The sequence below is a fragment of the Martes martes genome (genome assembly GCF_963455335.1).
Source record: "Martes martes genome assembly, chromosome: 5".
NCBI lineage: Eukaryota > Metazoa > Chordata > Mammalia > Carnivora > Mustelidae > Martes > Martes martes.
In genome coordinates, this window is record NC_137892.1 from 104,002,784 (window position 1) to 104,074,576 (window position 71,793).

Here is a 71,793-nt window from a genome sequence, read left to right on the forward strand (position 1 = left end):
AGAGCTGTAATGTTGACACTTCTAAAAGGAGTGAGAACAATTACTCTTGACCAATGACCAACAGACTAAACACCAAAGCTCCAGTCACCCGGTGCAGGGAAGAATACAGTTGTAGCTTCTGAGAGAAGTGGGAGGTACACAGATACAGCACAGACCACTAGTTTCCTCCCTGTATACATGTGCCACTCCTTCCTTAATAATATGAACCTTAATTTTTAACTGGAGACTATATCAGAAAGCTCCAAGACGAGGGTCAGGAGACTAGGGCAGCCATCTTGGATCACAAGGCATCACTTCCAAGATGGTGGAGCTTAGGGTGGTCATGAAGCCACCCTATCTGCCCAGGACTGCCGTCCTCCAGACTTTTACATAAGACAAGCTCTTGTCTTGCACAAGCTACTGCTATTTTGTGGTTAACAGTTATTAGCAGCAAAACACAACTGTGAACAGCTGTAGCAAAAAGCAGGAAAGTCATGTTAACCACTCTTGTCTTCAGGGAGTGCGGAGCTTGTTAAAAGGATCACCTTCCTGTTTGGATGACTTTCTTGATGGGCCCGGAGATGCAAAAGTCAGCCTGGGGCTATTTGCAAAAAGGATCTGAAGAACTGACTTGCAGAGGATCCCATCATGAAAAGTTGGCATTCCGTTGGCAAATCATGAGGGTGGGAGTGAAGAGGCGACAGGGCACAGAGAGAGGAGCCAGGAAATAATAAGTTGGCCAGAGGCTAGTGCACTCATGAGGAGAAAAAGCTGACCACGAATCCCTCAGGACATGGAAAGTCCTCTGAGAACAAGAAGGTTGAAAGGACAATTTGCAGTTTGTTTTCAACGTTGCTGAAATGTCATTGCTTCCTCTGACACCTCTGGAATTTCGGTCAGCACCAAAGAATCAAGACGCTGAGTTTCATACAAAAATCCAGAAGCTATGATGAATGTGATAAAGGAAGGAACTCCAAAGCAGAGGTGACCATGGAGATTCTGCAGAAATCGTGCAACGGGTCAGGCATGGCCTTCTGCAGGGCCCAGGATGGCCAAGGTGGGGGCAGTGGGGGGAGCGGTCTTTGACAGCTCCCAAGGGGCAGGAAGCCCTAGCCAACACCTGTCCTGTGAGAAGACTCCTGCAGGCTCCTCACTGGTCTCCCTGTCTCCAGCTTCACCCAGTCCCACCATGCTCTGTGCTGTCCTAGAGAAAACTGCACATCGGATACCGGTCCTGCCATATTAAAAACGCATGGCCCCTACTCCAAAGTCAAATTCACCTTCTGAAATGGTAGCATTCGGGGATCCAGCTTACTTCATCAATCTCACCTCTTGCTGGTCCCCCCACCCCACACCCCATGTGGAATACATGTTCTTTAGCCCCACAGAGCTCATGGGCTTGCAACGCTTTTCAGAATACATCGGTGCTCTTCAAGCGTCTGAGCCTTTGCGTAAGCTGTACCCTCTGCCTGGGACTCGGAGCCTCTCCCTTCTCTGCCTACTGATCCAGGAAATGTTCTTAATCACAACACAAAGGAGTTTTGGCTTATTTACGCAGTGAACATACGTAGTAAATGACACATGGCTCCCAGAATCTCTGGGAGGGCCAGAGAACCAGGCTTGAGGGCGAACAGGAGCCACACCTGAAGTCACACTACGGATTGTTGGCTGGCGACACTACTGCCCCGATGCTGGGACAGACAATTCAGCAGGTATCAGACCCATGCGGGAATGCCACCATGGCTCCCTCTGACAGGGACGGCACCCCCCCTCCCCCCGGCTGCTTCCTCACATGCTCCCTGCTGTGTCAGACTGCCTGGGTGGCTGGCCTCAGATGGCTGGAGTCAAGGCCACACATTTAGGAAGCTAAGAAGTCAAGTCCCTGCGCTCTACATTTCCCGCCAAGACTTATAAGCTAGGGATCTTCAAAGGAACTCCTTCTACGAGGAATGGCAAAAGCTCACTGCTCTCACTAGGACGCTTCTCGAATAGTGCCTCCTTTGTGATATCCCCAAGATGGCCTCAAGCTGTTACCTGCACCCTCTCTCTTCCCCCTATACCCACCTCCCTCCTCACGCACTCTACTAATGATCTTCCTCCAGCTTTTGAACTCTTCCAGGATGAGGACCAAGGCCATAGTTCATGTGGGTATCTCCCCTCTCTTCCCTCTACCCATCTGGACCTAGAACAGAATGCAGATACCATTGTTTCCGAGCGAACACATAAGTGGTTTAGTTCCATTGTCAAGCATACGTACTTCCAGGAGAACCATGGGTAATAAGAACCATGGCAAACTGAGCACTGCACTGATTTCCATCCTGGTACTTTATGTGCCATATTTTATTAATTCAAAAAATTACAGCAAGTAGGGATGATTTGGATCCTCTCTGTTTTGCAGGTGGGGAAAGTGAGGTCTATTAGGAAAATTAAGTAACTTGTTAAAGACACTCAGCCCATCCTGCTGACCTGGGCCCCAAAGCCATGGCTACCTCATAGGGTTGGCCAGAGAAGGCAATGCAAGGAAATCAGGGGGCTGGCCTGGCACTCACTTCCCCTATAAGACCATGGACACCTTCTAGAGCCTTCTTGCCTACTTTGTCTCAAGAGATGGTAAAGACACACACGGTGTGGGAGCTCCCAGGAGCTCCCCCATGCACCCCTGTTCTTGAGCCCAGAAAAGATATGAATGTCCCAGTGTAGTCTGGAATGCCCAGCAGAGCAGCTACCAGGGCAGGGGCATGGGGAATAGGGGACAGCTGGTAGAGGCAGAGGGAGGGGTGAATACAGCAGGTTGTCATATGGTAGGGCAACTCAACCACCCAAGGGTCACATTACACGACTGCCCTCTCTGCCCTGAGAAAGCTTCCTGAGCTCAGGAACAATAAAATCTACATGCACATACCTCCTCACCCCTGCACGGGCCCTTCCCTGTCCAACAAACTGCCACCCGTCTTCTCTCTAGAACAATCACAGGTAGCACGGATCTAGAACTTAGCACCTGCCAGGCACTGTCTCACATAATTCTCACAACATCCTTATGAGGCAGGTTCTGTCACTACTGTCATGTCACGCAGGAGGAACCTAAACTCCAACAAGAGAGACGACCCATAATTCATAGCTGCAATGTGGCGGGCCAGAATTCCATCCCCAGCCTGTCTCCAGAGATCACAGTCCTCCTACAACTTTATAGAAGGTGGAATCCAGGCTTTAGAATCAGGCAGACCTAGTCTGAGCTTTGATTGCGACTTCCCTTCTCTATACCTTACTGTCCTCATCTGTAAAACAAGAAGAACGTCTGTCTGTCTTGCAGAGCGGTTGGCCCAACTACAGGCCCCAGGGGTATGGAGCTCCCACCAGGGCCGGTAGAGAGTAGGCACTCAATCAATATGACTTCCCTTCCTCTGGCCAGAGCAACCTGCGGTTCTGTCTCTCCTCCTATCATAAATCTTTGGAATTTCAGCTGTGTTTCCATGAAGATCCAGCACAGCCTAAAGCTGGCTCTGCTCTCAGAAATGGAAGGGACCCCCCCCTTCTCCCCTTCCCCTCCTTGTGGAAACCCCCCCCCATGTCCACAAGAGACCGCTGCTTGCCTTGGCAGAGCCTGGCTATATAAAGTGGGCCCCAGACACCCAACACCAGGCCTTTTTCTGCCTCCCCTGGACCCATCATGGTGTGGTATGGGGCTGGGGGGGATGTCAGGGGAGCCACTCCCACGGGCCTTGCCATCCAATCCTCCAATTTACATATTCTCTCCAAATAAGGCTAAATATACAGTCACAGAGAAACACCAAAGGGACGAAGAAGACAACTGCCACACAGCTTTTAACTTTACCTGATGGTTACACCTCAGAGCATGGGGCAAACTTATGAATTTATACACATCACGTATGTGCTAAACCTGTATTATCTTAGAAGCAGCACAATCCCATGACACCGTGTGATGTGTGTGTGAAAGATGTTTGATTGTTAAGCACTGACACCTCTCACAGAAGGCTCTTCTGGCCACCCTGGTCCAACTCCCTTCTTTTGACAGACTAGAGATATGAGGGTCAGGGAGAAGATGTCACTGACATATTTAAGGGAACCCTTACCAAAGGTAATTGCTTTTAGATCAAAGTGGCCACCTGGGAATGAGGGTGGGGGCCGGGAGGCAGAGCTGGGAGGGAATGACTGGAAGAAACTAAAAACCCACAGGCTGAAGATAATCACCGTCTCTGGCCTGTTGATGGCGCTGGAAATTTCCACCCAGAGAGACCAGAGTCCCCAACCCTGGCCCCGCATCAGAACCTTCCAGGAAACTTGTTTAAAAATGCAGATGGCCTTGACCCACCTCTAGGGACTGCTTCTGTAGGTTTGGGGGGGATGGCCAAGTGACTCTTGTTTTTAGTAAGGGAAATTGGATGGCTACCAAAATTGAAGAAGGACTGACAGAAGCTGTCTCAGAGGGGGCACCTACATCGTAAACGAGGCTGATGTACAATCATTTCTAGATAGGAGCTGAAGGGATGGGGCCTGGCATTCAGGCAGTCACTTACTCGGGAGTTCTTAGCATACAGTTACTTCACAGATGATGGACTTAGTGGAGAAATGGGGTCACGATTGTGTCTGTCAGAATGAACTGGGTCTGCTGCACTAACAAACAATTCCAAAAGCTCAGTGGCTTCCAACCAGTTTCCCACTCCTGCTACAGGTCTACTAGGAGCCAGTGGGGCCTCTGTTCCACGTCTCCTCACTTTGGGGCCCAGGATGACAGATCAGTCGCTATCTGAAACCATGCCAGTTATCAGGGGCAGATGGAAAGAGTGTTCTTGGGGGGTCTTATGCTGGTATTTAAATGTTCTGGCCCAGAAGTATCACAAGTCACTTCTGCTCACAAGTCACTGACTAGAACGAGTTACATGGCCCCAGCTGACCCTTAGGGTCTTGCTTCATGTGCCTTCATGCTAGAGCAGGAAGGGGGGGTGCTTCTATCAGCAAGGCCAGGCTTTCCCAGGGGCCTCCGCGGATACCTCTCTGACCAGAAGCAGGACCTATGGTCACCCCCCCATAGATGACCATAGCAACTGGGGAATCTAGGGAAGGACGTTTTAACAGGGCTTGCTGCAGCTTCAAACAAAACTAGGTTCTGTTAGTAAAGAAGGAGAATGGATACTGGATTAGCAACTAGAAATAAATACGTAGTAGATCGGGAGTGTCACAGGAGAATGAGAGATGGCGTGAGAAGTATGACGACAAAGGCAGGCTACAGGTCCAGACCCTAGCAGCAATAAAATGGAGGGCTTGACAATGAGCTTGGCTTTACTGAGCTCACCAGTTTAGAGGTTAGCTGAATGGTTTCCTAGGTCATCACAAGATTAAAACTCCTAAAGTAACATGTACGTTAATTCTGGATACCTATTAATCAAGATCTCTGCCCCACTCATAAACTACAACCGAGTACACCAGGGTTGTATCAAGACCATATCATTAGCTATTAAGGGTCTACTATGTACCAGGTTCTGCATATACATGATCGCTGATTTTCAGGACAACAGAAGGTAGGTATTAATATCATCTCCATTTTACAGATGAGCAAACCGAGGCTCCAATGGGTTCATGGATGACCCCAAAGCACACAGCCAATAAGCAGAGGTGTTGTGTCCAAACCCAGCCCAGATTCCAAACTTCCCACTCCTTTCTCAATATGATCTGAGGTTGCCTCTTTCACCAGAAATCCTTTAGTAAAAATCATTCAAAATGACAATGTGTTAAAAACACCGAAGCCTGGAATGTTATCTGAGATGCATGTCCAGGAGGAAAGGTGGTGATCATACTGATTGGTGCTAAGGACTCCAGCTTATTAAAGCCCTGGTTTTCAGTGTATATTTGGATCCATTTTGTCATTAGATACGCTGGAAAATATCAGAAAGAAACAAACAAAATGAAGCAGCGGAGATCACATGGTATAGATGGAGCCAACATGCTACAGACAGGCAATCTTGAGAAACTCTGGATACTGTTAATTAGGAAACGAACAGCTGTCCAGACTAAGAACTGGCAGAGCTCTCTGGATAGCAACACGGAAGCGAGAAGAAAAAGGGCCGCACTGTGAACATGAATAAGAATCGACCATGTGTCTACCCCAAGTGGCTGTGGTATCTAAATGCAGCCTTGGATTCAGTTCTTAGGGCTCTGAAATGCTCTTGCTTAGGGACCAGGATCTTGGATTACATGGTTGGAAGGTTACCAAGGCAACCCACAGATTGACTTCTGACCTTGGGGTCTGCTCCCTGGCCCAATCTCCTAGTCCATGTGGTCATAAATCACGGACCACTTAGACATATAATGCAGACAGCTTACTGGACTGTACCTGACTCCTCTGAATATTGGCTATATTCTGACATTTGCTTGAAGGCAGTATCAAAAATCTTAAACAGCCTTATCCTATACTTAGAAAAGCAAATTTCCCATTCATTCTTTTTTTTTTTTTCTCTCCATCCATCATACATTTCCCAAGAGCCTGTATATACCAGGCGCTGTTCTAGGTGAAACAGACAATACATTCAGGGAATTTAGAGGTCAGTGGGGGAGACAGAGTTAAATTAAATAATGCCCCAACCCGGGGGTAAATCTGCAACTGAAATGTTATTAAACATTTGCTGAGGACCAGGAATTACACTAAATGGATCACCAAAATGGCGCTTAATCCTCTCCAAGGTCCTGAGGAGTAGAAGCCTGGAGACGTGATTCAGCTTTCCCAAAGCCACACTGTCCCAAAGTGACAGCTGGAATTCCAATCCTGTACCACCTGATGCAAAAAGCCCCTGCATGCACTTGGCTGCTTTTTTCATATCTCCCTTGGCAACCTATAGATCTCCACTCTTTCCAGCTCCTGCCCTTTCTCCTCTGAGACCTGGACTTGGGCTTAATGGGGCTTCCACTCTTTTATGCAATCTTTGATATAAAATAGTCCAGAACCTAGTATGTCCAAGTCACTGGGATTGGGAAATTTGTTAGAGACCAATTTTAAAACTGAGACTCAACAATTATTTTCACCCGAAGAATATCTGAAAATGATACTACCTGAGCCAAAGTTAAAGCAATCATCTCCGTAGATTTTGTGAAAAGTCCTGGATTATCAACAGAGCAATGGTGCCCCCTAGTGCACTGTGTATTACACATTCCTTGACTGGAGATGAGAGCATCCTGATATAAGGGGTGGCTTCCTATTTAGAAGTCTGGATGAATAATAAGCCTCCCTTAGGCTTGATCACCTTGACTGCCCAAACCCCCACCCCACACCATTTATATCAGTTCCAGAGGCAACGTCACAGATATATGGTGCACATCTTCTCGCAGTTCAGAATTCCGCCACCTGGGACACAAGGGTCCCCACACTGAGATTGCCAAAGGGTGAACCACCTATTGCCAATCTCCAGGATCACTTTACCATGAGAAATAAACTAATCCAGCATTTCCTGCTATAATGCCTCTCACTTTTCTGGAGGTTGTGGCTTAGGTGATACCCACCCTCCACACACACACACACACACTCTGACCCTATCCTAAACATACCGGAAACAGACAGGAATTTACACATTCACTTTGAACTAGGTTTTGTGCTCCAGGTGGGGGACACAGTGAAGAACAACAAGGCGTGGTCCCAGCTCTAAAGCTTACACTCTAGGAGGGGCAACAAGTGGCTAATGAATCTATTAATTATTTACTTTTGATTATAATAACCACTATAAGAGAGTCTGCTCTGAAAGTCTACATCTGTGAGACCAAAGGCAGATAGGTTCCAAGGGTCAGAAGAGGAGAGAAAGGTGTACCGTGCCAAAATGGAGAAAAGGCTGGGGAAAGTGATCAGAGAGCTTGGAAGAGAGCAAACCTGGGGCACAGGCAGCCTGAACTGGGCTTCTCCTGGGCCGAAAGGTGGTTAAGTGTGAAGGCAGTCATTATAGGCATTGGGTCAATTCAAGGATGGTGAGGTATTAAGAGAATGTCATTAACAGTAACATTTGTCATTAATTGAGAAAGACTGAGCTGGATGTTAAAGGATGAGTATAAACTAACACCTGGGGACACTTGGGTGGTTCAGTGGGTTAAGCCTCTGCCTTCAGCTTAGGTCACGGTCTCAGGGTCCCGGGATCAAGCCCTGAATCCGGCTCTCTGCTCGGCAGGGTGCCTGCTTCCCCCCCCCCCCACCTTCTCTCTCTCTGCCTGCCTCTCTGCCTACTTGTGATCTCTGTCTATCAAATAAATAAAATTTTTTAAAAAACTAACACCCGAATATTTAGTTTGAGGATTAATTTAAACTCTCTTGAGTAGGAAATGTTAACGAGGAGAGCATCCCAGACCTGTCTATTCTGCCTCTGCCCAGTAACCAACGGTGTTGCAGGATTTATTATTTACATCCCCTGCACTGTTTATAAAAGATGAGGAAATAACAACAGCTGACCTAATTGCTCCAGGTGGGCAGGAGTTGAGCCAATAATAGGCAAAAGGCTGAAAGGAGGAGAGGAGAGTGGTGACCTCCATGGGGTTCCCATGGTGAACCAAGGCTAAAAACAAATCAGGATAAAAAGCCTTACCTAGTGAGTGATGCCCTCTAGATCTCAGGAGGTAGCATAGCTTGGGTTAAACGCTGCAAGATTTGTATTCAGAAAACCTGAGTTTAAAGCCTCCTCTTCAGCCTCTAGCTATGTGACCAGAGCAACAAACTCTGTCTCCATTTTCACATCTGTAAAACAAAAATAACAGTATCTCCTTTTTAGTTCCTTGTCAAGCACTGGGTGTAAAGGGCTTAGCATCATGCCTGGTACATTCCAATTACTCGATGTTAGTTTCTTATTATTATCACCAATATTATTGACAGTGTGTATTATCTGGGGCCAAATCCACACATGTAAGAAATTCAGGGAAACTTTTATCTTTTTCGTCACAATGTTCTGTTATTTTCCAATTTTTTAAAAAAAATTTTATTTATTTGACAAAAAGATCACAAGTAGGCAGAGAGGTAGGCAGAGAGAGAGGGGGGAAGCAGGCTCCCCGCCAAGCAGAGAGCCTACGCAGGGCTCGATCCCAGAACCCCTAGATCATGACCTGAGCCGAAGGCAGAGGCTTAACCTACTGAGCCACCCAGGCGCCCCTATTTTCCAATTTTTTAAAAAATAAGTATGCACTGCTATTAAATTTGAAGGAGGAAAAAGTACCTACACATTTTGACACAATACAAATTTGATTAGTCCACTGTTGCCCAAATTTCCCGGGCTCCTATTGTTCAAGGAGGGCGTGGGTGTGCACGTTAAAAGCAGACTCCTTGGCCCCAACGGAGAAATACTGAATCCGAACATCTCAGGGACAAACCTGTTACTTTGCACTTTTACTCAATCCCACAGATGGGTCTCATAATCGGACACTGGCTGAGACCTGCTGTTTCCAAGCGAGCAAGGCAGTGACTGGACGAGGAATGCCTGCGCAGGTTCTGGCAATCACGAGCGCCTGAGCCTACAATTCCCACACTGCCCCACAAACTGGCGCCTAGAGTGCCGGAGCCTTCCGGGAGTCGTAGTTTCCATCTCCAGAACGCTACCTATAAAAAAAAAAAAAAAAGGCGGAGCTGATTGCCAAAAACTTCCCACCCCACAATGCAAAGGCCGTTTGTGACGTCATCCGCACAGCGCCCGGGATGGAGCGGGCCGTTTCTACCGCTCCTACCAGTACCTCCGCTGCATCAGAGCCGACGACCTCCTCCGCCGCCTTCTCCCTCCCCTCCTCCTCCTCTCTCCCCAACACCTCCTTCTTGGGCGCTTCTGCCACCTCTATATGACCCAGACCCTCTGTCCCTGAGAAGTCGTGTTCAGTTTCCTTTGTGGGCCCAGGGCACAGCCATGGCGGACGGCGGCGGCGGCGGGGGCACGGGCTCGGTGGGCGGCGGCGGAGCGGGCCAGGCCGCGGCGGGGTCGGCAACAGGCGCGACAGGGGCCGGTGGGAGCGGCGGCCCCATCAACCCGGCCTCACTGCCTCCCGGAGACCCACAGCTCATCGCTCTCATTGTGGAGCAGCTCAAGAGCCGGGGCTTGTTTGACAGCTTCCGCCGGGACTGCCTGGCGGACGTGGACACCAAGGTATTGGGAGGAAGGGGGTGGCGACGGGGTTGGGCTGGGCGTGAGGACGGCAGGGTTGCAGGCTGGCTTTTCTAAAGCAGAAAGAAAAACAAAAGATACTTCCAAAAATCTCAGCAGTGAGGTATTAGACCGCTTGAGGCAGTACAGGAACCTTTCTGAGTGGTGTACACGTGGGCTGGGCTCCCATCTCTGTTAGCTGTGTGACGGTCCAGTCGTTTCTCTGAACTTGGGGACTCAGTACTGGTATCAGAGCCAAGCTCTTATCTTTCCCAAGCTGAGACTTCTTTAAGCCCTTCAGTAACAAACCTCTGTGTGTTAAGAACATTGGAGGAAGCCAGGTAAGGAAGGGAGAATGGTTTGAATGCAGTCATCAGAACGTTGTAGCTATTTGTTCCTTCCTTTTCTCTAGCTCAGTGATTTGCAGTCTTGAACATCCAGTTGAATTAAGGTACACTGTGCAGAACCCCTATCTTGTACTCCACCGTGGATTAAAGGGGGTTTGGTGCCAATTTTAGATTCTAATGCCATAGGTTAGCCCCCTAATAAAATGCTATTTCAGGTTACTTGCCAAAGTCATGGAGATTCAATGAAGTCAGATGTGTTAAGTGTCAGACATACAGTAGTTGCTGGAATGTTCCATTTTCTCCCTTTTCAGAAGCTTTTCTAACAAGACTAGGGTTGCAGGTTAAGGAGGTTCTGTTACTGACTAAGCTCCTTTATGGAAGTAAGTTCCCGTCTTCGAGAAAATCTGCCTACCTAACATGAAGATAGTGAACTTAAAATTACAATTCAAAGATAGGGAAAGACATCATCCATTTATTCATTGAACATTTATTGGCCTACAGCATGGGGGCTGTGTGGATACAGGAACAAGTAAGTCACTACCAGTCCTCAAAGTTTGAACTGTAGGGTGGAAAACTGACATGTAGACCAAATGGTATATACACTACATGGTGTTAGAAGTGCTTAATATTTAATGTTTAATTTTCCTTATTTAAAGGTCTCAGATACGTATCAGCTGAGCTTCCACCTTTCCTAGGACTCTGGATGCTCTCAACTGACATCACAAGTTCTTCCCTCCTATCATGTTCTGTTTTATGTGTCTAAGTCAATGTAGTATGCATGTTATTTTTATTTTTATTTTATTTTTTAAGAGATTTTATTTATTTGACAGAGAGACAGCGAGAGAAGGAACATAAGCAGGGGGAGTGGGAGAGGGAGAAGCAGGTTTCCCGCTGAGCAGGGAGCCTGATGCAAGGCTCGATCCCAGGACCCTGGGATCATGACCTGAGCTGAAGGCAGGCACTTGACGACTGAGCCACCCAGACACCTCATGCATGTTATTTTTTTTTTTAAGATTTTATTTTTTTATTTGACAGAGATCACAAGGAGGGGCGGGGGGGGGGCGCGGGAAGCAGGCTCCCGCTGAGCAGAGAGCCTGATGCAGGGCTCGATCCCAGGACCCAGGAATCATGACCTGAGCCGAAGGCAGAGGCTTTAACTCACTGAGCCACCCAGGCGCCCCCATGCATGTTATTTTTAAAAGAAAGAAAGAAAATTAGTATTGTAAAGCTGTTGGGGGAAGAAGAATTGGAGCCTTCCCCACATAACATCTTAAATATTCCTTCCATTAGTCACTGGGTGGTTTTAATTCTGGAAACCACGTGTTTTCAGTCACTGTGGCTTTAGCTCCATGGTTCTCAGTGTGGCTCTTGGATCTGCAGCATCAACATCACCTGAGAACTTGTTAGAAATGTATATTCTTGGGCCCCTTCCCAGACTGCTGAAATTTCGAGGAAAGTATACTGATGATGTTTGTAATTTACTTTGCATTGCACCCAAAATACAAATAAGTAGAACAAACTGATAAGTGAATCAAGTGAGGGATAGATAATACAATAAAATGTTCATGGCAGGCCCATTCTGTCTTTTCACTTTAAGAACTGAAGGGATTATTCTGTGTTGCCAAGATCTGTTCAGGTTCGGTGGTGACCTTTGCTGTCCTTTGTCATTTTTCAGTAAACAGTAACTATCATTTCAAACCAGGTGACTTATTTGAAATAGTAGAAAATCTAGTATCAGGATGCATAGTTCTGAGTGACAAATTAATTCCAGTTTCTTTAAGCAAAGGGGTGAATCTATTGATTGGGCACCCCAAGAAAGGACTGATTGAACAGGCTGTCAAAAGAGTAGCGATGCATTTGGAACCAGGGATGCTCCACAAGGAGTCTTTCATCTCTGCTCTTCATTATAACTATTGTCTTATCACCGCAGAGCGGCGTCATCCATTCGGTTTCTCCTACTTTGATTACATCTTACCTCTTCTTCCTCTAGAAAGGGACTCTCAATTCCTGTTCCGAAAATCCCAGGGTACATCAGCATTATCTTAGCGTGGGTCAGGCACTCCATTTGTGGTCAGGAGAACGTGGCACCCTCTGTCCTACCCTTGTGAGGAGAGGAAGGAGGAGTTGCTAGGTAGATAGTACATGGGTGTTTGTCAGTCAGTTCTCTAGGCCTTTTGCAAGAGTCCACCTGTAGAGTTGAAGCCTGCTGATTTTGTTGTCGATTTTTACCTCTTAACTGCTAGCAAACTTTTGCCACAGTTAACACTGCACGATGAAGCAAATCATGGTGACTTATGATAAGCATTCATCTTCATGCTGATAGGGCTGCAGGTCAGCTAAAGTTGAGCTAATCTAAGTGGGCTTCCACTGGATGGTTCAGGTGGCCTGGGCTTGGGTTTAGCTTGACTACATATAAACTCATCTTAGGTCCCAGACATGCCCTCATAGAGGGTCACCAGAGCACAAGAACCAAGCCAAACAGAGGATGACCGCATTTAAGGCTTCTTGTCACTAGCACCCCATTGACCAGACCATGTTGCATTGCTGAAACTCAGCATCACTGGGGTAGAGAAGCAGTCTCTGCCCAGGCAGAGGGGGGCAGGGGTGATGCCTAGCAGCAATGTACACTATTATACCTGGTTTGAAGAAGAGCCGCTGATTGTACCAGAAGGTCTTAGAGGCTAAGAATACATATTCCATGTGTTCACCAAGTTCCTTCTAATTTTGTCCTGATCATAGTTGGGTCTAAAACCAACTCTAAGCCACTAAGAGCCTCAAGTTCCATTTTTGGCCTTAAGCTGTGCTTCCCCTCAGCCTTCCCGACTGTTCCATGGGTGTTGACCTCAGTCTCCATTCTCACATCGTGCTGACATTCAGGTCGCCCTTCATTTTATGCGGTGGGCTTTCCTGAGCCCTTATTTATTGCTTAGGATACCCTGCGAGGTAAGGGGGATGGTAACATTTCAGGTTTACCAATGGGAATAACTGAGACTGAAAGGTTGGTGACTTGTTGAAAGTCAGACAGCCAGTTAGTCATGGTGCCCGGCTAGAACCCAGTTCCTCTGATTCAGAAACAGACTAATCCTAACCTTAGATTTACCACATTTTGGCCATGTGGGCAAGTTGTTTCCCTTTTCTAAGCATGAATTTCTAATCTCTACAGTGGGGACAGGAGAGTTAATAGAATCTCCCTGTACTGTTACTTGGAAAGTAAATGAGATGATAAGGCATCTGCTGGCCTTGTACCTGCCCACCGTAACGTTAGCACTTTGTTGCTCATTAATTCATGCTCTTCTGGGCCACAGGGCCATCTTCATCGTCATGATAGAAGTGTCTTTAAGGGCTTGAGACATCTACATTTCTGTGGAAAGCCGTATCCTTGAATGACTGACTTCTAAAATTTTGGTGCATATAACTTCTTACCTTACCTCTTTTTTTTTTTTTTTTTAATGTTTCAGCCAGCTTACCAGAACCTGAGGCAGAAAGTGGATAATTTTGTGTCAACACATCTGGACAAGCAGGAATGGAATCCTACAATGAACAAAAACCAGTTGCGAAATGGTCTGAGGCAAAGTGTGGTTCAGTAAGTAATTAGAACTAAGAGTGAAAAGTACTCACCGCACGAGGCACGGAAAAGCTGATAGGTGTTATTAATTGGTCAAGGTGGTTGGTACTTTACAGCAAATCCCACGCACACGTCACAGCAGTCCACCCCTTTATTAAAATGAAGGTGCAAGTAATCGAAGGACTCAACTGACATTCTTGCTAGTTTATCCAGCCTCCATAGGTCTCCTGTGTAAACTCTACCAGGTGCCTCGAAAGATACTCCAAATTACGAAACATGATTCCCTGCTTGCTTGACGTTTTCAGTGTAGTTGGCACATACCTGGGCGTTTTCTACCAAGACAGCAGTGTTTGGATCTCGGGCGAGAGGTCTAAAGTGTAAGGGCAGCTTTCAGGAAGACTGGGAGTTTTATTAAAGCATGTCTTTTGGTCACAAACTGAACCTTAGTTAACAAGGTGCTACCGCTGGCTCATCTAGGTGACTTCTTAGTGTTACTGGGCCCAACAGCGGAGGCCGGTCATGGTATCTGGCTTTTTCTAATCTGCTCGTGGTCCTTTTTTTTGTCTTATTACTAGCACTCAAGTTCAGGTCTTGATCCACTGAGGTCTCCTGGGATATCTAAAAGCTTGTGAAGCCTACCTCTTTAGAAATAGAAATATCAGGAAATTATGCTGAGTGAAAAAAGCCACTGTCAAAAAAAGATGTGTGGTGCTGATTCCATATATGTCACACTGGTGAACAATGACAGCACTGGAGACAAGATCAGGGGTTGCCTAGGGTTTAGGGGCAGGAGGTGGTGGGGGTGAGTGTGACCTGAAACGGGTCGCACCAGGGGATGCTGTGGTGGCCGAGGAGAGCTCTTCATCGTGGGGGTGGTCACCTGAAGTCACTCCTATGCTGAAATGGTACAGAGCTGCCTGTGCAAACACACAATGGTGTATAGCCATGTGTGTGAAAACTAAGGAAGGTTGGATCGTACTTGTGTTGTTTTTCCAGTTCTGATGTTGTACTGCAGGTATGCATGGTGCAAACAGGTGGCTGGAGGGAGGGTGCACGGACCTTCCAAGAGTGGTCTCTTTGTCTCCACAAGGTCAGGGATGTTGGAAGCTGGAGTGGACAGAATCATTTCTCAAGTGGTGGATCCCAAACTAAACCACATCTTCAGACCACAGATAGAAAGAGCAATTCACGAGTTCCTGGCAGCCAAGAAAAAAGAAGCCGTGCCCGCACCCCCTCCAGAGCCTGAGAGCCAAGAACCCCCAGCTCCCTCCCAGGATGCTTCCTAAGGTCCAGTATCCCGTCTTTTGTCCAGGAGCATTCATCTCTGGCTTGTAGATATATAAAATGGATAGAAAAGGGGTAAGCCACTACTGGGGATCCTGTTCTTTATTCAGAAAAGCATTTACTGCATATGGACTTGAGCTACTATTCAAGAGTCTCTCTTTTACTGAGAACTAATGGAGAGCATTCTCCTGTGTTAGCGTGATCTGCTGTGCCCCTGGAGCTAAACATGTACACTGTGAATAGGTGCTTCATTAGAGACCAATGGGGTGATTGTTGTGCACAAGAGAAATTCAAATGAAAGTCCTATTTTTCTGAAATTGATTAAATGAGTCTCATGCCTAGACATGAATTTAACTTGAGTTAGCAGTTTGAATATAAAATCAAACACGGCATTCTAAAAAGGCATCCTAAGCGGGACTCACAGTCTGCTTTAAGCTCTACTGGATTTCCTTGTGTTTAGAGATTGGAGTTTACCAATGTCAGTGACCATGGGATTCTTCTGTTATGTGTATTGTCCCTTCTTGTTTTTGGGATTTGATTAATCTTAAAAGTCAGCTACAGATCCACAAAGCAATGCTTTTTGCAGGCTTTGAGACATTAGTAAATGTGGGCAGTGACCAGCAGATAAGCAGTCATTCTTCCTAGCCATTGTTAGTCAGCTGTCCCCTCATTCCATTTTGGTGTTCTCTCTGTAAGCGTCGTTAAGATGTTTCTTATTTATGATAGGAAGGCATCAGTGAGTGAACAGAAAAAGAGCATAAAGCTCGTGTGGGGCACTGCCTTAAGAGGGGGGGTTGTCTTATTTGTGCCTGGACTGGGGGAAAAACTCAGTTCCATTGTGGAGCATAAAACATTACCAGTCTTTCTAGTTTAACTGTAAATTCCTTTAGGAAGGTAAAATTAAATGTAGTCTCTTTCAAAAAGCATCTTCATCTGATTCTCTTTAGAGTGTGTCTGACACCTTTGGAAGCTCCATTGAATTGACCATGAAGAAATGGATTTGGTTACTTAAGAGTACAATTTCCGAATGAAGACAGGCTGAGATCGTCACTGATTTCAACATTCAGCCTTGACTGTGAGGCAGTGTCCAAATGGAACGGGCCATAACGGAGTTGACCGTGTGTGTCCCCTCATTGTGCTGCCATCTCGTCAGCCTGCCAAAGGGGATGACACCCAACATACACTACAGAGATGTAAAGAAACACTACATCAGTCCGGGGTTGTCCTGAAACAAATGTTTATACTTGAACTTGGAGACTGTGTGGATTTTAGGGTTTGTGCTCGGGAATCCCTAGAGGGGCTGTAGCTACAGTGAAGGAACATAACCAGTTCCAAAGACGCAGTTTCAAAGAATGACAGTAAAGGTTAGCATGGAGTAGGAATTAGTGCTTATTTGTCAACGAGAGTGTATAAGCCATTGGCACCAACTAGCTCTAAAGTTGTCATGACCCTCTTGTATGTGAACCTTGTAGCTTCGGTTTCCTTTGCCTGTAAGAGGACCGTAGGATGTGTGAAGAAGTGCGGACAACATGTAGAAGGAAAAACACCTGCAGGCTCTCCGTCCAGGGCTGCTGCTTATCCTGCAAGGGCTAGCGAGTCTTGGGTGTGTTTGTTTTATTCTCGCGTTTGTGTTTTTTAGAAAAGTTGAATGATTAATAAATAGCTTAAGTTTTGTAATAAAATGATTTGATACTGTTACTCTGAAGCCTCAACTGAGTGTAGCCTACAGGCCTGTGAACCTGTGAAAAGTAACCTTTGTCCTCTGCCTACTGTTCCCTGCCCACATGTGAGTAGTGGTGGGGGTGGGGGATGAGCAGAACTCAGAGCTGCCCACCCTCTGAAGCTAGCGGGTAGTACTGGAAGTGAGCAGGTGGTCCCACTTCTCCCCTGGACCATGACTGCTGCTAGTCCCTAGTTGTGAGGGCAGAACCATCTCTCCGTGTTTCTCAAGCCTGAGTGTACAGCAGTAGTATCACCCAGGTATGTTGGAAAGGTGCATATCCTGACCCAGAAGTTCTAGGGTGGGATCTGAGCGTGTTTCTCATGCTCCAGGGGATGCTCGTGCTGCTGGCCCCAGGCAAACATTTTGTATTGCAAGCCTTGAATAATATCAAAGCTTATATCTAAGAGTTTGGGTTCTTAGTTGAATCTGTCAATGGATATTGTTCATCCAATAAATTGTAACCTATTTAGCTGGTTCCCCGTTAAAATGAACCACCTCCACCTTTACCGTTTCTTGGCTTATAGTGAAGTTTGTGGCTCTTATGTCAGATGTTCTGGCATTGGTTTACCCTATTTCTGCCGTTTACCCTCAGCTTCTGTTTACTCATCGAGGGGAAATGGGTTCCCATGCCTTCGGGATCGCTCACTGGCACTGTGAACTAAGGTAAGTATTGAGAGACCCATTTCAGCTGCTGCTGAAAGCAGAGTCCCTGACCAGCAGCAGCAGGATCACCCTGGAACTTGCTAGAAAAGCAGCCCCCACCCCAGACCGTATTCCGAGACTCATGGAGGGGCCCAGCAAGCCCTCCACATGATTCTCTGCGCCTGAAAAATCATTTTCTCTTTAAGGAATGTTTTTGGGAAGCTGGTGATGTTGACTGGCAATGACAGTTTAATTGTGATTAGTGTATAAACCTGTCTCTTCCAGCAGCTCCTGAGGGGCGAGACTATTGAGTTTGTTTTGTTTTTTAATTCCTTGCAAGGACTCTGCTTTAGGGCATTTTGATGTAGAAATGCCTGCATGTGACTTACACCTCCTTGGCTTTCAAAAGAAGTGTCTTCCGAAGAGGAGTTTGGTAAGTAGCTCAGAACGCTGGTGAGAACTCTCTGCTGAGACTCATTGCTATTTAAGATAGTGGAGGATGTCTGTGGGGACCCGGCAAAGGTTAGGGTCTGGCATGGGCCTGAGGCTGGCACTGAGGTCTGGGTTTGAAAACTCCCCATCGGGATCAGCGCTGACAGGGGGCCAGGCCCTGCCCCTTTTGGCTGCCCTACGGAGGCCGAGGACAGGGCGGGAAGCAGACAGGAAAGCTGGCACAGCCAAGCTTTTGTTGGCACTATGTATCGCACCCTAGCCATCACCATACCCATGGAGGAGCCAGGAGGTCAACTTTTATGGTCTTGTCACTAGGGATGGGCTTGGCTCCAAGGCCACATGGTAGTAATTACTCGTCCTCTCAAATTGGTCACACTGCCTGAGACCTCGCCAGTCTCTCTGTCTCTAGTGTCCAAACTGCCATTTGGCCTTTCTTCCAGAAACACTGCTTTTGTCAAATCTTCCTCACTCTGGAGCCTTGGAAAGGAAATAGACAAACTAGGCACTGACCAGGTAGCCGATATTTTCTTACACATAAATTTAATTCTCACGACCCTATTAGGATTTATTCTCCATTCTGTGGATGAGGCAACCTAGACTCCGGTGAAACAACATACTCACTACACAGCTGTCACGTAGGAGAGCAAGGTTTGTACCCAAGCCTCTGGATTTAAAGTTCATGTTGCCCTCCCCACCCTACCTCCTTGCTATTCTGCCTCATTATTACTTAACAAGTCAGACTTGTCAGTCCTTTGGGGTCCACCCTTCATTCCAAATGTAGGCCAAAGTCAAGTCAGCTTGACCTCTTGCTACATCTCAACGCATACCTAGAGCTAAAGTGCCCCTCATTCAAATGTCTGTCACAGGGCAGAGCTTGCAAACCAACTCTGCCCTCCAGGCATGTTCTATTGGCCATGGAGTTGTAACTGTTGTCTGTTGTTCTGTTTTTAATTACCAATATTTCAAAATGGGGAGAATTCCATATAGAGCTCTCTTTCTGCTTCCTAATGAAAAATGTCAAGGTTTGGCAACATACTTGTATTCCTGCTGGATAACAATCCGCCAGAACTCTGTAGCAACTCTCCCGCTTTGGAGAGCACGTGGGACATGCAGATGCCACTGGCTCGCTTCTCATTTCCATCACCATGCGGGCCCCTGAGGATGTTGGGGATACTTGCCCTACAGTGTCAGCATCCTGTGATGAGTATTCAAAACATCTCCAGCTAGAGGGCCGGATCTTCTAGACTGATTTTCAGGGAGACTAGATTTTCAGCTACCTGAGTTGGGCTCCAGAATTTTCAAGCTTGGAATGGAGTCCGAAGTTCCCTTTCTAACATCTCTCTCTGGGTGTCCATATTGAACCTATCTAAGGATGAGGGAAGGTCACCGAACATCGCACATAGAGGTGGGCTCAGGGTACAGCTATGATGCAGACTGAGAGAACTAGCTCACGGTATTCTCAGAAGCCCTTCAAACTCACCCTGAATGGCAGTCTCGCCAGGGCTGAAGCCAGAAGAGGGCTTGTGTGGGTAGCCTAATTGATGTATGAAGCGTAAAGTCTTGTAAATGAGAGGGTAAAGGGTAGTAGAATATGCCGCCCCAAAATAGGACCGCAGGAGTTCAGGACTTGCAACCCCCAAATTTGCCTCTGATACTTGGCTTACTTAAAGCTGCAGGCACTTGGAAAACAACAAATACGGGGAGAGGCTTTCACCGAAATCATTTTATTTCCTAAAGGCAGATACCCCCATAAGGAACACAGTTGTCACAGGTCCCCCTCCCTGGAGGTTCATCAACCAGGAAAAGAGACTAGAAGTCAACAGTGCACCCTGATAAACTTCATCACAGACTGTGATACCTTCCATCTGTTGTTGTTGTTGGTTTTTTTTTTTTTAAGATTTTATTTATTTGACAGAGATCACAAGTAGGCAGAGAGGCAGGCAGAGAGGCAGAGAGAGAGAGAGAGGAGGAAGCAGGCTCTCCACTGAGCAGAGAGCCCGATGCGGGGCTCGATCCCAGGACCCTGAGATCATGACCTGAGCCGAAGGCAGAGGCTTTGAGCCACCCAGGCACCCCTCCACCTGTTCTTCTAAAGGTCTCTTCATCTTTCCTAAAAATCATTGACTCTCCCCTAAGAGGCCTCCCTACCCCCTCTATCTTCCCTGTTTAATTTAATCCTGAATTCTAAGCCACCTCAGTGAGTTACTACTTTTTCCCTGGGTGTCTCCATGGCGACATGAGGTATACATGTGAAGAAGCTTCCGCGTTTCTTTTGTTAACCTGTGTTTTATTACAGGGGTCTCAGCCAAGTACTCAAAGGGCAGAAAGAAAATCACTTCCACCCCTCACAAGAGCAAGAGTCTGGATATGGCAGAAGTCAAACGATGCTCGGGGTGGGATCTGAATGTGGCAAAGCTTACACAGCACTCTTCGGGGGCAGCACTCGGTCCGTGTGGAGGTGACGCTGAGGGCAGGTGGGAGAACTTGTCACACTCAGCCTGGCCTGGAGTCGTAACGATGGCTGTCTCACAACAATCCTATGAGCTCATGTGGTGTGCTGGTTCAAGGCTCAGAATCCGAGTCCTGACTCCGCGACTTGGGCTGTGGGGCAGCATGAGTGACAATAGATCCTATTTCTGCTACAGCACATGAACAGAGAAACACCAGAATCTCATCAGCCTCACACACCAAGTTTCTCACACAAAATGGCTGTGATCTGGGCAATGTTCCAGGGCAAGTCGCCTTCAAGGTGACATTTAGCATCCTGGCTGCTTCAAGCTTTTAGCCCATTGTCTTAACCCAAGACCTCTTCCATAAGAGCACAGCAGAGGAAGAGAACCACAGAAGGTCTCACATGAAGGATGAATGACCCGGCCTGCAAGTGATCCCGTGGCGTTCCCTCAGAGCCCACTGGCCACAGCTAGGCATGTGGTCACACCTCACTGCAAGGGCACCAAGAGGTACACACATGCCCAGAAGGAGCGGAGAACCAAATGTGGCCAAATCCCGGAAGGCTACCTCAGTGTGCCTTCCCGACCCTGAATATGCTGTGTCTTCCCACAGCGATCCTGCTCCTGGTCCATGGAAAATGATCTCGAAGTACCACCTAGTGGCCTCAGCCAGCTCGGCTGACACCCAGGAGGTCTCTGTGTTAGCAATTAGGCCTCTCCTCCTCAAACCTCAGAACTAAAGAGAGAATTCACCCGCCTAATAATCCCTGCTCCCCACCAGGCCTTAACAGAGGATTAACTAGGAAGAAGACTGGTAGGGCGGGTGTCCCTCGTAGGCCCAGCCTGCAGTTCTCTGTGGCCTCTGGTGCCACCCTCTGGAAGGTTTTTCCAGGGCCACGGTGTTTCCCAAGGCACTCTGGCCACACCAAACTTCTGGGAGTCAGAACTGAGAAGCTGTTCGGCTTTCTCAATCCCCGTCCTGCTCTAAGCGACCAGAGCCCCAAGGGTCATTGTAAGTTTGGAGCGGAGACTTCTGGAGCCTGGGGATCATGGGGGTTTGGGTCAGAATGGCTATCTTATAAACGTAGTAGGAGCTTTACTAGACAATTCCAACCAGCAACATGGGTCGGAAGCCACACACAATTTTTAGGAGGACTTGGCTCATAAATCTGGTGTATTCCTCTGCTCCCTTGCTCTCATACCTCTCTCTCAATGGAAGCTTTGAGTCTATGGGGCTTCAATCCAAAAGCTGAGCCTTACAATTTATTCCCTGAGCCATTCTGTCCAGCTGAAAAGTTGGCTGGACCACCACATCCTTATCTGATCGTGGTATGGAGGCCTTTGTCACATAAGTGTTCTCTATGTTCGCTTCTGATCTCATCTCTTTCTGGGAAGACCTTGCCGCATGTAGGCCACATAACCGTAGGATGCTATTAAAAATCCATTTTCCCACCTCTGCCCTTAGAGCCACAAGTTCATTAGATACGTGACCCGCCCTCGAGCTGCTGCTGCCAGGGCACCCCACTTTTATAGAGGTTGATCGATGGGCATTTTTGCAGCTTGCAGCTAAACAAATGCCCTGACCAGCCTTACAATGCCATCTGATCGGCTTGTCCATGAATGATCCCCCGACTGGTAGATATGTCTTCTTCTGACAGATTGGGCTTGTGCTTAGTACATTACCTAAATCAAGCTCTTTATTTTGTAATAATTTAATTCACAGATAGTTAATAAGGTATAATACCGAGAGTGCCCGTGTACACATCGATATTTATCTGGTTTTTCCGTTGGTGACATTTTACGACACAATAATATAATCCCACATCCAGGACTGATTTATTTAAAAACAGATGGCTTTTGCCTTTATTTCTGGCTATCTGCACATCAAAATGATTTTGTGAGCTCATCGGTGCCATATTTGAGCTTGCTTTTGCGTTAAGGCTAGTCATTACATTTTTTAAAATTTTGTTCGTTTAATGATCTGTTCATTCAAAAAAAACATCTTTGTTGCACACTTACAAGTATGTCAGGCAGTGCCCTTCACCGTGGCCATGAAAGATGTCACTCTTCCTCAAATCACAGATACATGTCACTGGTTTCTGTGATGTGGGGGGAAGCGGTGTTCGGCAAAGCTGCAGAGCTGACAGGAAGAGGGAGACAGGGAGAAATCCATTGAATTTATCAGCAAGGGCCACAGCAGTCTCAGCTGGGAAGCTAGGGGCTACTGCCAGATGACAGAGCGCTGAGGAGACGGAGGAGGGATTGGGGGCCCCTCTCCGGCACCTCTGTGGTAATGACGGAGCCGTGTGTTTATTTACTTATTTACGCAGACAATAGTTGTGTGGGGGGAGACGTTCCAAGGGCATGAATCAAGTCTCACAGGGAAAAGGTCCCCCCCAGTGTCCCTCCCATCTCCCAGATACCGTCCCAGCAGCAACTGCCACAGTATGAAGTCCGTACTCACCCCTTCGGAGAAGGCTCGTGCAGACGCAAGCATGCCTGCTCCTATGTCTGTCCTCAGCTGGGATGCACTCTACCACTGTCCCCAGAAGTTCCTGGAGAGGAGAAGATGGTGGGCTTAGGAGCTCTGAGTGGCCAGCAGGTCACAGGTGGGCTGGGGGTGGAGGCGATGGGCAAAATGGCAGCCACCTTGCAGGTACAGAGTCAATGATGCACAACGATCAGATAAGAGGAAGCGGCCTGTTCCATCTGAGTGCTTGCCATGTGCAGAGCACTCCAGCCACTCCACTAAAGGGTGTCGCTGCAGGGAGACGGTGTCATTGTCCCCACTGACAATGAAAGAAACAAGCACTCACCTGAGATCATCCAGTGACAAGAGTCAGAGCCAAGAGTCCAACCCTGCTCTGTTCATCTCCAAAGCCAAACTTTTTTCCCCATTTTTTTACTACAACAAAATATACATAAAATTTACTATCTTAACCATCTTTGAGGTCTAGTTCAGTAGCATGAAGTCCATTCATGTTGTTATTCCACCGTCGCCGCCATCCATCTCCAGAACTTGCATATCTTCCTAAACTCAAAACTCTGTCCCCATCCAGCAGCTCACTATCCCCCCCTCCACAGACACCATCTGACTTGATTTCTCTGTGACACTGTGGACTCCAGGCACCCCATCTAAGTAGAGCCATACATATTTGTGCTCTGCAACTGGCTTATTTCTCACTGAGCTCTCCCACCACATCCTCAGACCTCATTTCAGTTTTTTTTTTTTTTTTAAAGATTTTATTTATTTATTTGACAGATAGAGATCGCAAGTAGGCAGAGAGGCAGGCAGAGAGAGAGGAGGAAGCAGGCTCCCCGCTGAGCAGAGAGCCCGCCTCATTTCAGTTTTGCCAGTCGGTCCCAATTGCGTTCTGTGTAATGAAGGGATTCAGTTCAGAATCACACATGCATTTAGTGGCCGCATCTCTCTTGTTTCCTTTAATCTGGAACGGTCCCTCTTTAATATTCCAGGCCAGATCTTTTGTAGATCAGCTCTTAAGCTGGGTTCGTCTGATGATTACTCACGGTGAGCATCTAATCCTGCATCTTTGATAGGAACATCCCAGAAGCGATGATGCATTCTGTTCACAGCATCCTATGGGGTGCGTGAGTTAGATCTGTCTCTCTGTGGCTGATGTTAACTTTGATCACCTGATTAAAGTGGTGTCAGCCACATCCCTCTTTTGTCCATTTGTAATAAATATTTTGTGGGGAGGGACTTGGAGATTTGGTACATGTTCTGCTCTTCATCCAGCATTCATGTCCATCGACAGCTCTGTTCAACCAAGTATCACTCTTGACCACGGCCAACTGGGCATTTGTAATTCCATTGTCCGTCCCATACTCATTAGTTGGCATCCTACCATAATAAAAAGCTTTTTCTTGTCCCTGTTTATTGATTCACTTGTTCATTTCTATCTGTACGGACCCATGGATTCCAATTTTACTTAATGTGTTATACAGTCTGGGGTTGTTATTACCTTATTCGGCATCAGGTTGTCCCAGATTTGGCTGGTGGGCAGCCTTTTAGGATGGCTTTTGTATCCTGTGACATTCGTCTTTCTGTCCTTGAGCACTTTCTTACTTTCTGACACGAGGAGGCGGTCTAGGCTTACCTCCTGTTTTTCCTGCTCCTGCCCTGGAATCTGCCATTTCTCCAAAAAGCTTTGATTCCCTTGTCTGGTATTTAAAAGTCACAATGAGTGCCAGATGTGCCCCCACTCCCAGACTCTCCTGGGGTGCTCTCGAGCTCCTTTCCTTCCCTTAATTGTCATTCCTTCTCTAGCCTCTCCCACTATGCTCCATACGTTTACACGAGATCGGTCACCTCTCCACAGAACCACCTCCTGTCACCGCCAACACCTTGAGCCCAGACAGTTGGCCCCTTGCCTATTCTGTCTCTGACACCCATGCTGGTCCCCGGCCCCCTACTTCCATCTCCATGGATGCTGACCTAGTAGCTCAGTCTGACCTCTGACCCAAGCCATGCCTAAAGATCAGGTGGTTATGGGGGCACCTGGGTGGCTCAGTGGGTTAAAGCCCCTGCCTTCGGCTCAGGTCATGATCTCAGGGTCCTGAGATCAAGCCCTGCATCGGGCTTTCTGTTCAGCAGCGAGCCTGCTTCCTCCTCTCTCTCTGCCTGCCTCTCTGCCTACTCGTGATCTCTGTCAAGTAAATAAATAAAATCTTAAAAAAAAAAAAAAAAGATCAGGTAGTTATGAACAGACAAGCCCTTCCTGAGAGGGAACTGGCCAGGGGTGGTGACAGTCACTACAAGGTGGTGACAGTGAAGAGACAGAATGGCTGACGCAGCGAGTCATCACCACGTGACCACCCCTGCCAGGCAGGCTGAGGGGCTTGGCCATCTCCAGGCTTGGCTAGAAGAGGAAACTGGGGTTACCTCCCGGACAGTGCCAGATCGCAGAGAGAGCAGGTTTGGGGGTCAAGTCAGCCCTCTGTTTTCTCTTTGTTCACGCTTTCTGATTGTCTCCACACCCCCTCCGCCCCGGCCCCACTCCCAATCTGCCTTTTGTGTCTTGCTGTGGCTCCGTGTTAGCCACTCTGCTGGCAGGCCACCTGTCTTTCTCATGCCTGCCCAGAACTTACTTTTCATACTCCCAGCAAGACCCCCTCACACACCCACCAGGTTGGATAAAGGGCCACTCTGCCATTTGCATGAGCTGTGGAAACTAACAGAAACTTATTTATAGTCTACAAGTTATTAATAGGCTGGGATCTTATTAATTCCATGCCCAGCACACATCTCCCCATAAACGCTTGGGCAAGGGTGGATGGAAACACAGTGAACATTATTGGATAAAACCCCCATAAAAGGAGTATTGTAATACATCATTCCACTTCCCCTCATTAAGTCTGTGCTGAGAACACCCTGTGGTTTGCAGCTGTAAACCAGTCCCATCTGATGTGGAGACCCAGAACCACTTCTGTGCTTCCTTGGCCCAGCCTCGCACCCCCAAGAAAGAACATGTTTGCACAGTCGACATCAGTAAGCTGGTCCTTGACTATCCACAGAGCCTGTGGCCAGAGCCCTGACACAGAACTCCAGGGAGACAAGCCGGACCACACAGGGGGTTGCTGGCCCAAGCCAGTTCCAGGATGACATGGTCTTGAACCAAAATGAGCTTTAAGAAGGCCAGCTCTGCCTGTTTCCCCATGCCCAAACCCTATTCCCGGAACTTGTCACTCCAGGGAGCTGCAAAGGTGCTCCCTCTCCCACCAGAGCAGAAGAGAAAGGAAGGACAGCAAGAGAGGCACACGGGCTCCCAAGCCTGGAGTGCAGCCTAAGAGAACCCAGGAAAAGTCAGGCCAGAGCGAGTCCCATGCTGGGTGACCCTGAGGAGGGAGGGACAACATAAGAAATGGATAGGACTCTTCTAGGCCTTGCTCTCTGTGCTTACCTCCTAAGCTGAAAAGAAAGAGGAACAAGATGCCCGGGCCTGCTCCAAGGGAGCAGAGCCAGCTCTGTGCCACAGTGATCTCATGGATCGACAGAGAAAGGTGATGGCCAAGGGCACTGGGCTTGTGCGTGGGCACCAGTGACACCACCTAGCCCTGTGGCCCAACTGGGGCCCTAGAATTTGACCAGTTCCCTATAGCATTCGTTCCTCTGGCGAGTGGGAGTATCTGTTGTGAGATCAGCCCCAGGGTAGAGTGAAGGGAGGTACAGGGGCCCAGGGAGGCAGGAACAGACCTTTTGCAAATCTGTCAGGGGTTGTTGTAAGAACCAGAAACAGGAGGTGTGGGGGGCACCTGGGGAGCTCAGTGGGTTAAGTGTCCGACTTTGGATTTTGGCTCAGGTCATGATCTCAGGGTCCTGGGATCGAGCTCTGTATTGGGCTCCATGCTCAGCGAGGAGTCTGCTTTAGAGTCTCTCTCTCTCTCTCTCCCTCTGCCCTTGCCCCAGGTGCTCTCTCGTGCGCTCTCAATCTCTCTAAAAAGAAAAAAAGAAACAGTTCCCAGCAGCTATCTTGGGGATGGTTTTCAAGTGCCCTGATGCAGCACTGGCAATGGACTTGGGCTCCATCCGTTCGTGAGGAGTGATACAACTACATCCCCAAGGAACAGGGTCACCTCAACTTCCACCTCTTTTTATTTTTATTTTTTGAAGATTTTATTTATTTATTTGACAGACAGAGATCACAAGTAGGCAGAGCAGCAGGCAGAGAGAGAGAGGGAAGCAGGCTCCCCGCTGAGCAGAGAGCCCGATGCAGGGCTCGATCCCAGGACCCTGAGACCAGGACCTGAGCCGAAGGCAGAGGCTTAACCCACTGAGCCACCCAGGTGCCCCAACTTCCACCTCTTACCTGGCAGCTTTTCTTGTTCCGTGGGCTCTGAGGTGTGGCAATCCTCTCATGGCCAAGCTCTGTGGGAACAAAAGAGGGATAGGAGAGGAAGGGGAAGAGGGGGAGGAAACTGCGAGAACAGGAAGCTCAGAAACACCCACGCACTCAGCCTGCCTCTTTCCATCATTATGGAACGAGACAGTGCCTGAGAGTGCGGACAGTGCAGGGCACATAGTCAGTGCTCATTAAATATCACTGTTGTCCCTAGAAATGGCTGCAGGAGTAGCAGAAGGGGTGGATGAGTCATTCAACCATGAAATACCCCAGAATGCCGAGCAGCCATCATCCCTCCATTCTCCAAATGGAGAAACTGAGGCCCTGGGCTGTGAAGCCACCTGGCCCAAGTTGCCCAACTGGCCTGTGGGCAGCAGACCCGGAGCAAGGGCTTGTCTCCTTCAGGAGATTCCAGGAGCCCAGCCCAAGGCATGGGCTTTATCTTGCAAGCAGGCTCCAAAAGACCTGGGGACAGGAGAGGGAGATGGAAAAGGTGGGGCATGGACAGGGCAGGGGTACGCAGGAGAGGAGGCAGATCTGAGTGGGAAAGGGGATCAGAAGTAGGCTTACCTGCCAGAGAGGGTATGATGGGCACAGGGAAGGGAACCGAGAGGGCCTTGGAACCTGAAGGTCTACAGGAGGCAAGCAGCAGCAGCTCTGGAGGGAAACCCACCTGGGTTAGACCACCACATGGACCCCTCTGTAGCTGAGTGAGCTAGCATCACTTCTCATGGAGCTCAGAGATGGCTGAGCTGAGGGCAGAGATGCAGGCCAGACTTCCATACTCCTCAGATACACCCTGTGCAGCATGCTGGAAGAGGGAGCCAGGAGATGACCTGTAAGATAGGTCAGGAGGGGTACACCTTGGGTTTTCCTAGAGGAAAAGTGTCTGTCAGAGGAGACCTTCCTGGTGGGACAGCCAGGCTCCTTGGGTGATGTGCCCCAGCTCTGTCACTTCCTACTTGTGTGACCTACAGTAAGCAAGTCACTGGTCCGCTAGGAACCTTAGTCTCCTTGTCTACAACGCTGCTTTAAAGACTACAGAGAATCTTTAAATGAAACTGCTGGTATTCATTTCACTTGGGGCAGAGTAACCAAGGGGAAGACAGCACAGACCTGCAGAGAGATCAGGGCTCCAATCCCAGCTCTCCAAACGAGTAGCTAAGCAGCCAGAGACAGGCCTCTCAGCCTCTCTGTGGACCAAACAGCTGGGACAATGCATGTGAGCCCTTTAGTACAGTCCTAGTATGTAGTAAGGGCCTAAAACATTGCTGCTACCTGCCAGTTTTGACCTCGCCTTCTATCTCACCCAGCTCTTGCCCCCAAATTTCCAGCCGAGTGTGGCGTGAAAGCTGTCTTTATAGGCAGGACCCCAGTCCAACCACAGCACCTGTCTCATCAGTGCCACTTGCTATAAACAGACAAAGGCTGTGTAAGCAAACACCCACTCCCTGGTGGCCCTGAAGGCCACTGGCCTTGCAAGAGTTCAGCTGGAGGGTGGCAGCCCATTTGGATGCAAATAACCACCAAAGCCGAGGGCAGGGTGGGCCATGAAAGACCCCTGCCCAGGCAGAGCCGCAAGTGAGGGGCAGAAAGCTGGATGGCGTCCAAGCGGTGTCCCTAACTTCTGTCCTTTCCATCCTTTGTGGGGCCTGGCCAGCCCCGGCCCAGGGTCTTCCTTCTAACTGAGCTATGGGTCCTCCCCACGGGGAGCACCTGCCTCTTAGTGTCTGACCCCATGCAGCCCACACAGCAGGACCAGCACCAGGCACACCCAGGCCCTTAAACACCCGTCTCAGTTAAGCCCCTCACTCTCTCTGTGTGACCAGCGCCATCACAGATAAAGAAACCGCCTCTCAGTCAACCGCGCTGCTGAAAGCCAACAGAAGCAGAATCACACCTGACCTTTCGCCCTGTGCCACGCTGGGAAATCACTTTCACCTGCCATCAAGTCCACCTCACCCTGCCCTCACCAGTGCCAAGCATGCCCCCCAACACCCCAAACAAACAAAGCACGTCTGTTGAACGACTCTCCCTCCAAATGGACACGGAGACCAGAGGCCAAACGGGTGATGTTTCTCTGGAGGAGGAGGGAGGTTGAGCAGGTGTCCCTCAGGGCTCCTCAGGCCCCTTCCCAAGCACCAATTCATCCCACCCTCAAAACCAGCCAAGAGGGCCAGGGGTCTGACGCTCATGTTACGGCTGAAGAAACAGAGACTAGAGGGTAAGTGGCGTGCCTAAGCCACACACCCTAAGGGGGTCACTGAGTACGTTCCTGGGGCTGGGGTCCTGACGCTGCACTCAGCCCCTCAGTGTGGGGAGGCCCACAGGTTGGCTGTCCCTTGAGAGCAGTCCCCAGACGCTTCGGTGTGGCCAGTGCCTTGGGTGGACACGGCACAGCTGTGGGGCTCACTGTGAGTCTGCTCAAGGAATGGACATACAAGGAAACAAACAGATGATTTCCTAGGCTCCTTGAAGTTCTAGAAGCATAGTGTAGCTGCTAAATGCATGGACCCTGAAGCCACACTGCCTGGATTCCTGGCTGCCCCTCACCAGCTATGTGTTCTGAGTGAGTCACTTCATTCTTCTGTACCTCAGTTTTCTCATCTGTAAAATGGGGGTTCTCATAGTGCCTACCTCCAATGGTAGTCACGAGGAGTCAGTGAGTCAGCATCTGTAGCCTTCTTAGAACATTTCCTGGCACAGAACTGGTTCCAGATAAGTGGGTTTTTTGTTTGCCTCTTTGTTTTTTAAGAGAGGGTGGAGGAAAGGGCAGAAGTTGAGGAGAGAGGAAATCTCAAGCAGACTGCCCACTGAGCACAGAGCCCAATATAGGGCTGGATCTCACGACCCTGAGATCATAACCTGAGCTGAAATCAAGAGTCAGATGCTTAACCAACTGAGCCACCCATGCACCCCCCAAATAAGTGTTTGTAAAATAAAATAAAATGAAATGAAAAAGATATATATGAACTTATAATTCTATAGCTATCTCAATTTATTTTTGGAACAAGTCACAGTTGTGTGTACCTTTAAAAGTATGCATTTACTAAGCTAGTATCTGACCAAACAGATAGAAGTATTACCTCTTGGGGACAATTGGGTGGCTCAGAGGGTTAAGCCTCTGCCTTCAGCTCAGGTCATGGTCTCAGGGTCCTGGGATGGAGCCCACATTGGGCCCTTTGCTCAGCGAGGGGCCTGCTTCCCCCTCTCTCTCTGCCTGCCTCTCTGCCTACTTGTGATCTCTCCCTCTGTCAAATAAATAAAATCTTAAAAAAAAAAAAAAGGAGTATTACCTCTTGGTTCCTTGTGGGTGGATACATGTACATAAACTCTAATTTATATTTGGTTTTAAAAAAGAGATTGATGTCAGGCCTTGGGGGGTGAGGGGTCTCCAGTTAGTCTTGGCACATGAGTCTTGTTGTTTCCTTTCTGTTTAAGGCAAGATGACCCAAAGAGGGTAATTTTAAATGCCAAAGCTGTGAACGTTCTGTGTTGCTAGGGAAAAGCTCAGAGCAAGCTTCTCAGAAGCCCAAGGGCGAAGATAAAAGTGGAAATGACTAGTAGGTGCTAGAAAAGCACCATTCCCAGCAGAGAGCCTGGAGCTCGGAGCATGTCAGGGTGTGGTGAACCAGCCCCTCATGAGAGCAGAGGAAGGGCCCAGAAGGCCTTGCTGAGGGACGCGGCAGAGAGCAAAGGCGGCACACCTTCCCCCATCCACATGTCATCCGTGCCCCTGGAGCCAGGTCCTGGAATCGTGAATACGGTGTCACCCCTATCTTCGGGGAACTCACTTTTCAACGAGGGCTACAGATGCAGACATGAAATAGGGTAACAGGACTCCCCAGGCACACCTTGGCCCCACTTTCAGTTCCGCACATGGAAGGCTGGAGAAGACGTCCTCCACCAGGATCCACCGGGGAGGACATTATATTTCTTTGAAAGAAATATTTTGACTGAATGATTGGGATGGAGGGTGAGACCCTTAGCTCATGTACAAATGAACAAGGATATGACTGAACAGCACAGGGACAAAGAGACTGGGAAAGGAAGGTGTCTTCTCCTGGGGGAAGGGGAGTCAGGACTAGATAAGAGACATTGGAAGGCTGGGGACCACCGGGCCAAAGGGCCAGAGAGAGACACCCCGGAAGCAGGATGAACAAAGAGAACACGAGAGAAGGAGATCTTTAGGGTTTTTATTGTGGAGAGCATGATGTAACCCCAGGCCTCTGGCCCTCGTACCAGATCTTGAGTGAAGTGTGCAGAGACCACTGCTGCTTATGTGTGAGTGGATGGTTTGGAGAACCCTAGGAGGGGCTGGGTTTTTTGTTTTTGTTTTTGTTTTTTAAGTACTATCTACCATAAGCCAGCCTTTAGTCTATGCCCTTCACACTACTGACGCACTTCATCCTCATGATGATTTTGTGAGGTTAGTCCTATTATTACTGCCCCCACTCACCCATTTTCCAGGTGAGAAAAATGAAGCACAAAGAGAACAAAGAGCCCACACCCAGGCTCACAGTTAGTGGGCGGCAGACCCAGGATCCAGCCCAGGCAGCCTGGCATTAAGCTGGGAAGAAAAGACCCCTAGTCTGGGCCCCACCTTCTAGAGGCCCCTCATTGCTCCTCCTCTGACCAGGCTTCTCCTGCAGGGCAAGGGCCAAGGACATGCCCACCGGAAACCCACACTCCTCCTTCCCCCATACTGCTGGACCATGGCCTGGGTACTCAGTGTGCCAGAATTCCCTCCCCAAGCGGCTCTGGCAGGTAAGACAGGGGTGCCCCTGAGCAAAGGATGCTGGTAAGAATGGACACGGGGTTGGGGCGCCTGGGTGGCTCAGTGGGTTAAAGCCTCTGCCTTCAGCTCAGGTCATGATCCCAGGGTCCTGGGATCGAGCCCTGCATCGGGCTCTCTGCTCAGCAGGGAGCCTGCTTCCTCCTCTCACTGCCTGCCTCTCTGCCTACTTGTGATCTCTGTCTGTCAAATAAATAAATAAAATCTTTAAAAAAAAAAAAAAAAGAATGGACACGGGGAGCTCCACGAGGGTCATTCCCTGCAACACACAATGTGTCAGTCCACTCTGGCTGCCATCACAAGCTACCACACACCGGAGGCTTCAACAATAGAGATTTGCTTCCTCACAGCCCTGGAGGCTGGCAGTCCAAGGTCAGGGTGCCGGCGGGGGCCCTCTTCCTGGCTTGCTCATGGCTGACTTCTCCCTGCCCGCTCACATTTGCCTCAGTGCCTCATTGAGGAAGACAGACATCAGGCTCTCCAGTGTCAGAATGGCCCTCCTAGAAGGGCCCTCATCCTATCAGATCAGGACCCTACCAACCTTAGTCCCTTCCACAAAGGTCCTATCTGCAAATACAGCCATACTGGGGTTTAGGGCTTCAATGTATGAATTGGGAGTGGAGGGGGGAGGTGGTAGGGAATGGGGACAAAACATTCAGTCCATCATGCTTACCAGGAAAAACGTGGGACTCTACGGGGGTGGATGATTCAGGCTCAACACCCAGAAGCTGGTGCATGTTGCTCAGGGTCTCATTTGGGGGAACAGGATCTGCACATGAACCAAGGGAGCGGACTCTGGAGCCTGAGAGCAGAACATCCCTGTAGGGACCACGGATACAGAAGAGTAAGGGTCTCCCCTCAGTAGAGCTGCGCAGAGCTGCTGTTCAACAGCGCCACCTTGTGGTGCAGATGGCAAGAGCAATAGGTCCCTCTGCATCTGGTATTTCAAAAGCAGAACGAAGGCAGGCCCTGGGGTTTTTGAAAAAATCAAAAGCAAGACATTAGGCTTTGTAACAAAAGAGTTTGAAGGGGGGAGGTATTCAAGTGATTAATTAGAAAAAAAATAGGACCAGTTCCGTACCTTAAGCTCTTAGGATGGGACCTATCAGTTCCACAAGCTATGAATACATCTGCTTAGCTGATAGGCAACTTCATATTAAAGTGTTTTTTAGCCTTTCAGACTGGCTACTCTTTTAGTCTAGTCCCAGCACATAAGGGCAAAGGCCCCCCTAAATATCCACAGAGCACAGGGTGAGACTGTAGCAGTTCACTCAGAAAATGCTTTTTAAAAGCGAAAACCTGAGGCAGAGCCATTGTTTAGGGTCCGTGATAAATGACCATGTTCAGATTTGTGGGAAGATTGGGATCTCTTAAAACCATACCAATAATCTGTTGAAATGTATGCTTTTCAAAAAAGTGATGGTTTGTAACAACGAGATACCAGCACACACCTGTTAGAATGACCAAAATCTAAAATACCGACACCAGTTGCTGGCAAGCATGCGGAGCAACAGAAGCGCTGCCTCCCTGCCGGCGGGAATGCAAAAGGATACCGCCGCTTTGGAAGACAGTCGGGCTGCTTCTTACAAAACGAAACATAATCTTACTGTACAATCCAGCAACAGCACTCCCTAGGTATTCACCCAAAGGCCTTGAAAACTTACATCCACGCAAAAACCTACGTGTAGATGTTTATAGCAACTTTATTCATAATTGCCAAAACTTGGAAGCAACCAGGACATCCTTCAGTTGGGGCATGAATAAATAAACCGGGGTCATCCAGACACATTCAGGGCTATAAATAAGTGAGCTATCAAGCCACGGAAAGACATGGAGGGACCTTAAAGGCAGATTACTGCATGAAAGAAACCAGTCTGGAAAGGCCACACACCATAGGATTCTGACTATATGATGTTCTGGAAAAGGCAAAACCATGGAGACAGTAAAAAGATCAGTGGTTGCCAGGGTTGGGGGTGGGGAGATGAGTAGGTGGAGGACAGAGGACTTTTAGGGCAGGGAAAAGACTGTGTGATATGACAGTGGTGGATATATGTCATTACACTTTTGTCCAAACCCATAGACTGCACAAAACCAAGGGTGAACCCTGAGGTAAACCACAGACTTTGAATGTCTATGATGTCTAGGTCTGTCCTTGGTCATGATGTCCCACTCCGATGAGTGACACTGACAGTGGAGAGAGGCTGTGTGTGAGGGAGGTCAGAGGATATGTGGTAAATCTCTGTACCTACCTCTCAGTTTTGTTGTGGACCTAAAACTGCTGTAAAAAAAAAAACAAGTTCTTATTCTCTTACACCATACACAAAGATAAATGCAAAATGGATGAAAGACCCCAATGTGAGACAGGAATCCATCAGAATCCTAGAGGAGAACATAGGCAATAACTTCTTTGACATCAACCACAGCAACTTCTTTCAAGACACATCTCCAAAGGCAAAGAAAACAAAAGCGAAAATGAACTTTTGGGACTTCATCAAGATAAAAAGCTTCTGCACAGCAAAGGAAACAGTCAACAAAATACAGAGGCAATCCACAGAATGGGAGAAGATATTTGCAAATGACACTACAGACAAGAGGCTGATAGCCAAGATCTATAAAGAATTTATCAAACTCAACACCCAAAAAACAGATAATCAAGTCAGAAAATGGGCAGAAGACATGAGCAGACACTTCTCCAAAGAAGACATACAAATGGCTAACAGACACATGAAAATATGTTCATCATCATTAGCCATCAGGGAGATTCAAATCAAAACCACATTGAGATACCACTTTACACCAGTTAGAATGGCCAAAATTAACAAGGCAAGAAAAATCAAATGTTGGAGAGGATGCGGAAAAAGGGGAAACCTCTTACATTGTTGGTGGGAATGCAAGTTGGTGCAACCACTTTGGAAAACAGTATGGAGATTCCTCAAAAAATCAAAAATAGAGCTACCCTATGATTCTGCAATTGGTATTTACCCCAGAGATACAGATGAAGGGAAAAGAAGGGCCATATGGACCTCAATGTGCATAGCAGCAATGGCCACAATTGCCAAACTGTGGAAAGAGCCAAGATGCCCTTCAACAGACAAATGGATAAAGAAGATGTGGTCCATATACACTATGGAGTATATTATGCCTCCATCAGAAAGGATGAATACCCAACTTTTGCATCAACATGGATGGGACTGGAGGAGATTATGCTGAGTGAAATAAGTCAACAGAGAGAGTCAATTATCATATGGTTTCACTTACTTGTGGAGCATAAGGAATAGCATGAAGGACATGGGGAGAAAGAAAGGAAAAGTGAAGGGGGCTGGAATCAGAGGGGGAGAAGAACCATGAGAGACTGTGGATTCTGAGAAATAAACTGAGGGTTTTAGAGGGGAGAGGGGTTGGGGGATGGATTGGCCCGGTGACGGGTATTAAGGATGGCACAGATTGCATGGAGCCCTGGGTGTTATACTCAAACAATGAATCATGGAACACTACATCAAAAACTAACGACATACTGTATGGTGACTAACATAACACACACCAAAAAAAATTAAGGTATGTTTTTTAAGGAGTAGAAACGTGAAATCATTGAGTTTTTTAAGAATCAAGAGCTGGGACTCTGTGTCAGAAGAGGAAATGTATTCTTTACCAGTCACTCACTTTATTTTGTGCAATCCACTGTTTCCCAGACATCGCGCAGACATCGTGTCCTGTCTGTCATCCCCTCTCGCAATGACAGAAACGGAAGGGCAGAGAGGTGCTAGGGAATCGTCCAGGGTCAGAGAGTGAGGAACGGTAGCTGCAGGATTCTAGCCTGGTCTTGCCACTGCTCTGCTGCTTGCTCTGTAAGAGGAGGTGAAGCGTGCAGCAGGTGTTGGGGAAGGTCTGAAAGCCCGCACCCCGCATGTCAGAGTCTGCAGGCAGCTCTAGAACAGAACCACCAAGACTTTGTACGATGTCCCCCGCAGCCCCCGAGCTGACACGTGGGCGCAGCTCACGGCCCGAACAGGCAGCACTAAGGAAGCATTCCATGACTGTCACAGATGGAAACCTCAATCTCTCCCTCTGGAAATAAACCTCAGCCCTTAGGTGACACCAAATCCACCAGCAGGGACTCTATGACCTTGGCCAGGCTCTCACTGAACTCACTGAGACATTCACAGCATCATCAAAAGGACAGACACTTAGGTGCCTGTAAAGCTTCCTGGGGATGGGGGAGAGACAAACTTTGGCAGTGGTGGCGTTTCATTAGACGGCTGGCCCTCTACAGTAAAAATAACCTTTTGCAGCCAGATCTTGTTTTTTCCAAATTACATTTGCCTTTCATTAAACAGTCCAATCCAGAAGAGTCTTCCCTTTGATCACGGAGTGGAAAAATTCTTGGTGGCTTTCTCCCAGAACTGGGACCCACCCACTCATGAGTCCCAAGGGCCCCGTATGCCCTGATCAGGTGATTCCGCTGCCTTCACTGGACCGCACATCATCTCAGGAGGTCTAGGCACGCAGCTCAGTGCTGGCCACTCACTCAAAGAGGGGAGAGAGGAGGAGAAACACTCTTGAGACCGATTATTTTGTGGCAGTTTTATAACTGACCTTTTTTGCTATTTTAAATGATCTGCTCAGAGCAAAAGAAAGAAAACTTTTCCATTATTGCTTGGGAAACTTGTGAATGTGTTATGTCAAGATTCCCAGGCATGTCATCAGCAGGAATGGTACAGTGAAGACAGCCTGGGGCACCAGAGTTGGGAACATAGCTCCCCTCTTCCACTAGGTTTGTGAGAAAGGGAGAAGCCAGGCAACTCTCGTTCCTCTCTCCCTTCTCTCTGAGGGGCACCAGCTCCCCCTTCTTCCCTGAAGGATAGGAGACCAATTTCAAACCTGGAGACATGTGTTTCCTGCCCCACCTCCCCCTTTGGTTGGTAACAGATTCTAAATAATTCCAGTTTCCTGTTCAGGATTCCAAATTAACTGATGTAGCTACCCAGCCCTCCAGGAGGGAGACCACAACTCCTGGCTCTTTAGAGTGTGGGCTGTACTGATGACTTCCTCCAAAGAGGAGGTATGGGAACAGAGGGAAAGGGTAACCTGACAGAGGAGAAACCCGACAACGTCTACCTTGGCCAGGCAATCAAAGTCAACAACAACGGTGAGAAGTCATGTTGACGGTATGTTCCCCCGACACAATGTGATGTGTGTGGCACGTGACCTCTGTGCTCTTCATCCCCAAACCTACCATCTCATTTTACTCATGAGAAAAATAACAGACACATTCCAGTGCAGGTACATTCTACAAAATCCCTGACCAGTACTCCTTAAACCATCAAGGTCACGAGAAACCAGATGGAAAAGAAAAGTCTGAGAAACTGTCACAGCCAAGAGGAGCCCCAAAAGACACGGTCCCTAACAGCTCTGCGGACTCCTGGGCGGGATCCTGGAACAGGCAAAGGGCATTAGGTAAAAACTAAAGAGATCTGAGTTAATATCAGTTAGTAATAACATGCCAATATTTGTTCATTAATTGTGACAAATATCCCACGCCAATAAAAGATGTTCATAATAGAGTTAGCTGGGTGTGGAATCTGTGAAAACTCTTTGTATTGCCTTTACAGTTTTTCTGCTGATCTAAAACTGACAATTCAGTTTATTTTAAAATATGAATGGTTTTAGCTTTCCCTTTTGTTTTTCTTGTTTGCCTCCCTCCATCACCTTCTTGCCAGCCTCAGCTTCCGGGCTGATCTTACAGTCTCCTTATGGACTTCTGTGCTTATCTGTTTGGCTTCCCCCTTTAGAAATCTCTCTACAAGTTTAGTCCATCAAGCCAGTTGTTGATCCAAAGATGGACACACAGGTATGGCTCTGTCTTCCTCGGGCATTCTTTTTTTTTTTTTTTAAGATAATTATTTATTGAGAGGGAGAGTGCATGTGAGTCAGGGACGGGGGAGGAGAGGCAAAGGGCGCGAGAGAGAAGCAGACTCTGCTGAGCAGGGAGCCCCACATGGGGCTCGATCTTGTGACCCTGAGATCATGACCTGAGTGGAAGTCAACAGTTGGACTTTAACTGACTGAGCCACCCAGGTGCCCCTTTGTCAGGCATTCTTAAGGGAGTTCCCAAGAGTTTGGGGCCAACACCCCATTCAGTGCTTACTGCATAGGGTCCTAGGCTAAGTCAGAGACTTCAGAAGGGGCTGAGATTCTCCTCCACTGGCTCTTACTGGAATCTATGAGTGGTAAATTATTAATAATAATAATGTTTAGGACTTACGTACTGCTAATATCCTGTGGACTGCTTTGAAAGACAGAAGATACAGAAGCCCCAAGACCTACTTATTATAAATCTGCCTAACTTTCCTATTAACATAGAAATGGAATCACACAGTATGAGCATGTTCTCAAAGCTCATGCACGTTGTGTAACATCGATCAGTACCTCCTTTTTAGTGCCGGATAATATTCCACTGTATGGATACACCACATTTTATTTCTGCATACATCAGCAGATGGACTCTTGGGTTAGTCCCAATTTTTCCTATTACGAATAATGCTTCCTTGAACATTTGTGCACTGTACATGTTTTCGTGGGGATACACGTTCCTGTTTCTCTTGGGTATATACCTAGGAGTGGGATTGCTGGATCCTGGGGTAACTCTCAGTTTAACCATTTCAGGAGCTGCCAGACTGTTTTCCAAATCTACTCCCACCAGCAGTCTATCAGGATTCTCATCTCCCCACCTTCTTCCCAAGGCATGTTTTGATCCATCTTTGATCACAGCCATCCTAGTGGGTATGAAGTCACTAGGGCTTTGATTTACATTGTGCTGATGACTAATGACATTGAGCGTCTTTTGATGTGCTTATTGGCCATGTAGATGTCTTCTTTGGAGAGCTGTCTATTCAAAACACTTTGTGCCCATTTTTTAATTGGCTTGTCATTTCGTTATGGAGTTGTAATAGTTCATGTGGGGCATATTTATGTAAGCTATCCCAAATCATTTTGTAATAAGATGGGATCTAAATTAACACATTTAGAAATAAAACTCATACTCTGTTAATAGTCTTTTTTTTTTCCAATTCGTTCAGAAGCCCTGAATTTTGACAATGAATCTTCCTGTGTAGAAATTTTAGGAGCAATAAATAAATAAATAAATAAAAGATCCCTGATGATCTAGCAACTATCAGTCTATTCAATCTATCAAATATTGGCAACAAACATCATTCTTCAAAATGATGCTTTGGAAGAAGGGCAGTATATAAATAGATTTCATCCTGGAAAAAACCCACTAGAATTTTTTAAAATATTATAATAGCAGCAGATTATCATATCATCAAGAAAACTCTAGGTGCTCCAGGTTCAGGAAGTGGCCTGTGACAGGTGGTGAGTGCAAGTTCTTGTTTAAAGTTGTTCTTTGTGTTCCCCCAAAGCAGACCTGTGTCTTACTTCATTTCTAGCCCCAGTGCTGATACTGTGTCTGACATTCAATGAATATTTACTGAATATTGGTCAGCTCTAATGCAGGTGAGCTGTTGGGCTATCTCCTGCTTTAAGATTTACATTTCAACTATGATGAGTGCTGTGAAATGTGTAAACCTGGCGATTCACAGACCTGTACCCCTGGGGATAAAAATACATTATATGTTTATTAAAATAAAAAAATTTAAAAAAATTTACATTTCAATATATTTCAATCTCAAATGATTTTAACTCTGAAAACCTATTGATATTTCTATAACATTTTTAATGGTGGCCAAGTTGACCAGGTATGTGCCACTTCTGGACTGTGGAACTAGTGAATGAGAAAGTAAATTCCCTCCTTGTCAGCTGCACAGGATCCATGCTGGCCTTCCACTCCCCACCCATAGCACTGGAGTTGCATAGCTAGATCCAGGCATCTTCTTCCTTGCCCGGAAGGGTGGCTGGAGAGCTCAGTTCCTGGGACTCTGTATACTTCTCTGCCACCAAGCCTCATCATTGCTCAGTGCAAGGGCTTTCATGATTTAATGCCCTTTATCTTTTTCTAGGGATTTATTGCTGAAGAACAAAATGCCCCCAGAACTCAGGATGTTATTATCATATCACATTCTGTGAATCAGGAATGGAGCAGGACACAAGTGGTGGACTTTTCTGCCCCATGCGGCATCCACTAAGGTCAGTGGTAATCAGCTTAGGTGGGCTGGTCTAGAGCATCCGAGATGGCTTTAGTTATACATCTGGTGATCTTGGAGGCTCGGGACTGGCTGGATGGCTGGGCTCAGTTAAGATCACAAACCAGAGTGCCTAAACGTGGCCTCTCCAGTTTGGGGCAACCAGGGTAGTTGATTTGTTGCAAGGCAGCTCAGAGCTCCCAGGGACCAACTTCCATGAGAGAGGGCATGGAACCACCAATCTCTTAAGGTCCAGGCCCAGAAACTGACAGCGCATCGCTTCTGCTATACTCTCCTGGCCGGTCAGAGGTCCACCCAGAGGTATCAGCCCAGCTCTGGATGGAAGCAATGCCCAAGCATTCGGAACCACCTTTAACCCACTACAGCCCCCAGTTCCCACTCACAATCCCTTTCCACGTGGCCAGCCTTCCTACATGTTTCATGCGTATCCTTGAATTTCAGGGTAGTCTGTTCTGTAGATTATGTCAGTTTGTACGTACATCGCCTCCTGTGCTCTGCCTGATGGGAGCCTCCAGGGATGGCCTTCTCGGTGGCCTCCTACTCCCCTGCCACGAACAGTGCCAAATGAACATCTTCTGGCATATGCCCCGAGGACAGAGTGCCTCTGGCCCACAGGCTGGCCTGGTCAGCAGCAGGAGATCCACGCAGTTAACTTGAACCTGCACAGGTGGGCTAGGCTGCTCTGTGGAGTGGCAGCCCCCTGCCCTCACCGCCTTCTAGAGAAGCAGAGTTCCCACTGCACCTACACTATGGCCAACAGTTGGCATTAGACGACCTCCTAATTTTCACACATCTGATGAGTATACACAGCGAAGCTTCACGTTGAACTTTTCAAGCAAAGCTTTCTCCCTTCTTGGGAAAACATAAGGGAAGGAAAGGAAGTGGCAGCTGGCTTCCCAGGCAACTTGGCTAGAATGTGTCCATCCCATACAGCCAAGGCTGACTGTAGATGGACCACCGGGCCTTGGAGTCACCATGATTCCCCATGTTTCTCTCTCTGCCTTTTCCTGAGACCAGAGACTTTAACTTTAGGGGGAACCATATCGTTCTATTTTCATCTTTAGCTTCCTTTGCTCTCTCTCCTGTTCTCTCCCTCCCTTCCTCCTGCTCTCCCCACAGAAAAGATGTGGACCAAGTCCAAAGCTTTAGAAACATCTGCTGAGACACCAGTTGCCTTTCTCCAGAACCAAGGAACCTCTGACCCCTCCAACTACTGGGTTTCATCTAAGGACCCTGGATCTCTGGCCAGAATACTTGCATTGAACTCAGCAGTGTCCTCTCACTATTAAGATAATTTGTTAGAATCCCTGAAGCTTTGCACAAATAGAAGAAAGAAGGAGATGCTATTTTTTTTTTTTAACACTGGCTTCAGTGGGAGCCAGCTCACCTAGGAGGAGTACAGGGCCACTTTTATTCCTCACCGAGAGACCGCACCTCTATGGAACCACCTGGATGTAGAGGAGAGGCATAGAAAAAGAGAGTTGAATTGTTCTGATTATGAAAGGAACAGCAGTTTGGAATCTGGCCAGCAGCGGCACGCTGACCACTGGAGGAAGCAGGCTTTGCAGGAGTCAACCTAAGGACTTTAGGGCAGAGTAATTTAACTCTGGGAACAACCCCCTTCATTGACTGCAGACCTCCAGGAAACATCTGCTAAACTTGACAGCTGTATACTGATGGTCAGTGAAAACCAACACCAAGTTGACATGGACAGACAGAAAGAAAGCAACAGTCCTAGGGGACAGACAGGAGTGGGACTGAGTTGCTCAGTATGAACAGGAAATCGGAGGCAGGAAGTGACCAATAAGGCATAAGCCCCTATGGTGGGGGGTGAGGGGGATTCGGGGAGAGGCCTCAGGGTGCAGGGAGGGCTGACTGGGGGTCAGGGGTTGGATTGGGGAACATTTGGGAGAGATTTCCAGGCTCTTCCATAATACATGGAATGAGGTTCTTAGGAAGGACGACCCCAGAATTGTGACCTTGGGAATCTGCAAACTTGAAGGCATCTGGGACACACACACACACACACACACACACACACACACACACACACACACGCATGCATGCACACGTGTGTGCATGCACACACACACTCACACACACACCTCTGCAGAACCAGATACCCTAGAGCAGCAGTCCTCAACCTTGGCAGTGTATCTGAATCATCTGGAGGCTTTAAAAACCTTCTGAGCCTACTTTTCCACCAAACCAATCACATCAGACTCTCTGGGGGTAGGACCTAGGCCTCAGGTTTTCAAAACTCCCAGGATTATAATGTTGCCATTAAAAAAAGATGTGCCAGGGCATATTTGTGACTGCACTATTAAATGAAAAAATAGAGGTCATGAATGATTTTGCCCAGCATTACCCAATTTTTGTAAAAATTTTTAAAGCTCAGACATGATAAGATATACCCCCAAAATGTTGACAGTGGTTTTTCTGAGAGGGGAGCTATTATGGAAGTTTTTAACATCTTCTTTTGACTAATCTAAGTTTTCCTAAATCTCTATAAATAAAGTGTTACTTTTATAATGAAAAACATGTATATATAACACATATTTTCTGTCCCCTTAACTGTTTGTGGTCACCAGCTCTAAGATGGCCTTCCTATGAGCCTCACATCCTGGCATCCATGTGCCTGTGTGTTCTACCCTCACACTGAGTCAGAGCTGGCCTGCGGGACCAGTGGAACGCTGCAGAAGGGATGGTGTATGAGGTCCAAGGCTAAATCATAGGACGCTGTGACTTCTGCCTGTTCTCTCAGACCCTGTGCTCTGGTGGAAGCCAACTGCCATGTTGCGAGGTTTCTCAAGCAGCCCCATGGAGAGGAAGTCCCACAGAGAGGAAGCCACCACTCAACCATCTGAGTGAGCCACCTCAGGAGTGGGTCCTCCAGCCCCAATCCAGCCTTCAGATGACGGCCACTCCAGCTGCCCTCTGGACCTCCACCTCATGAGAGCACCAGAGCAGATCGCCCAGCTGAGCAGGTTCACAGAAGCTGTGAAAGTCAGTCAATGTTTGCTGTTGTTTTAAGCTACTAGGTTTGGAGGTAGTCTGTGACACAGCAGCAGATGACCAGGATAAAGTTCGGACCAGGTCTGGGGTCCCATGGGAATGTCAACCTAACCCAGCAGAAGCTGGGAGGCCTGTGAAGGAAGCGTCCCAGAGAGTCTAGACAATGGCATCAGATTGCCAGAAGGGGGATGGTAGTGAGGATTTAAAGGAAAATATACTGAAAACTGAAGAGAGGGGACTTCCGTTGTGGACAGGCAGAAACTTAGCAACCTTGCAGCCCCATGGAGAGTAGCTAACCTACCTAATAAATGGGGTGATCTAGAGAGGGAGGCTCCCAGGGAAGTCCAGGTGTTGGGATCCTCCATTAAGGGTATATGACTCATTACGCACACAGAAGAATCAGGACATGTGGGCCTACCCTTGGCCTCTGGGCAGGTCTCATTTGGCAACTGGCCTCCATGGAATGGACAGTAGGTAGGGGGCTGTGACTCCTGCTGATGCCTAGAAGGGGTCTGAGAGAGCTCGGGAGTCAGACAACGTGGCGTTCGTGTCCCCTCAGAGTCCAGAGCAGATTAGGCCCTCAATATGTTTTGGAGGAAGGGGAGGGAAGGGAAAGGTACCCAAGGGGGGCACTGAATCAGTATTCTAGCCTGCCCAGGGGCCTGCATGGGACATGAGAAGCCCATATGCTTCATGACAAAGCAACACAGACTGGACCTAGGGCATCTTTTGGGGTGCCTGTGCCTCTCAGGGGCAGGGTCCTGGAAAGGTTTTGCATACTGGAGGAATATATGTAGATATTATTCTCCCTAATGACAGAAGCCACTAGCACACATGCTGTCCAGAGGATGGGGATACGGTGGCCTGAACTTTAAAATAATTTACCTTTACTTACTTCTAACGTATATGTGTCCTTTTTTTTTTTTTTTTTTAAATACGTGTCCTTCTATATATCCTGCATCCCTGTACAACCTTCTTAGCTTTGGAGAATTCCTTCCTTCTGGATCTCTGACTCCCCAGAGAAGCCAGAAACTCTGTGCCCCAGAACAGGGGTACACACACGTGACCAGGTTCCGTGGTTAGAGGCCCCAGCAGCCACACGTTAAGAGCCAGCAGCAAGAAGATGAGGCAGCTTCCCATGGAGGCAGCAGAGGACCCAGGATAGTGCCCAGGCTCATTTTGGGGCTCACAGGATCGCTCCCTGGAGCGATCCTGAACTGGCATATCTGGGCTATGTCCCCACCGCAGGGCTTCTCAGCCTGGTCCCTGGGCTGATCAAGAAATGCCAGGAACCCCCCACTACCCTGTAATAAGTTATGTTTCCGCTTAAAGTTGCTATGGGTGGTTTCTGTGGCCTGCAGCCAAGCCCGCCGAGCCTTCCCTACTGGGGAGGATTTAGTACACTGTAAGGTGGCAACCTGGGGTAAATTTTACCCCATCAGACACCGCTGATTCCAAAACTATCCCCGACATCCCATAGGGTAAATAGACCCCCACTTGGGGACAACTTATTTTTTAAAAGTGCTATTTTGATCAACAGGAATGAGCTGGCCCCCCACTTCTGCCCTGTCTCCCACTCAGATCCATCCTTGTGCATGTGCCCAGAGTGATCCTTCTTGCAAATGACCCCACTGTGCCACTGTCCCTGTGACATATGTGCTGAGCATTCCCCCGTGCCGCCCCACCCTGTCCTTCACCCCTCTGCTCTGCCCTGGAGGGGGGCATCAGCAGGCCAGCTGAGGGCAAGAGGAGAGCAGACTCCGGGCAATCCTAACCCAGCTCTGTCCCTTCCAGGTCACACAGGTGGGTCAGCTACAGACTCCTGGCCACAGGGCCACCCTCTCTGGGCCTGACCATTCCTCCCTGCCTGCCTGCTAGGGGTGGCCACACCTTCCCAAAGAGGCAGTCACGTATCACTGGCCTGTCCCAGGTAGGCCCCATCCCTGTTGGTCTTCCAGAACCCCATCTACCCTTTTGAAAACAGCCCCTCTGAGCATGACATCTGGGTCCTGAGAGGCTCTGGCCCAGACAACCACCTTTTGTCCATGTTTTGGTTTCAGGGCAGACCCACCTCCCCCAGGACAAAGCCAGGTTTCCTATAAGTTGGTGCCCCAGGCCCTTCGAGATCTGGCCTCCGCCCTCACTGACTGTGCCAGCCTGTTCTATGCCTCCTGGCCTTTGCTGGTTTCCCGTCGCCCACTCAGGAACACCCCCAGCCCTGTCGCCCTGCCTCATAGTCATCTGCTCTGGGAAGCAGTGCTAGGCCCCCAGATATCCACGGCTGAACCCCCAGAACTCATGCCACCCTATATGGTGGTCTCTGCCCTTGTGGTAAGTTATGGATCTGGAGACTGTTATCCAGGTGGGTGCTATATGTCATCCCAAGCACCCTTAGAGAGGGAGGCAGAGGGACATTCGACCACGGGGGAGCAGGCCATGTCATGACAGAGCGGAGATTGGGGTGAACATGCTTTGAAGATGGAGGAAGGTCAGCCTCTAGCAGCTGGCAAAGGCAAGGAACATTTTCTACTCTTGGTGGTTCCAAAAAGGTCCAGCCCAGCCAACACCCGGGCCTTAGCCAGGGAGACTGATCTCAGACTTCCAGGCTCCAGAACAAAAGGGGAAGAAGGGTACACAGCTTGAAGCCATGAAGTTTGTGGCAACTTATTGCAGCAGGCATAGAACACTAATCCGAGGCCTTTCCCCACCAGAGTCTGCCTTGATGGCCCCATCTGAGCCACACTCACGGGTCCTAACTAATGGCACTGCTCACAGTGTACTAGACCTGCCCGCTCACCTGCTGGCCTTCTCCAGCCGACCCCAGCAGAGCTGTGCCTTTTGGTTTCTGTGTCCCAAGCACCCGCAGAAGGTCCAGAATGTGGTGCAGCATGAATGAAAGGCCAACCGACAGACTGTGAGCCTGGCGTTGTCAATTACCAACTGAGACGCTGCGGGGCAGGGACACTCATGGTCTTCAGGAATCAAACTCGTCCTGTACCTGACTGGACATCAGTGGTCCCTTTTCTACAACGGCTCCAGCAGGACCAAGTCAGGGCTGAGACCCGGATCCCCCAGGGACAAGACTTCTCCGGGAGCAGAGTTTCACGGCCCACGGTTTTGGAGTCCCAGGGAGCATGAAATTGGGGAATAGTGTCTCACAAAGCACGGAGAACAAAGTAAAGGACCTGGGAGATGTGCCCACCAGCCCTTTCTTTTCTGCCCCCCACTCCCCTCTAGGATTCGGGGACTCGAGGGACAGCTCAGCACCCCTAGCATGCTGGGCTGGGGCGGGCAGCCTTCTCTGTGTACTAAGCTCTCTGTGCCCCGGTTGGCATGGAGCGGGGAGACCACAGCTGCTGCAAGGTCTCTGGGTTAAACCCACACAGGTGATCGCGAGTTTCCTCTACCTCCTCTGAGCAAGGAAGACCCCACTTCTGCCATCACACTCAGCAACACAGACCCTGGTCAACACTTCCACCAGGGATGCGCTGCACCCTGCTGGGCTCCCTGATGAGGCCCCCCCGCCGGCCTGCCCACCACACCCACTGGCTACGGATGGCCAGGTGCCTTGGACCCCATCACACCACGAAGCCCTCCACTTAGCTCCCTGTGCGTTTATCCTTCCCCTGTCCCTTCTGCTTGCCTGGGGAGTCTTTGAGGGCAGCCACCAGCAACATCCTCTTGTGTCCCCAGAACCTCGAAAAGGCCCTGGCATGTAAGTTTGCTGAGTGATGAAAACAGAGCAAGGCAGGGAGTGTGGGCACTGGGAAGAAGGAGGGTGTTTGCTAGGGTGGCCTCTCTGATGGCCACTGCTTTACTCAGAATAAAGACCTGGACACCATTGTCTTCTACCCCACAAACTTCCTTCCTCCCCTGTCCTCCTGTCTCCTACTCCTTCTCCTTGTTCACCCACTCCAGCCACACCAGAGTGCTTGCTGTTCTTTGAAATTGCAGGAATGCTCCCTGCCTCAGGGCCTTTGCACTGTCGGTTACCACTGCTCTTCCCCCAGGTGACCTCATGACTCAAGCCCTCACCTCTTCAAAATTTTGTTCAAATGGCATTCTACGAATTGTCCCCATCACCCAATTTTAAATTGCAACCCCTCCAGCACACCCAACCTCCCTTGCCTGCTCACCCGCCCCCTGAAATAGTTATCCTTGACCCTATATCTTATTGTTTATAGTCTTTCTCCATGTGGATGAGAATCATGTAAAAGATGTTTCCTCCGTACCTAGAGTGGTGCCCTGTCACAAAGCGGACCCTCGATAAATACTTGTTGAAGGAATGAATAAATGTACTGAATGAATGAACAATTAGGGGGAAATTCCCCAGAATGATGACAGTTCGCCGAGTCATAGAGGAAGAAGTAGAGCCATGGGAATATCAAAGAGAAGACCATTCCAGGCAGAGAGGACAGCCAGACAAAACCACTGAGGTAGAAGTGTGCTTGTGCATTAAAGCAACAGCAAGGAAGACCATGAGGCTGGAAGAGACCAGGGACGGGAAGGGTGGGAGAGAAATGAGAGAGGTAGGGGAGGAGGCATTGTCTCTGAGATGGGAAGCTCCTGGGCATTCAGAGCATGGATGTGACAATTTGATATTACAATCAAATGTGATCTAATTTGTGTTTTATAAATGCTGTCGTGTCTTCTGTGTAGGAAATAGGCTCTAAGTCAGAGAAGAAGCAGGGAGACTCGTTGGAAAATTTCTGTGATCATCCAGGTGGGGAGACTTGGGGGACAGCCACAGAGGCGGAGAGAAGGGGTTGGAACTGGAAGGAAGAAAGAACTGCTCTGGTATGCTCTTGGATTGGATGTGGAGTATGGGAGAGAAGAGAGGCAAGGGAGACAACTCCAGGTTTCAACCTGGGCAGCCAGAAACACAGAACTACCACCTACTGAGGGGAGGACAGGGATCTGGCTGGCACTGGGGAATCAGGGGTTCCATCTGGGCATCTTAAGCATGAGACACCCATGGGAAATCTAAGAGGAAATGTCAAATCAGCAGTTGCGTATGGGAGCCTAGCATTGACTGGTGATGGCAGGCTAGCTGTGCAAACTTGGGAGCCCCCAGCATTTGGGCACTCTCTACCTTTAGGAGCTGATGCGCTCACCTGCATGGGAGTGCAGGTAGAGAGAGGGTCCAGGACTGAGCCTTGCGCCCTAGTGCTCCGAGTGGAGGGCCTGAGGAGAGACCCAAAAAGAGCGGGGGTGGGGGGAGGGGAAGAACTGGGAGGGAGAAGTGTCTGGGAAGCCAGATGGAGGCTGTCTCAAGGAGGAGGGTGCCGGGGTTGTTCCAAATGCTGCCAAAAGGTGCAGGGAGAGGGGGCAGCATTTGTAATAACCCTGGAGAACAAGGTTTCCCTTCACCTTCTCCTGCTTTCTTAGCAAGGCTGGGAGACCCAGGGTCAGGACAGGATTGGCACTCCAGCCCGGACACCAAAGGCACTTGTCCCATCAGGTTAAGACTTCCTTTTGGTGTAAAATAAGACTAGAAAGTTCTACCTTGGCTGCCTGGGGAAGAGATTGAAAAGAGCTCTCAAGGCATACAAATTAAGCGGGAAATACGATTTCATTGAGGAAAATGAGAGACAGATCTCTTAGAAGGGTAGGCAGCCTACATCTGGCCAAAGGGGAGGGTGAGGAAAACATCAGTACTTTCATATTTTGTAGTAGGGATCAATAAAAAATGTTACAAGCGACATTATTGCAACAATTGGTGAAATCCAAGTAAGGCCTGTAGATGACACAGTCTCGCCTCCATGTTAATGTTCCTAAATGTTCCTAGTTCTCACAACTGGACTGGGGCCATGGCAAAGAACAACCCTGTTCTTAGGAAATACCCATGGAACTACTTATGGGGAAAGGAGTCTCATGCTATGACTTTCTGTCAAATGGCTCAGTTCTTAAAAATAGTATTATGTATTTAGAGAGAGCAAATGACAGAGAAGCAAATGCGGCAAACTATCAACCATCGATGAAGCAGATGATAGGTGTATGGAAAGTCTGTGCCACTCCCGCAACTTTTTAGCAAGCTCAGAATTATTTCAAAATGAAAGTCTTCCAGGGGCGCCTGGGTGGCTCAGTTGGTTAAGTGTCGAACTGGCATCAGATTCTTGATTCTAGCTCAGGTCATGATCTCAGGGCTGTGAGATCGAGCCCCGCATCCAGCTCTGTGCTGGGCATGGAGCCTGCTTAAGATTCTCTCTCTCCCTCTCCCTCTGTACCCCCTACCCCCACCTCTCTCTCCCTCTCTGAAAATAAAAAAAGAAGAGAGGAGAAGTGAGTTGGGGGAAATCGGAGGGGGAGACGAACCATGAGAGACTGTGGACTCTGAGAAACAAGCTGAGGGTTTTGGAGGGGGGTTGGGTGAGCCTGGTGGCAGGTATTAAGGAGGGCACGTATTGCATGGAGCACTGGGTGTGGTGCATAAACAATGAATTCTGGAACACTGAAAAGAAATAAAATAAAATGAAATTTTTTAAAAAGACAGTTTTCTAAAGACCTTAAAAATATTTGTAGTATGTTCTTCCAATCCACTTGAATCTTGTTCAGTGAGAATACACTTATGTGTTACTAGAGTGTTGTGTTTTTAATGATTAAATAGACACAGTAAGTAAAACCCCTTCTGAACTATGAATCTTCAGCTGGTAAATATCAACTACTATGTCACTCTATTTATTTTTAATATGGTTACTATACTTATTATATTATTATTACTGATATTGTTAATATTTCGAGTAGTTCTGGAATTGCAGGGAGGGGGCTGCCTTCCTTCTCCGCGCCCCACCACCACCCGCGTCATTTTCCAATTTTCCAGCTTCCGCACCTGGACCAGGCCCCAGGAAGTTCACGCCTACAACCCTCCGGCTGTCGGCAGTGCCTTTGTCTGACCACGAGAGGGCGCTCGCAACACCTCCTTCTCGGCCGCGTAGCCACCTTAAAGCCTGAAAAGGCTCTGAACCACTGGCCTGCTGGACCGCAGAACCTCAGGACCACAGGCCCTCCGCCTCCGTGGGCTGAAGAGAACCTGCCAGCCCCAGCGCAGTAGTTCTGGGATCTCTGACGTGCAACTCAATTCCCCGCTCCCTTCTTTTTTCCCCTGCACAGCTGGCTGGCTGTCGGCTCCAGGCTGACACTGAAAATGCATAAAATGCAGTAATTAATTCGGGAGACTCATCTGGGGAAATACAGCTAAATCAACCAATGCAGACTCCCTTCTGCAGGACATTGATGAGGGCTACACAGGAGTGGCAATGGAGCAGACCCTGGTTGCAGATCAACAGCCTTCGTGGTGTCTGAAAACCTGAGTTGGGGGGTCAGTTTTAAAATTGGGAGATTTCACATAAAATCCAGATTTCTGTTTTTGTTTATAAAATGGAGCAAAAGGAGCCCACATCATCACATGGTAACCTCTCTGGGGTGGTCTCCCCCTTTGGACTGGGCATACACCCCAGCTCACCACAGTCCTCACCAAGCCCCATTGCCTCACCTTGGGACCACCTCACTGCCTGTCAGCTGTCATGCCTGCTATGTCACCTGCCTGGTGATATCTGGATATGCCACCCAACCCAAAGGAAAGCCTAGACTAGTCAGATACCCTGAGAACAGACCAGTTCCCAACAGGCACATTTTCTGGTCAACCACTATTGAAGAAAAACCCTTGAGGTTGCAAGGATTTCAGGGAATAGATTTTTAAAAAATCATATAATATGTTGCCATGCCTCTGTGTCATCATTACAACCACTGGGAAAACACAGAAGCCGATTCTGGAGTTCAGGCCTGGATGACCTTGAACAGTCAATCTTTCCGTGCCTTAGTTTCCTTGCCTATAAAATGGGGATATTTATAGCCTCATAGAATACTTTGGGAATGAGGGAGACAACCCATGTCAAAGCATTTAGCCAGGGCCTGGCACATACTGTAAGTCAAATAAGTGTTAGCACTGGTTATTATTAATCATTACACAGGGTAGCTGAACTCTTGGAAAAAGGAGGCCAATGGTTCTCAAATTTGAGGGCACATCAAGGTCACCTGGAGGTCACATTGCACACAGATGGCTGGGCCCCAACCGCATAGTTTCTGATTCAGTGGGTCTGGACTGGGACCTGAGAATGTGCATGTTTTAGCAAGTTCACATGTGCTCACTGATCTGCCAAGCACACTTTGAAACTGTCCCTGTGCACAGTTAAAGGCCAACTTTAACTAATGTGCCTACACATTGGCCTGCTTCTCTTTGAAAGAGTCATGGTAAGTATTAAAAGTATTAACATATATAAAATACTTCAAGAAGTGCCTAACAAATAATGCTCAATAAGTAAGAATTGTTAATAATTAAATAGAGAATTACCAGGGAAATCTAAAACTAAAGAGAAGGACATAGGGAGAAGAGGACCCAGGGCATATGGGCTAGGGGCTTCCCTTTTAATCCCCTCAAAGCCTATGAAGGGACATGTAAGGAAGACAGTTCCTGGAAATGAAGGGTCATACACCAGGCTGCCCGATATGAGGTAGAGACCACTGCCAGACCCAGGTCTGTCTGTCTCCACAGGGCCTGGGTTCTTCCCAGTTCCCCATGCCCCTCTGAGCTGTAGCTAATCCAAGTTTCACCACTGATCTACCAGTGGCTCTGTCCTGAGTACCTACAAAGGGCCTGCACACTCTAAGATCCAAGATTAGAACTCACAGTATAGGATACAGAGTAGGAAGCTCGGGCTCACGGGTGCTAGGAGGAGGAGGAAAGGAAGGTACGCAGAAGGAAATGCAATTGGGTAGGGGGGCTACGCAGTGCAGTTGGCCCTGGTTTGGGCAGGCCACCCAAGGGAGGCATGCCTAGCCATGTCTAACCCTGCCCTTTATCTCCAGATTCATGAAGGGCAGAGGCTCAAGGGACAAACAGCCCCTAATCATCTCCAAATCCTATTGGACCCAGAATTTTAGATGGGGCGGATCCTAGACCCCCAAAAGGCTTAAGCCCATTTCCAGGATTGTAGGGCTGGGAAGTGTCCCAGTTTGTACAGCCCCTTAGGCTAAGGCATGGCCAAGGATGGCTGCTCACAGGAAGCAAGGACAGCACACAGTGTGCCTGGAGGCCCCTGTGGTGTGTGAGGCAGCTGGGATGGAAAGAGAAGGTGGCTGCCATTGTGGGCAGCTGACTCTCCATTGGGGCCACACTCTAGCTGGAGCTCTAAGACATCCAAAGACTCTGAGTGTGAAGCTGACCTTCCAGAAAGTTATGAAAGCACATTTCTCAAGAGAAGACCTTACAGCATATTGTACTTAATGGCTTGTTTGCTTGATTAGAACTCTTCACTGTTGAGATAAATGATATGGGGACCTACCTTTGTACCTCTGCCTGGGACCCACATTTTCAGGGACAGACCTGCCCACCAGCACCTAGAACACTTCTGGTGTATACAGAAGATGCTCAAAAGATATTGGGGGAACAATGAACCATGAGGCTGGGGTTAGGGGCAATGGTAGGGTTAGGGGCCAATGGCTACGAAGTGAGGGATTTCTTACACCTGCCCAGTAGTGGGGCTGGATTCCTACTCAAATGCCTGTGGCACAGGGATGGTAAGATTGTCCTCATGCTCAGCCATCAGAAGAGGCCAACTGATAGACTTTCCCAGGGCTCCAGATTGTCTCAGCATCACAAAGGAAAGGTTATGTTTCATATCCCACTACTGAGCGAACATAGTTCTGCATTGGTTAAACTTAGAGAGTTATTTGTGTGATGGAGCTATTGCCCTGGGTCTGAGGGTCCTGGATGTCTTGGGAAAGGGCTCAGGAAGGACTCTGGGAAGCTGGATACCTGGGGCATCTGTGTGGGAGGACTTGGACACAGGCACACCGGTCACATGGCGCCGAGCTGGCATTCACACTGGACCTGCATTGCCAAGGAACAGAGAGCCCCCTGGAAAGGTGCATCTGAGGCCACTTGCCACTCTCATCTGACTGGCTCCTCTTTCTCTTCCAGTGTCCAGACTCAACAGCCTAACCTTCTGCCCTCTATCCTCTGCCCTCTGCCAGGTTGCTTTGCGGGCCCAGAGCTCTTGTTGCTAACTGCATTCCCTTGTGTCATTTTAAATCACTGGGTACAAAACTACTGATTTCTAAGAGGCTCCATTTCCTTCCAATATGCTCTACAAAACGCTTGCTACGGGTATGACTACCATTAAGGCGTCTCTGTTGCTGTATGGCCTTACCGCGGCCACGCTTCCTGTGATATCCTGGAAATTACTCCAAATTTGCATTAGGCAAGGTCAAGGACACTCCTTTAAAGGGAAACAATGAGATAGAGTACCCCTTTACCCCTCCCCTTCCATCCTCCTTTCTGGAATACATAAGAGAGAGCTGGAGCTCCAACAGCCTCCTTGGGCCATGAGGCAAAATAAGCATGAAAGCAAAGGATAAGGCTGGTGAAGCAGAAATAGTGATGGAACCCGGCAACCCAGTGGCCATGAAACAACCACACCAGCCCTGGACTAACTACTTGTAGAGCTGTTTTAAATGAGAGAAGAGTCAGCATTATTTTGTATAAACTACTGCTCTTCTGGGCATGGTGCTTTCATAGCAGCTGAACTTAATCTTAACCGAGAGACCATCTCTCCCTGGGCTGACCTCTGGCTAAGATGCCTCTTCCTCTCTCAGTCTGTGGAGAACAGACACCCAGTGAACTGCCTCAGCCCGCTTTGCGGGCCAGAATTCTGTTTCTTGAATTCTTGTTCAACTTCAGGTGGCTTGTACATCTGTTTATAAGACAGAAGTGTATGCTGCGTGAGTGTCTCTTGGATAAAAATGTCTTTCAGAGGACCTCCCCCTGCTTCCCTTCGGTTCTCTTCTGGACAGTACTGAGGCTGCACTGACCTTCAGCCATTATATAAATGCACACTTGTACTGGCTGGTACATCTTAAACACCACCACGCAGGTTGTAAACAGCTGCTTCGAGTCCCATTAGTGTGCTCCAGTCTCTCCCTGGTTGCTCCCTTATAACCCTCAGACTCACATCACCCAGCAGCTAAAGGCTTAACCCTCGGGGAGGTGAGGGTCTAAGCCTTGGCTCTAACTCACTTGCCTCATGTTTGTTCAGACCAGTGATGCCCACAAGGCACCTCTACAACCTAGTGTGCATAGGAGGTACCACGCACGCCTCCATCTACCACCCTGGCATGGGGAAGGGAGGGACCCTGGCCTGGGTCCTGGCTTGGGCCCGCGAGCATCCAGAGCCATGTTCCTTCCCACCCGGTCACTGGTGGTGTGCTGCCTCGGATACTCCCACCTGTGACCAGTGAACTCATGGCTTGTTCTTTGGGCTCAGAAATATCCCAGGAAGTACTGGCCATTCCCCTCACCGATTTGGTCCCCTAGATAACCAGTGGATGCAGACCCCAGAGACTCTCACTGTACTTACTCTGTACTGGGCCCACTAATCTGGCGGACCACCACCTCCAGTGCCTGACCCTCAGCATCCAAGCCCTGTAGGCACACTGGGCATGGCCACCAGCGCGCCCCCAAGTGGCACCCCTGCTACTTCAGACCGCATAGCCCAATATATGGGACTGCAACCCAGGTTGCGTTAGAGCAATGCCCTCCAAGCTCCACCCCGTCCTTGCTTCTGGTGTTCTTCTATAGACTCCTCCTCCCATCTCCTCCCGGGTATGAGCCAGTAAGCCCCTCAGTCCCTGTGACTTGCCCACATTGAGAATTCACCCATTTCTTTGTGTTACCCCTTCTGTTTGGGCCAGTGGTTCTCACAGGGGGATCTTAGGGCACATTTTGGAAATCCGTGCAACGTTTTGAGCCGTTCCGATGATTGGCAGGGAGCCAGTGGCACTTTGTGGGCTTTAATTTTTTCCAGTCTTTTTTTTTTTAATTTTATTTATTTATTTGACAGACAGAGATCGCAAGTAGGCAGAGAAGCAGGCAGAGAGAGAGGAGGAAGCAGGCTCCCTGCTGAGCAGAGAGCCTGATGCGGGGCTCGATCCCAGGACGCTAGGATCAAGACCTGAGCCAAAGGCAGAGGCTTTAACCCACTGAGCCACCTAGGTGCCCCTAATTTTTTCCAGTCTTTACTGTACACTGATTGAGCTATAGCATGTGTGTAGAAGACCACGCCTTCTATACCCATATAAGTGTCACATATATGCATATAAGTGTCCCTTCAATGCATGTGCACAAAGTGAGCACATCCCTGGAACCGGCAGCCAGACCCAAATCAGAAGACCATCAGAACCCTCAAAGCTCCCGCAGACCCCCTGCAGCCACAGATAAGCACCACCCTGACTTCTAACACTAGGAGTCTGCTCTCCCCTCTTTTTTTTGAACCTCCTGGCAATGGCTTCATGCCATCTGCCATGTGTATTCGTTCGTGTCTGGTGTCTTCCACTCACCATCACGTGTGTGAGATCCCTCCATGTGGCTGTGTATAGTTCTTGATGAGCACATGAGCTGATTCCAGTTTGGAGCTTGTAGGAATACTGCTGCCTCGAACATTCCCGCACATGCTTCTTAATTCGCTGATGTACCCACTTCGGCTGGGCAGACACCTAGGGGGGAACAGCTGCATCACGGGACAGGCATTTCATAGCCTTGGTACCTACTGCCAATGAGTTTCCCCAAATTGGTGTGGCAACTGCCATTCCCACCCACAGAATAGGGGAGTTCCCTGTTGCCCCACTTTTTTGCCAACACTTATAGCATCTGTCTCATGGTAGACACTCTGGAGGGCATACTGTGTTAGGGCACTGTGGTCACTGACCATTTGGGTATCCTTTTCTGTGAACTGCCCACTCAACTCTTCTGCCTTGTTTCCTGTCAGGTTGTTTGCCTTTGCTTTTATTAATCTGTAGCTCCTTATACATCCTGTATGTGACTTCTCCCATGAATAGGTGATTACAAATAGCTTCTCTCATTCTTGTCTTTCCATGTTCCTAAAAGTGTCACTTGATGAAACAGAATCCCAAGATAGTAAAATTCACCAAATTTTCCTTTAGGGTTAATAATTTTTGGTTCCAAGTCATCTTTGCCTACCCCTTTGTTTCCTTCTAGAAGTTTTCTAGTTTTACCTATCATATTTCGATTTCTAATCCCACACACCTTTTGAATGATCCATCAGACATCTGTGTAGCTGAAAAACCTGTTTATAACGATTGGACTGGGAACCTAAGCTTCACACATAAACACAAAATAGGGGGGGTTGCACAGTTTAATATACATGGAGATTCCCAGAATGTAACTCCTGTGTAAATTTAGAGAAGATTTTATTTTGTTTTATTTGGAACGCTACCAACGTTTGAATCATTTCAGAAAAAAATCTGTCACAGACAGCAACGCGGCTCGAGGTACATGAGTAACCTGTATAACCCACCTGTGTCTGTCTACATTTCTAGATGATTCTATGTTTTAAGCAGACTTATATATATACTTAGTTGACTCTTAATTCAGGCTATTAACTATGAAGGAAGTTTCAACGATCTTCATTTGATTATTGTTTGCTTCTCTTAAATCTAAACTTAGGCATTATAGTTTGGAGCAGGTGTTTGACTGCTTCAAACACATCTCCCAGGGTGACCATGCCCGTGTGGCTAGGCACTGATGCCCATGTTATTTTATCATAAATTATGTTTTTCCCTCTTTTCTATTACAATTAGGGCAAATATTAATTTAGGGAAAAGAATGATGTGTCCAGATATATTTCAATTAATTTCAGGATGATCAAGGGGATTGACAAAGTATTTCCCACAAGAAGGAGCCACTAGGTCTTGTAGGGTAAGAGCCAGCATGATGGGTCTGCCCCATGGGCCTCACATTTCAAACCAAATAGGCATGCTAAAGTGTTCTCCTATCCACAGGAGTCGTTTTCTCCTAAAATGGAATTCCTCTTAAGCCAGCCAATTTTCAGGTAACAATAATGTTTTTCTCCTCACGTTTATGAAGTAAAAGGTCCCATACCAACCCCAGAAGAAACGACATGGGAGTGGCCCTCCTGCTCAAAGCCACCTCACCTCCTTCCACCATCTGCCTGCCTGAGATCACATAGAGGCCAGCTCTGGTACTTCACTGGCTTTAGTAGAGGTCTGGGTCAGGTAGAGACATCTGAGTTTAAGACCCAGCTCTGTCCCAGATAAGCTGTGTTGCTCTGGCCAGTGTGTTAACCCTCTGTGAGCCCAGAGCAGAATTTTACAAAATGAGTAAGAGGAAACTTACTTGGCACATTGATGAAAGCAAAAGGTAAGAACGGCTGATGTTTGCTGAGGGCTTCCTGTAAGCCCACCTCTGTGCTAAATGCCTCACGAGGATAACCATCTACTCCCACAATCCCGCCATAAGGATGAGGGCTATGATGACCGCCATTCTACAGATGAGAAGAGAGGAGCACAGAGAGAGTATGGAAGTTGTCCTCGGGCACACACTTGGAAAATGACGAAGCTGAGAATAAAACCCGGGCAGTCTGACTGGTTCTCGCTAAATGGTAATTCAAAGGGAGAAAAGTGTCCAACACAAAGAAGGTGTTCAAAAACTGGCAATTCTTGGCCCACTGGTTGTATAGTTCTACGCTTGAACTCATCATTACCTTCTTTCTTTCCACTCCCAAGAGGACTGCCTACCTGTCTTTGGTTTAACTCCATTTAATACATGTCATAGTGGTTTTTAAATAAATTGATTTCTAATAGTGCTACTGCCTCAATTTGGCAGCATTTGCCAATAGAACACTAAGAAAAGTGATGTTAATTGACCTGCAAACGATATAAGGAAGTCTGTGTTTGCGCTGGAATTCATGCTGCTATTTGCCCAAAAAAAACCAATCCCATAAGCAACAAAAAGCGCTCTATGTCAAAAATATTTCCAAGCCTCAGGCCTGTAAACACTTGACGCAAGGAAGTACCACTACCTTCTGGGTGCTGGTTGTAACAGGATTTGACCTGTGTGCTTCTAGATCCTTCAGAATGTGCTCTGACACAGACCGAGGTTGGGTACTGGTAAATAAAGTGGCTTCCAGCACAAAATAGACTCCACTTCCCAGCAGGTGTGGTTGCGGCACTCTTCGTTTCTGAAAACGGTTTTGTGAGCTTGGAGAATTTGAGGGAGCTTTCCTGTAGGGCCAAGTCCCGGCAGCTGGCCAGCCCTGTGAAGTTGTGCATCATTAGCAAAAAGCAGGAACCCGGGGCTTTAGAGACAAGTTTTAGGGAGGCCTTGTCCATCAAAGGAGGAGGTTTGACTAAGAGAAACCCGAAAGCCTCCCCAGGCCTAGAGTTGAGGATTTAACATGTGCTCCTGGATTTTGGATCGGGTGCTCCCAGATCATGTTGTGAACGAGTCAGGACTCATTTCCTTTCTAGCTGTGTAACTTAGGCCCATCGCTGTACCTCTCTGAACCTCAGGGTCCTCCTTAAGCAAAATCAAGAATAAATAATATTGACCTCACTGGGTTGTTCTAGAGATCACATTTGCAAAGACTAAACATAAAATAGATGTTCAAAAATGTGAGTTTCCTGCCCTCACACATGTACTCATTTTCTCTTACGACCACGTCCCCTGTTCAAGGCACCAGACCTCCCTGTACGGTCAGTTCACTTTACCCATGCCCCACGCAACCCTCCTGTCTTTCCCCTGGAGTCTAGACTCTCAACTCTTCTGCCAGAACTACATCTACAACGAGACCAACTGCCTGATAAATTGATACAATCTCTCCAGTCACCTTCCTGAAATGCTCACATGAAGATTTCGAATGTTAGAATTCCAGTGCATAGAACAGAGAGGAATCAGTGATTTAAACATGGCAACATTTGATGACAAATTTCATTCCTTGATGGTGCCAGGGAAAAGAAGCATCTGGAATGTTTTCTCTTTTCAGTGTGGATTATGCATGTGAGTAGCGGGTCCCTCCACATGACTTATGGGGTTCCGTGATCTGTCTCTGTTTCCTCTTGGCAAAAGAGCCCACTTCATCAGGGAAAGGCTTGGAGATGGGCTTCTTGTTTGCTTTCTCTAGTCGGCCACCCCAAATTCTTGGAAGTGGGTGGAGCGTAAATTAAAAGTTGGTAAATAAAATTCTTTCTTTGGTCTAGTATGGACAGGCCTTGGTCTCTTCAGGCTACTTCGTGGCTCCCAAACTGTAATTACTGGTTGCTTTTTAAAGGGTCCCTCTGAACTGAGAGTCTTCAGTTGTTCTAAATTCACTTGGGATCCTTCTGGACCCAGGAATTAAAGTTGACTCTTCATTCCTGTAAGTCGGAGACTGTCTCGTCTAAGGAAATATTCAGGGCTTCGGGCATGTTGTGTGGTGAGATGGGCCAATTAAAGCCATAGCCCAGCATCCTCCAAAGGGGGTCTGTTCCTTGGGAAGCAAGAAGCTTCCTTGTGAGTCTGATCTCCAGCCAGGAGGACCCTTGCCTCCTCTAGCCCTGATCCCTGGGGTCCTGGAGTAATGGAAAGTAAATAGAGACTACTGGGCTGGAAGAACCATAGAAGGGTTTTTTTTGGTTTTGGTTTTTGTTTTTTTAAAGATTTTATTTATTTATTTGACAGACAGAGATCACAAGTAGGCAGAGAGGCAGGCAGAGAGGCAGGCAGAGAGAGAGCGGGAAGCAGGATCCCTGCTGAGCAGAGAGCCCGGTACGGGGCTCAATCCTAGGACCCTGGGATCATGACCTGAGCCGAAGGCAGAGGCTTTAATCCACTGAGCCACCCAGGTGCCCCAAGAACCATAGAAGGTTTTACCGGCCACAGAGTCTCCTTAACATCACGGGATTTGGGTAACGCTCTGAACCATTCCTGGCTTCTGAAAGGGAGGGAGGCCATTTCTGAAGATCCTATAAGCTCTACATATCCCAGAGGGCTACCATGCTCCCTTCCACCAGTCCCACCTCCCTCCCAACACAGCACTATACAGTGGCCTGAGGATGGGGTGGGGTCCTTTGCCTTTCACTATCAGTGGTGACAGTAACAGATGACCTGGACTGAATACTTTCTATGCATTGTTTCATTTCAGCCTCCCAATGACCCTACGAAGGAGGTATCACTATCATCCCCATTTTACAGAAGAGAGGATTGAAGACAAGAGGGCAAGTAAGTTCCTCAGGGTGAGTACGTGACAGAGATTCAAACCTAGCTCTGACTGGCCCCACAGGCCCTGCTTTTAACACCTGCACGAATCTGTTGCCTGCCTTCCCCTGAGCCTTCACTACTCCATGCAGACCTCATCAGAGCCCTGCCGCCCACACCAAACCCCGAAGATCGAAATGCATCCGAGCACAGCGGATGGAAGGACAAGCTCGGACTGGACAGCCCGGGTCTGAATCCAGCTCCAACATTTACTCTCAGTGTGGCCATGGGCAAGTTACTTGAACTCTCTATACCTTTGTTCTCCCTTCTACCCACAAACAATAATCCCTCAGCCGACTGCGGCTGGGATGGGATGAACCCTACGGGTGAAACACACACAGGGGGCGCTCGGCACACGAGGAGAGCTCCGGAAGCCCTGGCGTTTCTGTCCCTTCTACCGTCTCTCAAGGGCCTACTCAGCGTCTCCACCTCGACATCTAACAGGCAATTTGGCAAAGCTGAAGCCGAACTCCTGGTCTTCCCTCCTAGGGCTCCTCTCCCCCTACTCTTGCCCACCCTAACAGTGGGCAACTTTGTCCTTCTGGAAGCTGAAGTCAAAAATTTCGGAGTCATCCTGGGCTCCTCTCTTCCCTGTGTCCCTCACATTTAACTCGCCTTCAGATCCTCTGAGTTTTACCTTTAAAATATACCCAGCAGCTTGTCCTACACCACCCCCTCTCCTGCTACCTGGTCCAGGTCAACACCGTCTTTCCCCTACGTGCACCCAGCAGTCTCCTCATTGAGCCCTCTGCTTCTGCTCTCGCCCATGACTGTCTTCTCCTGCTGTAGCCAGAACCCCAGGATGCAACACGTATCTCTAATCCAGACCCCCTCGGCTTCCGCCTTACCCAGAGAAAATGTCAATGCCTGATCATGGGCCCACTGGGCCACGCCCTTACCGCAATGCCCCCCACTCTTCCTCTCCAGCCTCACTGATCTCCTGCTTTCCCTCCTGGAGCCCCTGGCCCTGTTGTTATCTTTCCTGAAAACTCTCCCTCCCCCCAGATACCTGCATGCTTTATTTCTTCACTCCTCTGCTCTCTGTTCACACACCACCTCATCAAAGCAGGTTTTCCTGACCATTCCAAATAAAACAAGTCCCCAAGCTGCCTTGTGACGGCCTGTGTCAGAAAACAAACCACCAAACCTCCCTCCCTCACCTTAACCCCGTTCTCCTTATTTCCTCTCAGTATCAGCTTCTGGAACAAGCTGTCCTCAGAACAGGTGCAGGAAAGGTAGAAAGAAGGGGCAAAGTACTCGGGGAAAGTATCTGATAGAAATATAATTCCTGGGGCGCCTGGGTGGCTCAGTGGGTTAAGCCGCTGCCTTCGGCTCAGGTCATGATCTCAGGGTCCTGGGATCGAGTCCCACGTCGGGCTCTCTGCTCAGCGGGGAGCCTGCTTCCCTCTCTCTCTGTCTGCCTCTCTGCCTACTTGTGATCTCTGTCAAATAAATAATAATAAAAAAAATTAAAAAAAAAAAAGAAATATAATTCCTGGGCGCCTGGGTGGCTCGGTAGGTTAAAGCTTCTGCCTTTGGCTCATGTCATGATCCCAGGGTCCTGGGATCGAGCCCCACATCAGGCTCTCTGCTCAGCCGGGAGTCTGCTTCCTCCTCTCTCTCTCTGTCTGCCTACTTGTGATCTCTGTCTGTCAAATAAATAAATAAAATCTTAAAAAAAAAAGAAATATGATTCCTCTGGTTCATAGGAAGATACTATTATATGAATAAATATATTTCATGGTTTTTTGCTGCATAGCACATGATCAGTCCAAAATGCTGTTTTGGACCAAGTAATGTTGAGGAAGGCATTGCAGAACACACTTGAGACAAACAGCACCCAGCACCTCTCTTCCCAAGTAACACCCAAAATAATGTGGCAAGTGCGAATAGGGTCTTGGGAGTAAAGAGGTCAGTGTGAATGTGCCATCTGATGGCAGTCCCTCATGAAGCCTCACTAAAATGATCATGATGGGATTTTTTTTTTCAAAGACATAAAAGTACAAGGGAAAATGAGAGAGGTAAAAATAACAAAACTTTGGGATCCAGAAAGTTGATGGATAAGAATTATTTGACTAACCAGTCCTGACAGAGCTGAATTCCAAGCACATAGCAAGAAAATCCATGAGCCAAATGGATTATACAAGAGAATGCTCAGAAAACCTCAGGAACCTATGACACATGGTACTTCTGGCCCTGAGAGCAAAGCTATGGGAGGGAGGGGATAAAATAATAGAGACTGCTTGCGATCTGTTTAGTAGTAGTTAGATGTCTAGACATCCTCCCTCACTCCACACTGCTGGGCCCCTTCCCCACACTGGCAAAAGAATAAAATATGGGGACTCTGGACTATGTGACATCAGACCCAGTTGATGGGTGTGACATCCAGTGTATCATATTATAAACAGAGTGATTCAGTAACTATGGACATGACACCTTCCCACCCTGTTTCTCCTACTGAGCTTCCAGAATGCTGGCATCCAGGCCTTTGCCCTCTGGACCAGAGGATGGAAGAAATCTCTGTACTACATCTAAAAAACTCAGGTGGAAAGACTTGAGATATTAACACATGGGCTTCCCAACAATTGGCACAGCATAGCACTCCACAGTAAAGTTCACAGTCAAGAAACTCTACTCATTCAGACAACCAGAGATGAAAAGGCATCAGAGGAAAGCCTCTACGAGACAAGTCAGAAAACAAACAAATAAAAACAGCTTGGAAAAAAAAAAAAAAACAGCTTGGAAAAAAACCCAGAAATTATGCGAGAAGAAAACGTCCCAAAACTATCATTGATCGCTTTGCAAGATAAGACATTGCATCAACGAAACAAAAACAGAAAGCTGCTTAAAAAATAAAAAAAAATTTAAAAAGTTAAAAGAAAGAAAACTGTTTAAAATAAACACTTATGGAACAAAAAATATTTCTTGAAAATTAAAAATGTGAAAATAGAAGTAAAAAACTTTGTACAAGATTGGAAAATAAAATTGAGAAGTGGGGGCGCCTGGGTGGCTCAGTGGGTTAAAGCCACTGCCTTCAGCTCAGGTCATGATCCCAGCGTCCTGGGATCGAGCCCCGCATCGGGCTCTCTGCTAGGCAGGGAGCCTGCTTCCTCCCTTCTCTATCCGCCTGCCTCTCTGCCTACTTGTGATCTGTCTGTCAAATAAATAAATGAAATCTTAAAAAAAAAAAATTGAGAAAGTGTTTTAGGAAGGACATCAGAAAGACAAAGAGACAGAAAACAGAGAAAAATAGAGAAAATAATTAGAAGACTAGTCGAAGAAGTCTTACATGCAAAGAAGAGCATCACAAGGAAAGAACAGTGAAAACTAAGAAGATATTCATCAACAAAATAAGAAAAGAATATTTTTCAAACTTGAAGAACAAAAATCTCCAAATTGAAAGGGGACTTCAAGTTCTTAGCATCATGGAAAAAATATACTCACACTAAGGTACATTGTTATGAAATTTCCAGAACACTCAGAATAAAGAAAACATCTTACCAAGCTTCTGAAGGGTAGAAAAAACAGGCCACATGCAACAGATCAGAAATTAGAATAAATTAAGAATTTTTAGCAGCATACAGGGAGAAAAATGAACAAAAGACAATGGGCCAGTGACCTCGAAATTACAAAAGAAAATTATTTCCAACCTAGAATTCTGTATCTAGCCCACTTATCACTCATATGTAAAAATAGAATAAAAATAATTCAAATATGCAAATTCTCAAAAAATTTCACTGCTGCATGCTTTTCTCCAGAAAGCCACTGGCATATTCTACCAAATGAAGGCGTAAACTATGAAAAAACAAAATACATGCCACATGTGTTAGTTCCCTAGGGCTGCCATAGCAATGTATCACAAACTGGGTGGTCTAAAAACAACAGAAATTTATTGTCTCACAGTCCTAGAGGCTAGAAATCCAAAATCGTGGTGTCATCAGGGCCATGCTTTCTCCGAAACCTGAAGGGGAAGGCCCTTCCTTACCTTTTCCAACTTCTGGTGGGCCCACGCTTTCTTGGGTTTCTCGTAGCAGAACTCCAATCTCTGATTCCATCTCCATATGGCTGTCTTCCCTCTGTGCATGTCCGTCTCTGTATCTCATCTCCTCTTTCTATAAGGACATACAGGGCTCCATAGGGTTAAGGGCCCACCCTCCTCCAATATGACCTCATCTAACTAATTACATCGACCGATTTCCAAATAATGTTAACCTTCTAAGGTTCTGGGAAAGCCATGAATTGGGGGGAGTGGGTCACAGTATTTAACCCAGTGCAACGTACAGAAACAGGAGGTGGTAATGTAGATGATGGCAAAAGACTAGCCCAGGCTGACAGCTCTATACCAGAGTAAAGGGCCACCGGTCCACGCGGGGCAGGTTAGATGCTCATAAAATTGAAATTTAGGTGTTGAATTAATGATAGATAAATAGAAAACTGAACAAACAACAGTGACAATTAAAAGGCAACTGTTAATTCCAGGAAAAACAGAAGATTAGTTCATAGCCATTGCTCTGTAAGGCATATATAAGGAACAATGAATGCTTATCAAGCCAAAATTACCAAAAAATATATGGGAAGGGTGGAGGAGTGGGAAGTGGTGGAAGTGAAAGGAGGAAGGAGTGATAAGTCCTTATCTTCCATAGTTAATGGATAAATTAATGAATAAGGCCCAAAACTGAAAAAGCCAGAGTTAGCAGTTCAAGTGTACACAGAGATATAGAGTAAATATTAAAAGAGTTGAAAACAGTATCCCTGGAGAAGGGGAAATGGGAGGGGAGGAGAACTAAGGAATGTGGTTTGTCTTAACAAACCTTGTAGAACTAGTTGAACTGGGTATATGTATAAACTCAACTAGAAAAAAAAAAAAATCACAACGAGAGAAAAAGACACAAATGGGCCCAATCATCAACAGCCTGATGCATTGCACACAGCACCCTGAGTCTATTTTATAGTTAACATATTTTACAATAACTCTAGAGTCAGCTTAACACAGTGATTCTCAACCCAGGGCAGTTTTGCTCCCCATCCTCAGCCCCCAGAGGACATTTGACAATGTCTGGATTGTCACAACTCATGGAACGGGGAGCTACTGGCATCTAGGAGGTCAAGACCAGGGGTGCTGCTGAACTTCCTGTGATGTACAGAGCACAGAAAGGCAACAACAAAGGGCTCGTTCAACAACTTAACAAGAACCATGTGGCCCAAAATGTCACTAGCACCAAGGCTGAGAAGCCCTTGCTCAACAGATGATCGGAAAGAGCCCTGGGAGGACGTCTGGGAAAACCTGGTTTCTTTAGAGTCACACAACCCTTCTGACACCAGGTATGTGGGGTTTTTCCCTTACCGACCCGTTCTCCAAGTCTGTGTAGAAACCAACCGGTGTCCTACAGCTCAATTCACCTCTGACACTATCTACCTGCCATTAGTGTCACATCCCACAGGTTAAGTGCTCATTCCCAAGAGACTGTCCCCCGACTTCAGGTGCCAGTTAGAAATCCCAGGCTTCCTGATCAACTTCTGATCAACTGGCCATCAATCAGGGGCTCCCACCACCCCCTCTCAGGTTCAATAATTTGCCAAAATGGCTCACAGAACTCAAGAAGGCACTTCATGTTTATCCATTTATTATAAAGAACACAACAGCCAGGGGCGCCTGGGTGGCTCAGTCGATTAAGCGTCTGCCTTTGGCTCCGGTCATGACCTCAGAGTCCTAGGATCAAACCCGGGTCAGGCTCCCTGTGGGGAGTCTGCTTCTCCCTCTCCCTCTGCCCCTCCCTCTATTTACGCTCACTCGCTCTCTGTCTCTCTCCCAAATACATAAATAAATAAAATCTTAAAATACATAAATATATTTATTTATTTATATTTATTTACTTACTTATTTATTTATTTATTTTATAAAACAAAATTTTTATTTTATTTTTTTAAAAAAAGAATACAACAGCCAGAGAAAGTGATGCATAGGGCAAGGTTGAGGGGAGGGAGGGTGTGTAGAGCTTCCAAAACCTGTCCAGGTACACCAGCCTCCTGACACCTCCCCACATTCACCGTCCCAGAAACTCTCGGACCCCTGTCCTTTTAGGTTTCTGTGGAGGATTCATTATGTAGGCGTGACTGATTAAATCACGAGCCATTGGTGATCAGCCTAACCTCTAGTTTCTCTCCTCTCCCAGGAGGTCAGAGGCGTGGGGCTGAAAAGTTGCAACCCTCTAATCCTATGACTGGTTTCCGCCATCCTTAGGGGCTTTCCAGAAGTCACCACATTAACATAAACCGAGGTGTGGTTGAAAGGGGTGCATTATGAATAATAAATGATACTCTCTTCGTCTTTCTATCTCTTTTCACGTAGGAAATTCCAAGGGTTTGGGGGGGGCTCTGTGCCAGGAACAGGGAGGAAGCCCAGATATCCATTTCTTGTTATAAATCACCATATCACAGGAAGTCGCTAAAGTCCTCTAGGTAAGAAACCACACAAGGTTGAATTAAGAGACTTCTGTGGTAGACGGCACAAAACTGAAATTGTAGAGTGGTAGTGACAGTGGAGACAAGGAGATTTTCCCACCGCCGTGTTGGGAGGACACTGGGCAACCTGCGGGGAGATCCATGTAGGGAAGAACCGAGTCCTTCTGCCAACAGCTGGTGACCGAGCTGAATTGCAAGGGGACCCCATAGCCCCAGGCAAGCCTTTGGGCGCCTGAAACCTGGGGCCACAGCTGTCTGCCGTCTCACATGACACAACAAATTAGAACCTCCCGGGTGCTCCAGTCCCTGATGCAGAAACAGTGAGATAATGTACGCTCCTCCTTTCAAGCCACTAAGTTTTGGTATAATTTGTTACATAGCAATGGATAACTAAGAAAAATGGGCAGTAAGAAAAAGATGGAAATAGTAATGATGAAGCAAAACCAAAGGTGACCCAAGAGGCCAGATGGCGGTGGGGAGGGCAGGGCCAGGGTCAACAAGTCCAGCAACCGCCACTGAGTCAGGAGTGCCTCTATCATCAGGTGGGCCACGTTACACATTTCCAAAAACATCTGGCCTGAAGGTGAAAGAGGAGAAGTAAGTTGCATTAGAAAAGATATGTAGAAGAACCTCGCACAGCGTCCAAAATGCAGTAAGGGGGAAATGATAACAAAAGCAAACCCAACAGCTCACATTCTGGCACTGCTCAGTTTTCCTAGGCGACTCCAGCTCTGCGATCCTAATTAACATTTATTTATTTATTATGTCTGGTGCTACACTCACACTCAATCAGCTATTATTATCCTGTTTCTGATGAGGAGACGGAGCCTCCCAGAACTGATGTGGCTTCTCTACAGTCCCACCAAGCCAGGACATGAACCCACATCAGGCTCAGTTCAAAACCCATACTAATCCCACCGCACCATCCCCATCTCTTATAGAACACTTCTTCACATTCCGTGGGATTGTTTGAATTCTCTTCCCTCAGTCTTTCTTCTAAAGAACTCTGCCAGTGTTCCTCCCTCCCCCACCCCTAAATAATCCTTTAATTATTGTTCATTCCTGAAATTAAGTGTCTACCTATTTTACTAGGGAGACTCGGAAAGCCCTCACAGGGGTGGAATGCGGGAACTATGAATGTAAAGCTTTTTCAAGACTCTTCCTCATCTTCTGTCCCCTGGGTCTGGATGTGCAGCTATCCTGCCTGGCAACCTTCCTTGTCTCCCCACATGCCCCCACCTCTCCAGGCACTGTCTGGCCAGAGCACAGCATTCTCTCAGCCCCATTCCCCTGGAAAATGTTGAGTCTGAGTTGACACTGACACCCATTAGGGAGCTGTGCAGCTGTTCCCACACAGCCAGCCCAAAGGCTTTCCGGAAATTGTTTGCATTCACGTGCCTTCTGTACAGCCCGGCCACTCTGCAAAGGCCTGGCACCCCAGGACTGCGGCTGAGGTCGGGATGCACACTGTCTTTCACTCTTCTTTTCCTCTTCCCTGATTCCCTGAATGACTACTAAATTGAGAATTAATAGGTGAGAAAAACAGGTATTGCTTTCTTGCTATCTATAATAAGCTGAGTGGTGGGGGTGGGGGAGTTACAGAGTTACAGCTTTTTTTTTTCTTTGTGGTTATAAATAACTATTATCATATTATTTAGATCTCATTTGGTTTAAGTGACATAAATCCAATTCTAAATGGATTTGGCAAAAAGAAGAGTGTTAATAACAGGGCACTGGAATATCTCCAAGCAAGCTGAAGAAAGGGCAGGGACATTTCCAGACAGGGTCACCATGTACAGTTGTGTAAGCTGCACACTGCACAACCCCAGGGGCCACTATATCACATGGCAGCCATATGAGTGGCACCTCCTCGTGTGGTGCAGGGCACAACTTTCTAGCTCTTTTCAGTGTCCCTCCTCCAGGTTTCAGGAATACCTGAAAGCAGGGTCTCAAATGTCACCAGGACTCTCTCCATCTCTGAAATGGGGTTATCTCTGAATATTGACCAAATCCTTCCCATTGGTGAGCTGGTTTCATTCTTGTCTGTGAATGGTTCTTTACTTCCAGCCAAGGAAGGACTAACTGGGGCTTTTATTGGTTCCAGCTTCAAACCTTCAAGGGAAAAGCTCTGACTGGTATATTTGAGCTTGGCTCCCATCCTTCCACCAATCGAGAAGCTAGATGGCTCAGAGGTGGGCACTATGTTTGCGTTAGCCTGAATCATATTCCCATCTGAAAGGAGTATATCTGCCTAGTAGGAGATGTAAGAGCATATCCTTTGGGGAATGGAAGGCTTTTAACCCTTACTTATTTGCTTTTTTTTTTTTTTTGTAACTTCCAGAGCCTCTTGGGAACACTAAATACCCAACAGTAGAACAGGAGGATGGGCGATATAGAAGTAAAATTGCTCTAGTTCAAGAGTGGGTGTGAAGTAAACTAGCCTCCTCTGGGATTTTCACTTGATGAGGTCTTAAGAGTTTTGGCAAAGTGGGGGATATAGTCATATTTTGACTATTTGGGGGACATTATGACCATTCTGCAGTCACTCACTGGAAGCTTCCAAGCTCTCTGTCTTGATGACAGAAAATAACAATTCTCTTCCCAAATTAGCTGCCCATGGATGCTTGGTAACTGCTTCCTTCAAGGGGCCAGAAAGAACAAGAAACAATCTCATAACTGTCCATTTGATCACCCTTGTGCCCCCTCCCTTGCCTCCTACCTCCAACACTAGTGTGGAGGGCACACCCCTTTGCACTCTGATATTACTATCCCCCCAGCCCTCTCTCTGCATCTTTTCTGAATCCCCAATTTCCACCCCAACTCTCACCAGTCACCACAGTTCAGTAGTTTGAATATTCAAGCCAGTTTGAATATTCAAGCCAGAGAAGGACTCTCTGGGTGTCATGAAATCAAGGGGTTACCCTGAAAGGGACTGGGGTCTTGAGGAATCCCAGAAAACAAACACAGCTGCCAAGTGCCATAACTATTCTTGGATCATTTAATCCACATGTAACAAGGGGGGGGGGTGCATGACGATTAATGACCAAAATAAATAGTAATCAATTATATGATGATGGTAATTACGCTTTTGAAATTAGCCTGGGAAAGGATGACCAAGGCAATTTTTTATTCCAGCTCAGGAAAATGGGACGCCAGCTGGGGCTAATAAGAGCTTTCATTAAAGCACTGAGCTTCATCCAGCACTGCGAAGAAAGCCCTCTCTGTCCTGTGGCCCGGCCCGGCCCTGACATGCCTTCTGCTTTTTAACAAGAACTGAAAGGTGGCGAGACAAACAGTTCTTGCCTTGGCACCAGGCAAAGTCGGCCTTTGAAAAGGCAGTGATTATTTTCAATGGCCCAGTGCTGGGGAGTTTCGTTTCCTTTACCCCGTCTCTGCGCCCCTGGGTTCCCGCACCAGCACTGAAATTGACTAGGGCAGTTGGTGGCGGTCAATGACCCCGGGCAGAGGGTCTGGGCAGGCGAGGACCCGCCAGCACAGTTTGCAGGTCTTGCTGGGGTAGGAGCCAGAGGGAAGAAAAACGTGGTTTCTCCACAAGGGAGTGTGTGCCTTTCCTAGCACTTCAGTCCCCCAGCAGCTGCAGCAGAGACGGTCACTAACATTTCCTGGCCGGCCCTTCCACCCCCAGAGAGCGTATTTGCCAGGCACACGGCGGCCCTGAAAACTCCTCCGCTCCTACGCGGACCGCACCTTTGGGAATTTCATGGAAGTCACTCACTGCTGGCTCCTGCCTCAGTTTCCCTTTCTGCTCTCTCCTGTTCACTATTTCTTGCTGTTTCTCTCCTGCCATGAAGAAACTAAAGAAAGCCTCTCTCTTAGCCAACCTGTAGCAAAGCCGAGGAGCTCAAGGGTTAGTGGGCATAAAATTCCCTTCTCCCTGTTTTGAGTCTGATGCTGGACTGACGACCCAAACCTTCCATGGAGGCTGGCTCCCAACCAGGGGCGATTTTACCTGCCAGCGGACATCTGGCAACACCTGGAGGCCCTGACCGGCCTCCTGGAACACTGAGTTTCAAGGGGTGTAAAAGTCTAAACCCACCTACCGCAACAGATTTCTTCCAGAAAACGCAGCCAGCCAGAGGTGGAGCCACACACCAGGGTATTACGTCACCAGTGACCCCGCCTCCTGGGACCAGCGCTGGCCAATCAGAGTAGCTGCTCCCGGGAACGGAAGCAAAAGAGGAGGTTACAGAAGCTCCCTTTCTAGCACTTCTGCCAAAAGGGAGGACGTTCCTCCCCCTCTATATACAGGCCAGTTCAGGTTGTCCATAAATCTCCAGAGTGATAGACCCAGGAAGGGCTCCCAAGAGGTTTGGGTATGGCCAAGAGTTGAGAACAAATCCCACCACGTGCCTTAGCCTCAACAAGCATTTGGCAGCTGTGCACGAGACCTTGCTCCAGGTGCTTCGTATATGCAGATTCCATCCGGAGAGCAGGGCTGCGGGATTTTAATTCGTGCTTTACCCCATACTGCGTAAGTTGTGCACCTTGAATCTTTATCTAGGTCTGACAGTAATCTTGTAAAAGTTCAACTCAAAATCAATGCATTTTACTGTCAAAAAATGGTGTTTATTTAGACTTCACAGAAATTCTAGAGGTTGGGGTTACGGGAGCAGAAGCCTCTCATTTATTCAGTGCCACAACATGCCAAGCACTCTGCTAGACTCACGTATAGATTATTTCTTTGCCCAACCCCCAGAACCCCATGAGACACCCGTAGCCCATTTAAGGGACCAGAAAACTGCCAGGGGCAGAGCAGTGGCACAGAGCCTTGGCACTTACCTAAGCATCTTGCCCTAGGGCTTGGCAAGATCCAGCATTACTAAGA

At 47.9% G+C, this 71,793-nt stretch overlaps 1 protein-coding gene across 2 annotated transcripts; it reads left to right on the forward strand.

Annotated features, from left to right (window-relative positions):
- The first annotated feature begins 9,333 nt into the window (after positions 1 to 9,333).
- On the forward strand, positions 9,334 to 17,481 carry BOD1 (biorientation of chromosomes in cell division 1). Of its 2 annotated transcripts, none has more exons than XR_013966807.1 (4): positions 9,334 to 10,088; positions 13,891 to 14,015; positions 15,088 to 15,356; positions 16,229 to 17,481. XR_013966807.1 is itself a non-coding variant. In XM_080803290.1 (4 exons), the coding sequence occupies exons 1-3, from the start codon at positions 9,609 to 9,611 to the stop codon at positions 15,281 to 15,283; spliced, it is 801 nt and encodes a 266-aa protein (XP_080659416.1). In that variant the 5' UTR covers positions 9,334 to 9,608; the 3' UTR covers position 15,284; positions 16,229 to 17,481. The 2 variants fall into 2 exon arrangements, 1 of the variants encoding a protein (XP_080659416.1); XM_080803290.1 differs by having other exon boundaries at positions 15,088 to 15,284.
- Positions 17,482 to 71,793: the final 54,312 nt, after the last annotated feature.

Coding starts and splice junctions, on each gene's coding strand:
- BOD1 (XM_080803290.1), top strand. CDS start 9,609: ATGCAAAGGCCGTTTGTGACGTCATCCGCACAGCGCCCGGGATGGAGC. Junction 10,089..13,890: donor TGGCGGACGTGGACACCAAG/GTATTGGGAGGA, acceptor TTAATGTTTCAG/CCAGCTTACCAGAACCTGAG. Junction 14,016..15,087: donor CTGAGGCAAAGTGTGGTTCA/GTAAGTAATTAG, acceptor TGTCTCCACAAG/GTCAGGGATGTTGGAAGCTG.